At 39.6% G+C, this 72,089-nt stretch overlaps 1 long non-coding RNA gene and 1 other non-coding gene across 2 annotated transcripts; one reads left to right on the top strand and one right to left on the bottom strand.

Moving 5' to 3' along the window:
- Positions 1–24,088: 24,088 nt before the first annotated feature.
- On the top strand, positions 24,089–27,087 carry LOC111915393 (uncharacterized). The gene is made up of 3 exons (XR_008231934.1): positions 24,089–24,321; positions 25,558–25,628; positions 26,331–27,087. It is a non-coding gene; the product is annotated as an uncharacterized LOC111915393 (long non-coding RNA).
- A 15,326-nt stretch (positions 27,088–42,413) lies between these two features.
- LOC111915402 (small nucleolar RNA R71) lies at positions 42,414–42,520 on the bottom strand. The gene has a single exon (XR_002858163.1). It is a non-coding gene; the product is annotated as a small nucleolar RNA R71 (small nucleolar RNA).
- Between the last annotated feature and the right edge of the window lie 29,569 nt (positions 42,521–72,089).

Raw genomic sequence — 72,089 nt, 5'->3', positions numbered from 1 at the left:
ATGACAGTTTGAAGATTAGGCAAGATAAGTCCCTCATTTGACAAGTGTGGCAGAGGAGTACGATGTGCATACATATGCATATGCTTAGCGTACTCATTTGTGTGACTTTTAAGCGGAGCCACGTAGTACACTCGGTGTACTAGAGGGTACGTTGGGTGTACTGGGCACAAAAGGAAAACCCTAATTTGGGGGTTGTCCCTATATAAAGAATTAGATGGCCTCATTCCTGGCCACCATTTTCAGATAACAAACCCTCATTAACCCTACACCTTCATTCATAAAGCTTGAGAGTGTATTTGAGAGCCTTTGAGTGATTTTGTGTGTTCTTGTAGTGAAGAAGAAGCTTTGGAGAATAAGGAGTGAGAGTCCAGGCCCTTGGATCTGAGCATATCTTTGTTGGGAGTTTCATATATAGGTAAAAAGCTTCAAGCTTTCTCACTCTTTTGATTTGTGCATCATAGTAGAGTATTTTAGGGTTTTGTCCCAAAAGTTGGAGATTTTATGAGATATTGAGCTCAAAAGACTATGATCAATCCTTTTGAATGCAATTGGTGGTGTAGTGTCATAAAAATCAAGCCTTAGACGTTGTAATCAAGCCATGCGTGAGAACTGAGCTTTTTGAGATAAGAGAGTGTGTGTTTTGTGTGTTTATGACCATATCAGCCATGCAAAGGCTTAAAGTCACTGCCTTTATGGAGTAAGAGCTATTAGGGAGTCCAGATCTGAGAAATGAAGTAAGGTCTTAACAGGTTAAGACCAAGAGAATGGACAAAGAAAAACTAGGCATACGCCCAACGTAATTCCAGTACGCCCCGCATACTGGGTTGGTGTCCCCGATCAGATTTGTTCATGCTAGTGTACGCAGACCATACCAAGGGAGGTATGCCCCATATAACCTCACTATGGGCTTTTTGGGCTAAATCTTATAATAGGCCTTAAGGATTGGGCATGAATCTTTGGGCTTGAGCACTAGAGACTTTTAGTAGAGAAATATTATAAATATGCATTCGGCCTTTGAGTTGGGCTTGTCACTTGGACTTGAGAGTTGGGCCTCGGGAGAGCCCATTCATTATTGTGCCTTGAAGGGTCCAATGAATTATAGGTTGTTGATGGGCTAGTTATTAGACTACCTTTAGAGCTAAAAAGTGGGGATTTGGACATACATCTTAATGGGGTAATTTTGGATTTTTATCCAGTGTTAGAGGTCGGTGCAGCAGCAGCATGTTTCGGAGTGCTTCATCATCCTAGGTGGGTCATCTTACTATACATACCTACAGTGGTAATCTAAGTAATGTGACTGGAGGGTCTTTTGTGTTTATTTGAGTATCGTCATATCGTGCATTATGTATATGTGATTTATGTTGTGTATATTTCTGAGCTTACTGAGTTAGGTCCGAAGGGTCTATCTAAGTTAGGACCGGAGGGTCCACCCGAGCTGTGGGATTGGAGGGTCTTCACTGAGACACAGGACCGGAGGGTCCATACCGAGCGGTGAGACCGAAGGGTTCTCACAGAGATGTATGAGATTGGAGGGTCCATGCCAAGTTATTGTTGGATTAATGTCTAAGTCCATAACTATAATTGGTAAGACTTGACCCGACCCGGCATGGTCCATTTGGGTTGCATGGCATCATGCACTTTGATAGACTAAATGAGAGAAATAAGACACTCATAGTTATTAATATATTACAAGTTCTAGTATATTAATAATAAGAATAATGAGATTATTTAATTAGTATTGATCAAGAATTAATCTAGGATTAATTAAGTGATCAAAAGAAGACTAATTAAATATATGGGTTGATTGTGTAAATCATCCATACTTGTATAGTGGGCTAAGCTCCATGGATAATCAAGTTAGGCTAAAACCCATAGGATGGTCCGTGGATGCTCCATGGTGTATCTGAACTCATGGATCCAAGGAAATGGAAAGTCATGACAATTAGGGTTTACCCTAATTGTAACACTATATAAAGATCACATTCTTGGGAAAAATCAGCCACTAGAGAGAGTAAGAAAGGGCTAGCCGATTTCCATGAAGTGTAGAATTCTCTCAAGTCATTCCATTTGTATATGATGTTGTGTGATTCCATTTGAGGCTTCCACACTATTGGGGCTAAGCTCTTAAAGCTTGAAGACATCAAGCTACATCAAAAGGTATGTATTCTATCTTGTTACATTTATTGATTTGTATGCTAGATTAGGATAATACCTTGGAAGTTCTTATTTGCATGTATAATAGATAAAACATAGATCCAAGGTATTTAGGGTTGCATGTACACTTAGGAAGTGTTAGAATGCTCAAAACCCAACAGTGGTATCAGAGCCTAGGCTTGTTTTCTTGTTATACCTGCAATAGAAGCTGAAAAAACGAATTTGTTGCTGTCTGATCATCAGACTCGGCGAGTCCATCAGGAGACTCGGCGAGTCCATGCCTAAAATGTGATCAATTCGATCCAACTCGCCGAGTTGGTCCATGCACTCGCCGAGTTGGACCCCTAGACAGCATATTTTCGAGTTTTTTGGCTAGAAATGGACTAGGAACATTACCCTAAGTTGTTTTTGAACTTATAAACTTGTTTTTGATGTGGTAATGTTCATGCTAATGCATTTTCAAAGATAATTGTCAATAGATTCATGTTTTGTATTAGTTTAAGGTTTAGACTAATTACATGAAAAAGTTTGATTTGAATTATCTTGTTCTTATGAGTTGCTTAGATTAATAGGAAAGTTATGTGAAATTATTGTTTTCAATCCAAATTAATCTAAGAGTTGATTCTAAAATGTGTTTGTGTAACTTGTCCTCAAGTTATATGAAAAGTCACATTAAAGACTCATAAAACTCATAAAAGTTGGCAATGGTTACAAAATGAAGAGTCATGTGTCATTGAATAATTTTTTATGACTCCATAACTTGTCCCCAAGTTATGTAAGTTCAAGAGTCACTTCATTAAAGAATAAATATGTAACCATAATTAAATCCATAAGTTATAAAATAAAGAAAAGTTAGTTCTTTTATTAGTTTAAAGTCTTCCATAACTTGTCCTCAAGTTATGGAACTTGAAGAGTTTTTGGATTAAAACTACTTTAAACACATAAGTTATGGAATTAATTAGTTTTGAATAGTTTCAAAACTTGCCCTCAAGTTTTGGAATTTGAAAAGTTTTCACTTATGAATACTTTAATTCCAAGTTAGCCCTTAGAATTTTAAAAGTTAAAATTCAACCCTTATACTTTATAATATTATAAGTTAATAATAATATATATATATATATATATATATATATATATATATATATATATGTATAAGAGTAAGGTCAGTCTTACCGCTAGTACGCCTCATTCACGAAGCTGGTCTATAAGGTGGGTATAAGGTTGTTGCCTATAAAATGGCAACTTAATGGGTGTCCACTCTCACCCACCGCTTGCTTGACCGGTGGAGGGTCGTTAGCCGAACGGGTTTGACAAGACTATAATTCTCCTTCATTAAAAGTATTAATGATAATACTAAGTAACTAAACTCTAAATAATACCCAATCTTAGTTACTTAGGAAAAATGTGAATAAGGTGCTAACCCATGAAATTACACTTTACACTTTGTCTAAGTTGTTAGTGGAGCGTGTGTGGTTAACCGGCACACTAACTTGGACTTAACAAGGTATGTAAAGGGTGACTTAATATTTATCATAGTATCGATGGAGTGTGTGTGGTTAACCGGCACATCGGTTGAGGGGTAATTTATTAAGGATACCAAGTGATTTGCATGGTTACTTCACACCTTGTTTTGTGATCCTCGGCATCCCAGTCACAAAACCTGAAGGGCACACTCGAGATTGAAACATGCCTTTGAACAGTTCAATGAATCTCAAAGATCTAGGAGTTTCAAAACCAATTAAAACCTAATAATACATTTCGTTTATCTTGGTGGAAATTGGTGAATCGTCATTCACCTACCTTCAAATATTTTATAGCTTGGATTACGGCATACCTCTTCTAAGTTATAAAATAGTTTGTTGGGTCCTAGCCTTAATATTTCATATTGGGTGTCATATTAAGGACTTTAAATCAACTATCTTGAATATATCCCAAAAGATGTCTGGTTTAGACACCTATGATCTTCCCAAATCTCTTGAAACAAGGTTTCCTAATGAAGATGATGTCCCATGGATATCATACTTCTTTCTCCTCCTCCAACCATTCTCTCTAACCCACAATTTCTTGAAAAGTTTAAGGTCACTCAAGCCCTATTGGCAAGGCAAGGTCTAGGTGTGATCACATCTTGGAGATGTAGTCACATATTGACAAGCCGGGAGAGTTAGGTGTCAAAGTCTTGAGAAAGTTGGTGGTTCAATCACTTTCTAAGTCACATAGTGAGTTCCTTTGGGACACCTATGAAACAGACTATGACAAGACCCTTAATGATCTTATCTATTTGCTAAGATCAACTTCCTTAAAACTTGATGGACATTGACAATAGTGACACAGGAAATCCAGAAAAGCATTCTCTTCCCAATGGAAAGGGATAGGCCATAGTCAACTCGGTTGACCAAATGGTAAAGAGAAAGCTAAGTCTGTGATAGTCCCGTGTACCATTATCAAAGGGTCCATATGTTTATATTGCCAAAGGAAGGGGCATTGGTTGCGAAGCTGCCAAATTTACCTAAGGATGATAAAGTCAATAAGTTTGACTCTACTTCAGGTAAAGTCCACTGTCTAACTCTGTTAAGTTTCTATTCTGAGATTCTTGATACATGATGTGACTGGGTCACATGGTGATGTTTTAAAAACAAAGAAAAGTGAAGAAACTTAAAGAAAGAATATGCTAAATCTGATCACATAGATGGATTTCTATCGCATAGTTTGAAAAATCGGATTCTTGAGCTACTTCTTAGGTGTTATGAGATATTGCTTAAGGAATAGATAACAACAAGTTTTCATATGGATTGTAAGGATAAGTTTTTCCGCAAAGTTTTAAAATAAAAGAAAAATTTTTGATTTTATTTATTTTAAAATATCCTTACAATGGCTTTTGAGGAAAAATTGTTGCTTATATGATTCCATTAAGAGAAAGAGTGGAAATATGAAATTGATTCTTTCATTTGTGGTAATGTCTAGATTTACCAAATAAGGAAAGATTTTCATCACCCAAGTTTCAATTGGACCGGAACTTGGAATCATGCAAGTTGTATAGCATGATGAATGAGAACTTTCAAGTTTTGGAAAATTAAGACTAATTACTTATTCACATGGATGTGTGAGTCAAGTAATGGACTAAGGGATCGAGTACATAGTCTTGTGCACTGGTTAAGTCCACCACAAAAGATTGATAAGACTGTTCGTCATAGTTTACTAAAGTTCAGTAAATATGATTATACTTACAAGCTTAAGTGTAACTCTGAGACATTGGAAAAGGTTCCAATGTATGGCAGAGCGAATAAGAAGAATCAACTTAGGCAGAAGGATAAAAGTTTCTCAAATCTGAAAAGATGGGAGAGTACTTTAGTATCAGTTTTGTGATCATCTTAATGATTAAGAAACCATAGCACAATTAGTTCTCTAAGGAAGTCTTAGTGCATTCTTATGACTATGAAGAGGGATCTTGAATTGTTGAAATCGTTAAATCAAGAAGATGAGTCATACTTCGTTCCAATACAAGTCTTAGAGTCATACTCCAAGATTGTAACTTGAGTGACATGTCTTAAAGAAGGTTTAAAACACTTGTCAAATGTAAGAGTAAAAGTTTTCTACTCTTGTACATTTGAAATTGGTAAGTTGTGATGTTTTGGATAAAACAAAGACCAACTAAGTCCAATGTTGCGAAGTGTTTGTCTTGATTAGAATCTGCACTATCTCTTGGATGTTTGACAAGGGAGTCTTATAGGTCAAGAGGACAGTGGGAGTCTTAAAGGTCTTGAAAGTCTCAAGAACTAATCAAGAATAAAACCTGAAGTTCTTCACTAGCACACGACTTGAGGTTTACAACCTATCGTGTTGACATATTCTGTGCCCATTCCAGTAAAGTTGGCTATGCATATGAGTTCTTAGAGTTCTCAATTTGTTGCACAACAACTTGGAAGCAATGGTAGGCCCTTGAGCTGCCAGGTGGCAAGAAATTAAGATTGAGTTCAGTCCATATGAGTTTGGATGTGTCATTACCCTTGTCCTGTGACTAAGGTTTTGACAATTCACATGGATAAGAACACATACACCATTAAAAATCCAAGTGTCATAAGGTTTCTCTCCGATTCATGAAAATGATGGTGAGGAAGCACTTTCACTAAGTAGATTTTAGCTAGATAGCAATTGTGATATTTGCATTCTCAAAGTCGTTAGTGGAGCGTGTGTGGTTTACCGGCACACTAACCTGGACTTGTGAGAAGTGGCAAAAAGGTCTAACCATTATGATTACGGCATCCCTCTTCATAATTGTTTAGACACACAAGTGTGCTAACTAAGGGAAGGTGTATGCTTTTGATAAAGTTTTATCAAAACAATCTAGTATCAGAAATCTGAACTTTGGTAAGAAAGTTAGCTGATTTTTGAGTACATGTCAAAGCTAGTGGGAGCATAAGTATTATGCTAATAATCATCATGTTAGTGGGAGCATGATAATTATGATAAGTATTGCAAGTTAGCAATGTTAATTATAGAAAACAAAAGTTTCAATTCGTGAGGTTGCAGGGGTTGAAAAGAGTTGTTTTGCTATAATTAAGGGAGAGGAAATTATACTTCATCTCAAATCTATAAGCTTAATTCGTGAGGTTTTAATCATTTAGTCAAGGATATATATATCAATTTCATGTTGGAATGGCTCAACATAAGGAAATTCTGTATATGGATCCACTATTTGCGTTCTAAAATTCGATTATGATTACGGCATCCCTTTTCATAATCTGAATTATGAGAACTTGGCAAATAGAAATGGAAATGTTATAGCAAAAGACTGGTTTAGTCTTTATGTGAGACATCATGAATCGGGTCCCATATGCTTCGGATATAGGATCGATTACATGTGCTATAATCATCCGTTCTAAAATTTTCCAAATGCCTGGGGAATTAAGAAGGGAAAAGGTTTAGAACTGGATATGACTAAAAGGATTAAACAATTGTCGAGGACAATCTAAGGTTTACCAAAGATTGGTTGCTCAAGGACAGTTGGAAGTAGATAATTCTGGAAGGACCATATTAACATAATCTGTAAGGAGGCAACTCTTGTTCAGAAGTGATAGTCAAAATGGAATCTGGAAATGTTTCAAAGTTAGCATTTTCAATCTGTTTAAGATTAGGAAACTTAATGCAAGAAGGATGTTTCCAAGGAGCTGATCTCCTTTGGAATACTCTGTAATGGTTGTTGTCAAGTCTTTATGACTTTATACATAATCATTACAAGAGGATCAATGCATATAAGTTTAGAATCTAACAGATTTCAGTAAATGGCATGAATTTGGAATTCTTGCATTTGCAGTAAGGATTTGGGAGTGTGAAAAGAGAATCATTGAAGTTATGTTCAATTGATCTAGTTCACAAAGTAAAGATCATAGACAAACATAGTATGCATACTTGGTGTATGGCATGACTAGTGTTTAAGAAAACATAGTGTACATGCTTAGAGCATGGGACAACTGTTGTTTTAAATTCAAGAATAAAGTTGATAGCTGAAATAGTATACAATGAATAATGTGTAATCATATGGTGATAAATAAAAGGTGTTTTATTTATGTTCAAAGGGTTGATACCATATTGGATTCAATTATTATTGTGTTTCATTTTGCATGTTTTGACTTCCCGAATAAACTGGGTTATTCTTCCGGAATGACTAAGTTATTCAAACCATCCACAGTCGGTCATATGTTGGAAGTAGATATGAATTAAGACTGTCATGGGTTGGCTTGTAGAGGTCTAAGGTGTTGGACAAAGGGCTACAACACTCATGAGTGCTCATAAGTTCTGAGTATTGGATTCAACCCGCGCTCATTGGAATCACTTCATGGATTTTATCACGAGTGATCATGAGACGATAATATCTTATATTCTTCAAACCAAGAGATATGAGTTGTTACTATGAGTTGATAGTACATTGATTGCACGAAAACGCATTTGGTAACTCGGTGTTATAAAACGTGCCTTTTTGTATGATTCAACAAGTATTAGAACAAGCCATATGAGTCGAAGTTTATCCGTTCCTTTTACCTTCGGGATAAAAGCGATATCTGTGGGCCCCTCGATGATTTGATGATGACAAATGGAAGTGCTCGGCCGGGCCAGGACTGATTTGATCTGTTCAATTAGTCAGTCGTCATAAATCGTAAATCGGGAAACAACAAATGGACAAAGAGAATGATTATAATCCATGTCTCAGTCCATATGATATCTAGAATGGAGGAATATATGATCCCTTATCTAATGGACAAGTCATTGACAAAGGTCAGAGTTCATCGACAAGGTTAGAGTTCGACAGAAGCTTTTGAGAGCTACGATTGCCAGTTGGTTCCTGACGTCATACGCAATAATAGTTTTATACTTATCCAAGTGGGAGACTGTTGGATTAATGTCTAAGTCCATAACTATAATTGGCAAGACTTGACCCGACCCGGCATGGTCCATTTGGGTTGCATGGCATCATGCACTTGGATAGACTAAATGAGAGAAATAAGACACTCATAGTTATTAATATATTATAAGTTCTAGTATATTAATAATAAGAATAATGAGATTATTTAATTAGTATTGATCAAGAATTAATCTAGGATTAATTAAGTGATCAAAAGAAGACTAATTAAATATATGGGTTGATTGTGTAAATCATCCATACTTGTATAGTGGGCTAAGCTCCATGGATAATCAAGTTGGGCTAAAACCCATAGGATGGTCCATGGATGCTCCATGGTGTATTTGAACCCATGGATCCAAGGAAATGGAAAGTCATGACAATTAGGGTTTACCCTAATTGTAACACTATATAAAGATCACATTCTTGGGGAAAATCGGCCACTAGAGAGAGTAAGAAAGGGCTAGACGATTTCCATGAAGTGTAGAATTCTCTCAAGTCATTATTTGATGTTGTGTGATTCCATTTGAGGCTTCCACACTATTGGGGCTAAGCTCTTAAAGCTTGAAGACATCAAGCTACATCAAAAGGTATGTATTCTATCTTGTTACATTCATTGATTTGTATGCTAGATTAGGATAATACCTTGGAAGTTCTTATTTGCATGTATAATAGAGAAAACATAGATCCAAGGTATTTTGGGTTGCATGTACACTTAGGAAGTGTTAGAATGCTCAAAACCCAACAGTTATAGCCATGAGAGTCTTATTATCTGTGCATGTGGTATTTTGGGGAACTCACTAAGCTTCGTTCTTACCGTGTTATGTGTTATGTGTTTTAGGTTCTTATTAGGATCACGGGAAGGCGTCGGCTTGATTATACAGACATCATAGATTGAGTTATGTTTTGAGAGGATCCTGGAGTTATGTTATATACAATTTTTGGATATTTGTTTTGGTAATTGGTATTGCGAAACTTTTGAGATTTTTGGATTGAGATAAATTTGTTTTTAGATTGAAAAATTTGGTTTGAAAATTTACGTCGTTAAAAGTTGGTATTAGAGCCTTGGTTTGAGGGATTTGGATGTACCACCGGGTTTGTTCGGACTTAAACTGAGGATTTGAGCAAATTTTTAAAAAAGAGATAATTTTTCTAAAATGAGAAAGAGTTAAGAGAAAATGAGTTGGAGCAGTGTGTAAAATCAGCCAGAGCCCAAATGGTGATTTCCCAAAATACCTCAACTGTTTACTTTATGAGATATTCACAAGATATTTATGAGATATTTGAATTTCATGCTAGAGGATAGGCTAGGTATTCTATATTCTCGAGCTAGTGTTGCCTTATTTGTGATGCCTTAGCCTAGGAGTGTTGCTATCTGTTATGTGCTTTGAGTATGTGCTGAGTAAGAGTATCAAGTAGGAATCACCTAGAGAGAGTTTTGAGTTGAGATAATCTTGGAGGGATACATAGACGTGCATTTGAGGAGCTTACTGAGAGAGTAGTGAGATACCCAGCAGGGGTAGGGATGCCTGAGTACGGTAATGCCTCTTAGAGTCGCGCATAGAGCGAGTGAAGTTGTGTGTTGCAGTGATTTTGTGTGTTGGTGGGGGTGATTCGACGCTCGAATGCTACTTCCTTTGTGCTTTGTGGAAATCTTGATGATGGGAGACAGATACTAAGTGAATATGATGATATTCAGGAGGTAGACGACTGACATCATAAGGAGGTCTTCAGCAGCTGATGGCAGAGAAGTGTCAGAACCTAGGAAGAGCCTAGGAAGTGATTTAAGTTAGAAGAGTATGCTGGGAGAGGAGGGTGTTTTCTGGAAGGCGAACATGTGTAACGGGATTGGTGATCGAGAAGCTTGAGCAGTTACATAGGAAACCTGGGACGATCCATGTGGAAAGTATGGGCAGATGTGGCTAATAGTGTGGGCCCATACTACTGAAAGCAGAGGACCCATACTCGAAACATGGTTCGAGTACCATGATTCATAGCAAATTGAGAACAGATAGCATGCTTCGAGTACCATGATAAGTAGCATATTGAGAAGAGATAACATGGTTCGAGTACCATGATTAGTAGCATATTAAAAAGAGATAGCAAGGTTTGAGTACCATGATTCACAGTAGATTGACAAGAGATAACACGGTTTGAGCACCATGATTCGTAGTGGATAGTGCTTCCGACATTTCCGATTGTCCCGTTGTGATTTTCTAGACCGAGGACGGATATGATAGAGTCTGGGGCCAGAGGGCCATGTTGAATGAGTTTCAGTGGGACATACTTGGAGAGGGAAATCGAGTTAGTTCTGAGAGATATTCATTGGTGAGATGCCAGTTGGAGTCACAAGACTTAGGGATACGTTGAGATGAGACTTTATGGAGGATTGCGGCATGAGTTAAGAAATTGGCCGATAGTATAGATGTCACTTTCTGTAAAAGAGTTGCGATGTTCCCATTTCCTAGTAGAAGCATAAGAGATATCGAGTTTCTGGTTTAAGAGTTGGACGTAAACCTAGTGGGGTAGCATATGGTTGCAACCTTCTCACCAGAGTAATTAAGCAGCATGTCTACTGCGAAGTATTTCTTGTACCATGAGAGAGTCATTAGTAGGGACTGAGATGGAAGAGAACAATAAAGTGCCTTCCTGGGTGAGGCATAGTTTTTAGCAACAGTTCTAGGTGATTAAGAGGAGTATATCGGGGCGGCGGTCTTGTTGCCTATGGTGTAACATCCCAAAATATGACCCAAAATTTTTTGTTTTAATATTACTAAAAATCACAACATCAAACGTCATATATAATAAAACCACGGAACGGGTAACTCAAAGTCATAGTAACAGTATTCAAAACAAAGACTGTATCAATCATATCAAAATATCAGAGTAAATTCCCAGGCTAGACTGAAGCTGTGGTATGTGCCATGCCATCATCCTGAGCTCTTCTCCTTACGAGCAGAAGTACCTGAAACCAAAACTAAAACTATAAGCACAAAGCTTAGTGAGCTCCCCCAAACTACCACATACCATGCAATAACATATAAAGCACATACTGGGCCTTGCCCACTGCATCGGACCGGTGTCCGGAACTGCATCGGACCAAAGTCTGGAAACTGAACAGGGCCTTGCCCTCTGCATCGGACCGAAGTACGGAAACTACATCGGACCAAAGTCCGGAACTAACTGAGACCTTGTCCCCTGCAACGGACCGAAGTCCGGAACTAGCTGCATCGGACCGAAGTCCGGAACTGACTGCATCAAACCGAAGTCCGGAACTGACTGAACATATCATAGCATAACATATCACCTAGCATAAACACATATACTGCATACTGCATCGGACCGAAGTCCGGAACACATAACACATAGACATGCTTGAATCACAAAGACATCAAGCACCCTGAACTACTGCATCGGATCGAAGTCCGGAACTAACTGCAAACTAAACGGGCCGGCATTGTGGCCATAGACCCGTTACTACTGGAAGGAAACTCACCTCGGAAAGTTGACTGCTGAAAACCCGAGTGAAAGATCCCTAACTGCTGTCCCGGCTGCTCTCTGGCTATTATGACAAATCAAACACTTAATCAAAATGGGGATCCTTCAATGGGTAAAATGACTATTTTACCCCTACTATGGTGTGGGTCATAATCATGGCCCAAGCCCTTTAGTTTTTTCTAAGTCCTCCACTAGCCCATTAAAGGCCCACCAACGGCCCAATTATACTAAATTGGGCCTACTTCACATATGGCCCTTCATAAGCCCAAAAATGCCCTTGGCCTATAATCTGACTCCTACTGGCCCACTAAGGCCCTAGGTCCAAAATACATACCACACTGAGGCCCAATACTCAAGGTCCAAACTGACTGTGTTACGCGGGGCGTACTCCAGAGTACGCTTAGCGTAACAGATTGATGGCGAGTACGTTGGGCGTACATACACATACGCTCAGCGTAATACCCTAATAAATTCTTTCTCTATTAAGTGCTTAATACTCCGAGTCAGAAGCTACAATCTTAGATCCAGGCCTTAACCCACGTCTTAAACCATAAAGTTGCTTACTTGATGGCTTATAAGACTCCCATAAGCTCACACTTATAAAAACAACCATCTATTTCCAAAAAGGTGGCTAAATCTCATGCATGGCTTCATGAAAGCCTCAAAGATCGAAACTTTACTGCTATGGGGACACTTTGAGCTTCAAGGATAGCAATCCCAAGCTCAAAAACGAAGTTGCATGATAAAGGTCCTTCCTTTGGACCTAAAATGTCCAAACTTCCAAAAACTCCTAGATCTAAGCTTACAAGAGGAAAGTTGGAAGCTTTATATCTCTTCTGGATGCCAAATGAAGAAATGATCCCAGATCCTTGAGCTCAAGGTACTTAAGTTCTCCTTCTTCAAATCCTCTACTCTTCTTCCAAGCTTTTCTTCACAAAAATGAGCCCAAAATATCAACCACACACAAACAAAGGAGTAAGGGATGAACTAGGGTTTTCTGAGAGCGAAGGATATGTGAGGAGGCCAAATGAGAGGCTATAATGAGGTTTAAATACGTCTTAAACCTAAAATTAGGGTTTTGTCATCTGGCCGCGTACGCTGGGCGTACCTTAGGGTACGTTGTGCATACACCTCTCATAACCCACACATCCTACGGACACTACGTCCCACGTATGACGGGTTACGCCCCGCGTACGGCTTATGGGCAGCCTACAACTTGGCCCAAGAATCAAGAAGGCCCAATCCAAGATGTCCAATTCCAAACACAGCCCAACTAAAACTCCAGAAATTAAATTAATTAATACCTCTAAAGTTGATCGTTACATATGGTGTGTATCGGCTGTGAGAGTGAAGTCTCTTGTTCTATGATGGTCCATACGATGGAAACTTTGGAAGAGAAATCGTTGACGAGGTGTGTAATAGTGCATTATTTCTAGATTGAGAGTTGAGACTAATTCGGGACAGTTGGGATATCCGACGATGTGTCCGTCTGAGACTTCGAGAAGGTTAGAGGCAGTCACGTTAGGAGGATTATGATATTTTTTTATGGGTTACAAGAAACTTGGAGTTATTTGGTCACTATTCAGATGATCATCGAGGGTTGTGTGGTACATTCCATGAGGCGGAATTGGTACATCTGGCAAACCAGTTTGTGGAGTAGACTGTTGGTATGCCAAGTGGTGATGGTTAGAACCTTAAGTGGGGGAGAACTGGGTATCTTATTGAGATGATCAGAGATTTGTTCAAGTGCGGTTAGAGAATTGGTTATGGAGATCTGCGGTATAAACACATGAGACTTAGGTTATAGGTGGATGAAGTAAGGTGCAGAGCAAGATAAGGTATGTTGTATGTGTTTAGACGGAGATGAGGTTTTGGATTGTCTTCAAGGTGTTCTCAGTCATTTTCGATTCCTCCGTGCTTCATATTGCGAATCGAGGTATTTCGATATTACAAGATGTGCGAGAGGGAGATCAGTGGTCATAGCAAGACATTGTGAGATTTGTGATGGTGTACTAAGGTATCCGAGTATGATACCCTAAAAAGATTTTCGACTATTTTGAGACTCGAGTTGTAAGATGGAAAGTGGAGTAACAAGTGACTACTGTTCTAGTGGGAACCCTTCAGCTAATTGTCATCAAACAGGATTATCCAAGAATGTGAATTGCAGTAAGAGAAAGTGTTTGTCCCAACGATTGTCGTCAGGAGTAGTGATGCTTAACGTGGATGGGTGTTTGCACCTATCTATGTTGGACTGGGGAGTATTCGATATTAAATTCAGTGTGGTGACGAGTTGAGGATGAGAATATGAAGAGAGAGAGAGAGAGAGAGAGAGAGAGAGAGATTATCGTGTGATTGTGGAGAGTCATAACATACGTGAGTCAGAGAGAGTATCGTGTGACTGCGGAGAGCCGTAGCGTACGTGAGTCAGAAAGAGAGTATCGTGTGACTACGGAGATCTGTAACATACGTGAGTCAAAGAGAGAGAGAGAGAGAGAGAGAGAGAGTATCGTGTAACTGAGGAGATCTGATCATACGTGAGTCAGAGAGAGTATCGTGTGACTGCGGAGATCCGTAGCATACGTGAGTCAGAGAGAGAGTATTGTGTGACCGTGGAGAGCCATAACACACATGAGTCCGAGAGAGTCTCGTAAGATTACGAGGAGCCGTAGCATTAGTGGGTCAACAAGATAGAGAGAGAGAGAGAGAGTATTTTCAGACTGCAGGGAGCCGTAACACTTGTTAGTCAGTGAGAGAGAGTGTCGTGTAACTACGAGGAGCCACAGCCTTACTAGTTAGGGTGTGACGTAGAGCGGTTCATAAGCCTGGGTAGTCTTACAAGAGGAGTCTGTGAGAACCTGGTGGCCGAACCAAGGATGGGACTGGGGTCTCGGCAGTGGTCGGGATCCGTTGTGTTTTGAGTTAAAGAGGGGTTATCGCGAATCGGACGGATCGACGTGTAATGCATGCATATAATCGTGGAACATGGGTCATGTATGAAGTGCTAGATCTGGACGGGTGTTCCCAATTCAGTATCGGACCAGACTTTTGTGTGTGAGTTTGGCTTTATCTGTGCAGAGGACGAGCTATTTTGGATTTAAGGTAGATCTCATTCTGAGAGAGACGCGTTTCCTTCTGATGTTTTAGACTTGAGTGAGCTAGTTCGTTGGTTTGGGAAGGACTACGAGACACACGGAAGTAGTAAGTAGTAGACAACAGAGGTCGGAAGTGAGGTGACTTCAGGAGGAGATTGTAGTGTTCTTTTCAGGTAAGGCGAACTTTGTGACTTCGCATGTCACATGAAGGGTTGAGATAGCTAGTGTAAAAGGGAGTTATAAAGATTCATTGGTTGGGTGGACAATGAGTAGCCCTTGGAGGTCGAACTGTCGGCTCGAGAGTTGACCAGGTGTTCAGTGTCGGGAGGAACATTTGAGAGGAATGGGGCATATGATTATGGGTGTTTGAGGATCATTCCTTCAGAAGAGTTTTGATAGCTATCCAGGCGGTGGGTCCTTAGTGGGATATGACATTTTCGCTCCTTTTGAGTTACGACCGGGATCAATTAGAGACCCATAATTGGTAGAGTGTTCTTAGAGTTTGTTATTCGATGAGCGATTAACAAGATGATATCTTGCGAGGGTGGTCTGGCAGGGAGACAGACCACTAGAGTTTCAAGTTTGGGAGAGACAGAACGAGTACCGCAACGGAAGAAGGGTATGTCGTTTTCGGGATAGGGAGTTCCTGTTAGGTATATGTGTCTTTGGAGGAGATTGTTGTATGATATGAGGTCCTTTTAATAGCGTTTCTTGGGTTATTGGGTTCGATCTATGTGTTGATAAGGAGCGATTTAGAGGGCGAAATCAAATTCAAGTGGGGGAGAATTATAGCAACATGTTTTGGATCGTCCGTGATTAAGGGATTCGTGGGCTGCAACTTGAGCATGAGGAAGCCTCGGGGCTACAACGCGTTGCCTGAAGAGTAGGGTTTCCTGTCAACTTTTTGTGAATATGAGGTTCATAGGAAACTGGCTTATAACAAGGGAGCTATGACAGTTTCAAGATTGGGCAAGATAAGTCCCTTATTTGAGAAATGTGGCAGTGGAGTACGTTGGTCATATGTATGCATATAGTTACCGTACTCATGTGCGTGACTTTTAAGCGGACCCACCTAGTATGCTGGGCGTACTAGGCACAAAAGGAAAACCCTAATTGAGGGGTTGTCCCTATATATAGATGAGATGGCCTCATTCCTGGCCACCATGCTCAGATAACGAACACTCTATAACCCTAAACGTTCGTTCATAGAGCTTGTGAGTGCATTTGAGAGCCCTTGAGTGATTTTGTGTGTTCTTGGAGTGAAGAAGAAGGAGTGGAGAAGAAGGAGTGAGAGTCCAGGCTCTTGGATCTGAGCATATCTGTGTTGGGAGATTCATATAGAGGTATCAATCTTTCTTATTCTTTTCATTTATGCATCATAGTAGAGTATTTTAGGGTTTATCCCAAAATTCGGATACTTTATGAGATATTGAGCTCCAGAGACTATGATCAACCCTTTTGAGTGAAATTAGTGGTGTAGTGTCATTAAAATCAAGCCTTGGACGTTGGAATCAATCATGCATGAGAAATGAGCTTTTTGAGATAAGAGAGTGAGTGTTTTGTGTGTTTGTGACCATGTCAGCCACGAAAAGGCTTAAAGTCATCGACTTTATGGAGTAAGAGCTATTAAGGAGTCTAGATCTGAGAAATGAGCTAAGTTCTTAACGGGTTAAGACCAAGAGAATGGACTAAGCAAAACTGGGCGTACGCCCAACGTAATTCCCATACACCCCGTGTATTGGGTTGGTGCCCCGATCAGATTTGTGCATGCTAGTGTACGCTAAGCGTACCAAGGGAGGTACGCCCCGTGTAACCTCACCATGGGCTTTTTGGGCTAGATCTTATAATAGGCCTTAACCATTGGGCCTAGATCTTTGGGCGTGAGCACTAGAGACTTTGAGTAGAGAAATATTATAAATATGCCTTTGGCCTTTGAGTTAGGCTTGTCACTTAGACTTGAGAGTTGGGCCTCGGGAGAGCCCATTCATTATTAGGCCTTGATCGGCCCAATGAGTTTTAGGTTGTTGATGGGATAGTTAGTGGACTACCTTTAAACCTAAAGAGTGAGGATTTGGACATAGATCTTAATGGGATAATTGTGGATTTTGGTCCAGTGTTAGAGGCCGGTGCAGCAGCAACATCTTTAGGAGTTGTTCATCATCCGAGGTGAGTATTCTCACTATACATACCTAGAGTGATAATCTAAGTAGTGTGACCGGAGTGTCTTATGTTTTTATTTGAGTACTGTGATATCCTGCATTGTGTCTATGTGATTTATGTTGTGTATATTTCTGAGCTTACTAAGTTAGGACCGGAGGGTCCACCATGGTTGTGGGACCAAAGGGTCTTCACTGAGACACATGACCGAGGGTTTATACCGAGTCGTGAGACCGGATGGTTCTTACTGAGACGCATGAGACTAGAGGGTCCATGACGAGTTATAGCCATGACAGGCTTATTATATGTGCATGTGGTATTTTGGGGAACTCACGAAGCTTCGTGCTTACTGTGTTATGTGTTATGTGTTTCAGTTTATTATCAGGATCGTGGGAAGACGTCAGCTTGATTCTACACACATCAGAGATTGAGTTATGTTTTGAGAGGTCTTGGAGTTGTGTTATATACAGTTTTTGGATATGTGTTTTGATGATTGATATTGTGACACTTTGGAGATTTTTGGATTGAGATAAATGTGTTTTTAAATTGAAAATTTTGGTTTGAAAATTTACGTCGTCACAGTTTCTTTGAGAGTATTACAGATCTCCTATGTTGGTTTGCATTCACAAATTTAATTGTAGATCACTGGTGGTAAGCCTCGTTGCAATTCACAAACACACCTTTTGTCATTTTCTTCTTTCTTTATTCGATTCACCGCCATATCTCCGCTCTGTGTTATTATTCCCATTGCTTGAACAAGATAATCTCGATATCGGTGTTATCAATCGAATGCCATAAATCTTCGCCGATTTATGTGAGATAATCCTCCATTCCATCCTCCCACTAATCATAATACTCTAGAAGTAACATTGGGTTTTTCGTGAAAGAACCAAGAAGATTTGTGTAATTCGTCATTGTATTTCACGTTCATGTTTTTCTTCGATTTGTTTAGAAAATAAGAAAAGCTAGAATAAGAATGAAATCAGATTCAATCGATTGATTCTTAATTTCAAAATCGATAAACCTCAGAGATCGCTCTAAGAACAACGTTTTCAAATGCGGAAAAAGTTGAATCATAAAGAATAAATCAACACATGGAAACAAGAAAGAAGTTCGTGAAACGATTTGATGATTCGTGCCCTGATACTACTTGATATGTCAAAAAATAATCAATTATGAATTTAGAATGTAAATGTACATGATGAAGTAAACAATATCTGATTTCAGCTTATATTATCAGGATGGTTGCAAAAGTACACATGTTTGAAATAAGGGTGCGAAAGTTTCTAAAGACCTAATCAACAACATTATTTATAGTGCGATCAACAGATACAAAAAGTATAGTAGGACTTCAACTATCAGACCGTTACAAATAACAATCCCTACTAAAATACATACCTACTAAAATACATAGATATATCGAAGGTATGGAACATTCGATATACAAAACTATATAATACTTCTACTATTACAAAATGAATACTTCGACACATTGATATAATCACAATATCTTTTGACTCTACCAACTATGAGAAGCCTTTTTCTCATGTTGCTAAAATTGTAATGGTTAGACAATAATTGATCTTTTGGTTAGTTCGGATTGGAACCTTTTTCAGTTCGAGATTAATGGTGGTTTCTTCTATATAAGCAACTCCATGAAAATATTTATGTGTGTTTGCCTTAAGGATATCATATAAAAGAAGACAATAGGGTTTGTAAACTATAAAAAATATATTTATGGGCTTAAGCTAACACCTCGACACTGGAATGAGAAGCTTGGCTTGTTATTATTGTAGTTTTGATATATTAAAGAGTAATTGTTTTTCATTATTTATTAGGAGTGAGGATAATATATATATATATATATATATATATATATATATATATATATATATATATATATATATATATATATATATATATATATATATATATATATATATATATATAATATGCCGATGATATAATTTTAACTGTTAATAACTTGGATGAGATTTATAAATTACGTTAAGATGTTTTTAGAAATAAAAATTCATAATTAAAGATTTAGGGCAATTAAATATTTTCTTTAGAATAAAAGTAATTGCTGTTGACAATGGTATTTGCTTCGCTTAAAGAAACTATTGTTTTGAACTATTAAAAGAATTTGGAATGTTAGGCTGAAAATTTGTTAAAACACTTTTGGATCCTAATGTTGCTATTAAAAGTGATGGTGTTGATAAATATGACAGTTTGTTGAAAAATATTACTGAATTTCAAAAACGTTAATAAGAAAATTGAAATACTTGACTATAACCCGATCGAATATTTCTTATATAGTTCACATTTTGAGTAAATATATGCATAGTCCTCATAAATCTCATATTTTGATCTTAATATGACTCTTTGTTTACTCTGTTTTATTAAATGTATTTCAGGAAAAGGAGTTCATATCATAAAATCATAGTGCTTTTCTTTACAAATTTTTTTAGTTGTTAAGTGGCGAAGTGTTTACCCTCTCGAAGATCAGAGGTTATTTTATTTTTTTGGGAAATTCTAAGATATTCTAGAAAAGCAAGAAATAAGATATTGTTTCTGGCTCTTGTACTGAATCATTCATTTATTGACTTGGGTCTATTGCATGTGAGGTTATTTGGGTTTTAAAGGTATTATTTTATTTGTGAATTAAAGACTTGATTTCGGTTCTAATTTTTTGTGAAAACGAATATACTATTAAGTTGGTTTTGAATCAGAGTGAGTGAGACTTTTAGTGAGAATTTATAATATAAATTTATGACCTATTAAGAGTGAGTGGGACTTCTAGTGAAAATTTATGATGTAAATTTCATGGGAGCTTATTCGTACACAACAATTTTGTCATACTATTTATATTTATATTAGAACGGTGTACAATTACAAATTGTACTATCCTTCAAACCATAAATTGTTCAAACCATAAATTGTTGTTATGGGTCATTTCCCATAGTTCATGGTTTAATGACCATGACTCCAACTGTTACTTATATTTTCACATTCCCATGTTTCTATCTTTGTTTAGGCAACTCGAATCATAAAAATATTTCCATTTTTGAGTTATCTATTTTGATCGCGGTTATTACATTTTGGTTTTTTTGGATATATGTATTCCTTAATGTCGAAAAGGTGGACCTATAAGATTTGAGATTTTATGTTTACGTTCAAACTACGGATAATTAATTGAACTATTAATTATGTGCATTACACACTTATCAAACATTAATTGAACTATTAATTATGTAGAATATTTTATGTGAAATTTATTAATTATTTTATATATTCTTCATAATTAATTCATTTTAAATTTAATTATGATAATATTTCGCATAATTAATAGTTCTTATATTGTAGACACATATCAGAAAATTCTTTCTTATTCTTAATATAAATTACAACTAATATATACCAAATAAAATAGATCATAGTTGCACAAAATAAACATACTTAAGTACGATCTCTAGAATCTTGATTTAAAAAAATATATTTAAATGAATTTTATATATTGTAAAAAGTCTTAATTTGTCCAAGGTTGAATATTCTTCGGGAAAACACCAAGACTTTTTCTTGTAAGAAGTATGTGAGTCAAAAAGTCGTCGGTACTACGCGCAGTGTTCCCTCTCGAGTAATATATAATGCATGGAAGCAAAGAATCGGAAAATTCACAAAAACATGTTCCAACTCAAAGCGTAGCAACGACGCTGAGAAGAGAGAAATAAGAAAAACCTTGAAGAAGTACCATTGCTTGTACGTACATCAGTATTCATGTCATTCTTTTATCGTGTCTTTCATACCGCTCCTTTGAATCCAGACTATGGTGGTGGTGAAACGGCACCCCCAAGAATGGAAGAGGGTATGGGTAACGGCGGTGCCGGTGAAAATGTAGGTTCTGAGCGAAGAGCAAAATGGTGGAGGAAGTGGTTGGCCTGTTGTAAATAACTAGGAAATCAGTATCCTATACGCCCGTTCTAGAAAGTAAAATATTAATCTTAAACATACGACATGCAAAGGCATGTTGATTTTTTATTACCTAAATGTGTTTTGTTTAGACGTTATGTGCTTATGCTATCCATGTGGTTGATATTGGATTATAATTAGACAATGTAATTGTAATATATATTTATTGAATAATCATTATTCACTTTTCAAACAACATTATATTTATAGAATATGTTTTAATTCAATAAGGATAAATTGTTTGCAATTTAATTAGTTGATTTATAAGGCCACACGGATTCGTTTCAAAATTTACAAATGGGTTAGGACGGTACCCCCGGTACCGCCGGCAAACAAGTTCCTTTTAATTGGGTTTAGCGGCTTGGAAGAGCTGTTTGTTTCTATAGGGTTAACCAACCCGTGATTTAATGTGGTAGTGTGGTTTTTTAATTAATTTTATTTTTAATATTATTTTTGTTTTTTTTGTTTTAAATTAGCAAATATTTATTTTTAAATAAAAAATGCTATATTTTATTTTATTTTATCTTTTTTAATTTAATTAAATGATGTGGAAAGTGGGTTGAGTGGGTTGGGAAAGATATGATTTTCATGTGTTGTGGGTTGGGAAAGATTGAAATGAGAGAATAAAAAAAGCTGATGTGGCAGTGGGTTGAATGGATTGAGAGGGAAGGACTCCCTCCTCCCTAAGGATGATATGGCTTCTTAAACTACAATATTTTGTTTAAAATTTAATTGTCTCTAACTCAAACTGAATTCTTTAGCAACGATAAAAGGTTATCCGCAAATATAAATATTAAAATTTCTAACATATATATTTCCTATACTAACTTGTACCAGAAAAAATAAGTTTAAATATTCTGCAGTGATTTATCCACAGAAGGGTTTTATTCATCCACAGAAAAAACTGTGTTTTTACAATAATACCCTCGACTTTAATTCCTGGATATTAAGGGGAGAAAATCCTAGTCTTTTGTTTGGAAAGTGCAAACGACGAATGACCAAACAACTTTACTAGATGTTGATTTATCAAAAACTTAAATTTCCTATTCTTAAGAAACTTATAAATGTTAATGACGATTGAAACCACCAACATAACAACTCCCACTGATGCATATAGATCAAAAGTTCAAAACTCATGTCATAAACACGGTTACACCACTACAAGAAAAATTCTAAATAGCTACGGAAAGTTACTATGGAATCAAAATCCGTTGCTATTTTACTACGGAAAATGCTACGGAACAACTTGTCGTAGCTATTTTGCTTCACAAATGGTTACGGAATTGCATTATGTAGCTAAATCTTAAATAGCTACGTAAAGTTGTTACGGAATCTAAATTCATAGTTATTTTACTACGGAATGTGCTACAAAATGGTTGGTTGTAACTAATTTGCTACGGAAATGGCTACAAAATTGCATTCCGTAGCTAAATTTTGAATAGTTGCTACGGAATTAAAATCCGTAGCTAGTTTACTACAAATATTGCTACAAGCTTTTTGGTTGTAGCTAGTTTTCTATGAAACTTGTTACAAAATCCATGTATGTAGCTAGTTGACTACATAATTGACTACAAAATAAAAATCCGTAGCTAGTTAGCTATAGAATTGAGATCCGTAGCTATTTGTTAGGAAAATTTGTTACAAAATAAAATTTTGTGGCTAGTCTATTATGGAACTTGTTACAAAAAGGTGAATTTTCCAAAATAGCCACGAAATCAAAATCCGTAGGTGTTTGGCTACGGAAAATTCCGTAGTCAAGTAGCTACGAAATATGTTTCCGTAGCAAAATATAGAAGATTATTGAAAAAAATATATTAAAAATACATAATTATCTTTGAAAACTCAACAACAAAAATAAAACATTATTTTTAATTTTTTTTTGAAAATTTAATTTTAACACAATTTCTACATTATAAATATTTTAGCTTCAATTTTTAGATTTTGATGACATACATTTGCTAATTTTCTTATAATAATATTATCCCGGCCTTGAAAATTATTACCTCTAAATCAAAATTTATTTACCCTCTACTCTATTGTACTAGCTGTTTCTAAAAACAGAATTAAAATATTTTATTTTGATTTTTTAGTTAAAAAAAATGGTTGAAGGAATTGCGGCATAATGTTTGTTTCAATAATGTTTCAGTTTGTAAACATAAGCTGCAGCCAAAAATGAGGGGGTGAATTTGATCATTTCTTATTCCACAAGGCAAAGTTCCATCAAGTAAAACCACATTTCCTTCAGAAATCTTTTCAAGAACACATATGGTGTTGGAACTGACACATTAGACTAATGTGCTCAACGTTAACTTTTCCTATAAAAAAAACACATAAAAACGTTTATATATAGTCGGTATCATTCCCATATAAAATCTTTAACTTTTAAGCACAATTTCAAGAATTTCAAACTTGGGTATCACCGAGATGCTTATACGATCAAAATCATTGAAACATCTTCAAGTTGTAAGCAACATTCATAACACTTGAATTATTAATAGAAAGAAATAAACAATCGCTACTAACTTAATTAGACTAATAGACTCAAATCATTTAATTACCGATTTGTTAATGGAATAAGATACTTACGGATGAAGTCAATTAATTGTTGTAGGTGACGAGAATTAAAAAGAATGGAAACTAATTGAAAGGAAAACTTATAATTGGATTGTTTATTTGGTAATTACTTAATGGACTAAATAAATAAAAATAATTAAAAAAAACAAAAAGTAAATAAATCAGATCAAATTTAACAAAAATAATTAAAAAATAACGTATATTTACTAACTTTAACAAAAAGTAAACAAAGTAAGGTAAGAACCCTGGTGACCTTGATTACCTTGATTGAAACAATCTAGGGCGACATTTCCCCAAATAAGTCTTCTTCTCCAAATCAAATCAAATTTGTCAATCACATGACCTGTAGCCGATCGCATTCCTCATTCTTCAGATCACTTACGCCATTATCGATCGGAGCTCCTCTCACTCTCATTAGCTTTGTCGTTCGATTCCTGCTCCATCAACTGGTAGATTTTTCTTGATTGTCTTCATCCCTACCAGGTAACATTCTTCTATCTTCTTTTTGCTCCATTTTCTCTTTATCATCCAATGATTTGAAGGATATTGATCTCTCCATTGAATCTGATGCGAGTTAATGTTATGTTAACTCTATTAATCCGTACACGCAGTTATAATACTATATAATATGCATGTGGGGGAATTAGCCAATTGGGAGAGCAATAGTTTCTGAGAAGTTCATGTGTGGTTGTGCTTCTATATGATTACTATTGATTAGATTAATGCATCTTTCGTTCTACTGCGTCCATATACTTTTTGGAGCTTTTTAGAACTTGAGCATTCATATTAACACCAGAGTTGCTAGGATTAAGATGCCCATGCTCTGTTTTGTCAGTTAGGCATCTGTTTTGAGCAGTTTTCAATAAATAATACGTACACAGAAAGTCAGATAGGTGGTCTTCATCATTTAGCAGAAGATTAGGGTACATAGTATTCTTTTGTGGAGGATTCTCAATGACTGAAGCTGTCTTTGTGCTCGATTTTGCATCCTGTTCTGATGGAGTTTCATTTATCTTAGCACTTGTTTCAAGTAGATTTCTTTTATGACAAAGTCCATGATGGTTAGTTATAGTGTAAGTAAAACATAGAGCCTCCTAGCCTCAACCCTCAAAATTCATTTCCAATATCCTGATTTGCAGTGTTCTAGAGCACGTTTGTGAAAGCAATTACTACTACTAGGGCTTGTTGTTTTCCATGCCGATTCATCTACAATGTAGCAACTGTTGGTAAATGGGACAATGTGATCCGGATTGACACTTTTTGGTGAAGATTTCCAAGATTTCAAGCTAAAGCTGCTATCTTTATCCCAATGATTTTTAGCTACATAGGGCTTCTTCTTGCTGTTTAGCGTCTTATGTTCAAGAAACTACCTGATAACTTATAACACCAAAAATATGATGAAGTGGCAATAATGATGTATGTGTCTCTGAAAGATGAGATAGTAACAAATCCCTTAAGTTATCCAAAGTGGGGAAGAAAGAAGAAACTGATCAAGAGAGAGATGACCTTGTTATGTTTTAAAATCTTAGAAATTAAGCTAAAACAACAAAAGTAATCGTATCATCAGCTGAACTTCTGTGGTTAAGTCATCCCAAGTGCTGTAATGTATGTTATGTCGGCTAAGAAAATTCCAGTTAAAGATCTGTTATTACTTATTAGTAACAGTAGTAAGTAAACAGTGAGAAACAAAAGAAGAAATTGATAAGTGATTTGGTGCAGGTGCCCTGAATCTGATCTACTATTATAAATCCTAACAAATTAAGTTCTTTATCGGCCAAATTGATATAGAGGTAATATCTTAAACCATGTTATTTCATCTTTTAGTATTCTTTTATTGTGTAACAACATAAGCAAAAGTTTCTTCTTCTCTCTATTGAATGTATGGTATAATGAGTTTTTGCAAAAATAGGGTCATTACCGGTTGGCTTTGTAAAAATAGGGTCTTTTACGATCCATTTGCAAATATAGGGGTGTGCCCCACTCAATCACCGATATTTACTTTTATCATTTCAAAAATTTACATTGAGGCCCTTAAACTATCATAACGTATTTATATTCTTTGTTAGTATCTTTTATTCATATTTTATATTTATTATTTATTATTATTATGATTTACTAATTTATTTATAAACTTATTTCTTTAAAATGTATACTTCATTATTTATTTTATTATAAAATTTTATTAGTATCTTCAATTCAATATTGATTCTTACGTATTATTATAAAAGTATAAATTATAAACAAGTGGATATTATATAGTATGCGTTGTTTAACAATTTTTTTTCCAAGATTATATCCAAAGTTTATCTTTATTATGAATTTAGTGTTTACGTTTTAATTTCTTTTTTCATAACTTTGTGTTTTATTTTTTTACGAACTCCTTTTGTTTTATAAAATAAAGTTGTTTGTTTTAAATATTTTTACAATATCTAAGCCTAACTGTAAAAATAGCAATCTACTTTAATATTGATTTTTTTTTTGTATATATGTAGAAGAAGCTTTGGGGACATGATTTGGCACACCATGAACTATTCTTGTATACACACTAAGAATCAGGATGGAATGACTTTTTTTAGTTGACAAAGCTAAAAAAATTCATGTAAGCTTTATTTTGAATAATTTCATGTAAGTTTTATTTTGATTTTTTTGTATAAGTTTTATCTCAACACAATTATAAAATTATAGGATGATTTTATGGAACGATGTGATCGGTAGGAAACGATAAGAGAGGAAATTGATGAGGACAAACTATTTTATGATGTCGTTGGGGGACATGATCGAAAAATAATAGATTATATGGATTTGACTCATATGAAAAGCGCATTCGTTCTAGTAAAAGATCTTTTGAAACACATTGCGAACAATATGAAGATAATAATGTCAAGACAAAAGTCGAGATTGAGAATTTGAAGAAGTTAGTTGAGACGCAACGCGAACAATATGAGGATTCAACAAAAATATGAGGATGTTCAGCAAAAATATGAGGATGCTCAGAAAAAGAATGTGGAGTTTCAGCAGAAAAATATGGATGTTCAAGCAAAGTTTGAACAACAACTCGCTCAAGCAATGAATATCATTAACACATTGAGTGAACAGGTCAAAACTTTTATTAATCAATGATAGAATATTATGTATCGAATAATATTTTACGTTAAATTTGTAGCGACTTTTGATTTTCAATATGTATCTTTTGATGTATTGGATATTTCTTTTAGTTTCTATAGAAATACTTTGTTATTTTTGGTTTTATATTAATTGTATTTTTGTAAATTGATATAATAAGTCAAATTAAATAACCAAATTTTATAGAAAAAATGGTATGGAACGATTGTTATGGAATTGACTACAAAAAAGTTGTTACGAAATTTGCTACGGAACGAATGGCTACGGAATTTGCTACGGAACAATTAGCTACGGAATTTGCTATGGACCAAATGGCTACGAAATTTGTTACGGAACGAATAGCTACGGAATTTGCTACAGAATAATTAGCTACGGAATTTGCTATGGACCAAATGGCTACGGAATTTGTTACGGAACGAATGGCTACGGAATTTGTTACGGAACAATTAGCTACGAAATTTGTTATGGACCAAATGGCTACGGAATTTGCTACAGAACAAAATAGATACGGAATTTGCTACAAAATTCATTGTTACGGAATTGTGATGGAAGTGTGTTGTAGTTGAAATGCTACGGATAGACATCATAGCAACAGCCATAGCAAAATTGCTACGGAACTATAATTTCGTAGTTAAACATTTTGCTACAAGAAATCTTACTATGGAATCTCATTGGCAAATTCCGTAACAACTTCCGTAGTTATTTAGGTTTAGCTACGAAATTACATCATTTTGCTACAGAATTTTTCCGTAGTTAAATCGAAATTTTCTTGTAGTGCACATACAATTTTCAAGATCTAAGCTTTTACAGCAACATAGACAAATAAGTTGCTGATAATCATCCTTAGTACATTATGCATATACAAACAATAAGTTCATCTTTATTATCACCTACAACCTTGTCCACTATTTCTCCATTCATAGAAACAAGGATGTTGGCATAGTCCCCACTAAGTACTAGTGAGCAATGCTGTGTAGCACCAACAAACACATTGCTCATTTATAAATACCCAAAATAACCCTGAAATCGGACACTACCTCAATCGAATTTAAGAAAATATACGGAATCAAATGCATAAAGTGTAAATCCATATCAGATAAAACAAACCAACAAACAATTTCTAAGAAGAAGAATATAAGGAAGCAAGGATTAACATTTTTTAGAACCAATGTTCAACCTTGCTTTAACTTGAAGAAATCGGACATTTATGTTCAACCTTGCTTTACTAGTGAGCAATGCTGTGTAGCACCAACAAACACATTGCTCATTTATAAATACCCAAAATAACCCTGAAATCGGACACTACCTCAATCGAATTTAAGAAAAGATACGGAATCAAATGCATAAAGTGTAAATCCATATCAGATAAAACAAACCAACAAACAATTTCTAAGAAGAAGAATATAAGGAAGCAAGGATTAACATTTTTTTAGAACCAATGTTCAACCTTGCTTTAACTTGAAGAAATCGGAGAAGGATTAACAAAGATTGGTGCCAGGTTTATCACCATAGATTATTAAGGTTTCATGATCGGGGAGGTGAAGGCGAACGGCCTTCTCGCGACACATAATATCAGCATGATGGGGGCTTAACCAGTCCGTGCCAATTATTGCATCAAAACTCCTAATATTTACTGGCATCAAATCTATTTGAAATGAATGGTTGTTTAGTGTTAATGAGCACCTTATGTAAACATCTTTGGTTGTTTCGGTCTTCCCATTAGCCATCTCCACCGTGAAGGCTTCGTTGAGCTTCTGGGGTTATTGATTTAGTAAGTGTTTGAATTTGTTATTAACGAAGCTTCGTTCGGCTCCGCTATCGAATAAAATGCATGCGTAAGTGTTGTTAAGTATGAACGTACCAGTAACAACCATTGGGTCCTGAATTGCTTCACCTTGACCCAATGTCAATACCCTTCCTGATACTCCTGCTCCTTGGTTGTTGGCTTTGGGGCAATCGTGTTTGAAATGACAAGTTCCTCCACACCCGTAACAAGTGTAACTGACCGCAGCATTGATGTTTTTGTTATTGTTGTTGCGATTGTTGTTGTTGTTATTTTTTGGTAGGTTTTGTTGGGGCTGAGTTCTACAATATCTTACGGTATGACCCTTTCGATTGCAACTCGTGCAATGCATCTCCCTGCATTCTACATGGTGGTGAAATATGCATTTGCTACACTTAGGTAGGGTTCCTGAGTATTATCTAGGAGCAGTTGGTGTAGATGAGGCTGAAGCATGTGGTGTTGTGGTGACTTGGGTAGCAACAGCGTGGACAACTATTGTTTGTTGCTTCTTTGATGACTTTGAGTTTTGTCGCCCTTTACACTTGTTGTTCTTGCCTTTCTTGTTATCAATTTCCTTTTTAACTTCAGCTTCTCCTACTTTGGCACCCTTCTTGTTTCCATGGTGGTATAACTTATTGGCTAGCCTTTTAGCACTATCATACATTCCAGGGTTTTCCGCGATTACATTTCCTTGAATTGGAGAGGTCAATCCCCAGATGAATCCTTCGATCTTCTTCCCTTCGGATGTGATCATCCCTAGACACAAAAGAGATAGCTCGCTAAACCTTGATATGTAAGCATCGATGTCAGAGTTTTGGATTGTGAGGTTCCATAGTGCTTGTTCCATCTTCTGGATTTCTCCCTTTAGACAGTACTCGCCCATCAGAATTTCCTTAAGCTCCTTCCATGGCATCGCATTCGCCACATGGAGTCTTATGGCCTCCACGTGACCATTCCACCAAGAGAGAGCTTGATCGACGAATGTGCAAGCCGCAAACTTCACATTGCAATCCTCAGGACATTCGCAGATCTCGAATACTGATTCTACCTTCTATGTCCATCTTTTCAGAGTTATCACGCCTCCCGTCCCGTTAAAGGTTCAAGGATTGGCGATTTTGAATTCCTTGTAGGTATAGGTTCTAGTAGGTCCTTGGTTCATCCCATGGTTTGAGCTTCAGTCCCCTTGCCCATTACCTCCACCGCTGTTTCCGTTGTGGATATGAGCCAGTGCTACTGTAACTACAGCTGAAACTGTTGCTTGAAATGCAGCTGAGTCCATTTCTGGTGGAGGCGATGGTGGTGTTAAATTGGGGTTCCCGCGGGTCTATCTTCGAGGCATCTTTCTGTCACGGAATGGAAAGATGTTGAGTATCCAGTGTATTCTAGTTTCACGATTTCATGATTATAGAACATTTTCGGTGATTCAGTTTTGTGTAAGTAAGTGAATGCTTACAATCAACATGTAGTAAAAGTAATAGGACACATAGCAGATAACAACATCATGAGAAAATATATAGCCGTTTTCATTAATGATATTTGCCTACATAAGGCATACAATACATGAAATGAAATAAAATCCGACTGAGTAACGACTCCATGAGTAGTGTAGTCACTTAATCATGTAATCGATAGTACATAGAGTAGTGTATAAAGGAAAATAATAACAGTAGCAGGTAGCGGATGATTAAGTACTAGATGCGTCGAGAGGGGTCTGGTGGTGCTGACAACGAGGTAGATGCACCTTGGAGTCTGCTCAGGTGGTGCTTGGTGGCTTGAAGTTGGGCTTCCAATGTGGCCTGTCGCACCTGCTAGTCCCTGACTACCTCATGATTCATCCTTTCTCCGCGCTCCACCGCGGCTCTCATGGCAACCATTTGGCCAGCGGTTGGCTGCGCCAGCTCGTCAATGTTGCGTGTCCTCCTTATTATTACAAGTAGGTCTTGGTTGGCAGGTCAACCATGACTCAAGTCGTAGTAGTCCCGGTTCATATCAAATAGAGGTCGTACCCCTTGCTGGCGGCTCCAGCTCCAGATCTCGTGTGCCCATAAGGGCGTAGGACCATTGGGGCCCATCCTGTATGGGGGCACCCTAGCCATGTAGGTCAGATCGATGACTTCTGACTCCGCGGCCGAGTCATTTGCGTCACTGCCATTAGCCTCCTCCTCATCTGAGTCAGCTACTGGTTCTGCCGTTCCTCCTATAGGCTCTTCCTCGGGCTCTTCCTCTGGTTCTTCCTCTGGTCCCAACCATCCACCATTCCCCTGGTTGGGGAAATAGGGATCTCCTGAATGGTGGAATCCGACAATAGTGTCTGCACGAGGGGTGAGAAACGTGTAACGAGAGTATGTGTAAATAGGTTTCCAAAGTACTCCTAAAGTACTTTAATTGTTTAAGTTTGAGATCCTTAGAGTTCTTGGATACGAGGTAATCTTCTAGATTCATTTCCCACCATGCTTACTCCCAAACACATGTTGGTCGTATTTTGAATAAATATAGTTGATCATGCTATATTTATCCCCCAATATGACTACATAACTGTCTGGGTTTAACCACACTGTTCAATTTCCTCCAGAGACTTTTAATGTTATAGTTTTAATGCATGCTTAGGTATTACCTTATTCGGAGTGTTTTAATCCCATTATATTTATAGTTGCATACCCTATAAGATTAGATATGCCAGTTCAATATAAACAATGCCCTGATTCCAATATGTCACACCCCTGAACCAGACGGCGGAAACGTCCGAGGGCTTGGTGTGACTTCATCTTTGTAGTATCATCACATAGTATATAATTGAAACATAACATCATCATCGTCACATGTAATATAACAACATACATTGTTTACATCGAATATTGTGTTTGAATATAACATGCCAAAATAGTTAAAGTATGATGAAACAAAATATAACAAAATATCCATTAGTTTGTTCCACTCAGCCTGCTTCAACGGTTTCCTGAGAATACAAGTTAATTTAAAAAGGTCAACATAAAAATGTTGGTGAGTTCATAAGCATTTTAGAGAAAATGATTTGGATAATTTTGTAATCACCAGAAAATCCTATATTTTCTAGAAACAATTTAGTATGTTAGTGAAAGTGATTTGTATGACTTTGTATCGCCAGAAAAATTCCAATATTTTCTAAAAACAGTTTAGTATGTTTGTGTCCGATCTTGTATTAATGCATGTGTGTTATCGTTTACTAGTATGCAAAAGAGAATGAAGAAATGTAAAGAGAATGTACCGAGAATGTCCCCACACAACCCTATGTTGTCTGTGAAAGAGAATGCTAGTATACCAACCCCCGAGGTTGAGTAGCGGCGCGAGTATGTTCCCGAGTTATCCATTTAGAAAAGAGAATGGTCTCCCGTAAATTTATAACGTTAATTCCTCTAAGTGAGTCGTTATAACCATACTAGAAAATGACAAATTTGCAAGTCTTGGCGTTATTGAACGCCGACAGAAAATAGAATAAGGTTTTTGTCACCCTAGACTGGCCTAGTCTAACTATAGCGAATAACTTAGGTGTGGAGTGTCATCCCTGTATAGATCTATACACAAACTGTTGGGTAGCGTAGCGTTTTTGTGTATTGCGTCCATTGGGCTTGTTTATTAGTCCATGTTTTGTTACTCCGGTTTGGGCCTGTCCAACCGTGAGCTGATAGGGTTTAGTATAAATACATATGCTTGCATGCATATTTAGTTAACGATTGATAGCGATTACGATAGATCAGAGATTATTTCTTCATCGTTCTTGTAAACCCTAAATCCTCTACAGTGGAAGTTCTTTATCGAGCTCTGTTGAGGATTGTTGATTAATCATTCGACACACGTTCATCCATTCTTGTGTTCTTACTGTTTTCGTGTTTATTATTTTACCTGTTTTAAAGATCTAATCGATCTTCAAGTTAATTCTTAACTTAACAATTGGTATCAGAGTAGGAGGCTGTGTAATTGATACACTTCTTTTCTGTGAAAAAGGTTTCAATTAGGGTTATTCCGCATTTACTGATATTTATTGAGCCGTTATCCCATAATTGACGTAACTCGGTATTTATTATTTTGCCCTAATTTAATATATTACAAGTCTGATCTTTTAACAGGTTATTCGATCAAATATGGACGAGTCGCAATCCAATCCCATTAATATTTCGAACAGCATTGGATCAACAACGAAGATTCCCATCCTTTACACCCAGGATTATGAAGTCTGGGCGCATCACTTTGAAGACTATGTTATAGGATCTGAGGACAATAGATACCTCATCTGGGAAGCAATAGTATCTGGACCCTTCGCTCATTCAGCAACTTCAAGGATTATTAAAACTCAGAAGCAATATAATGATCTTTTGAAAGCTGTTAAAGATATTGCCCAAGACGAAAAAGATAAATTTCAGTGCAATATTAAAGCATTGAGATTAATCAGATTCGCTCTTCAATCTGACACTTTCAGGCTGGTGAGTTCATGCACAACTGCAAAAGAAATATGGGACAGGCTACGAGAATTGTACTCTACGGACGAAGATCTTGAACACTCTATTCAAACCTTACTCCTGTCCGAGTTTGGTGAATTCAAGCAAGGAGCCGAAGAAACCGTGACTCAAACGTTCGATCGCTTCAATCATCTTCTCAGCAAGATGATTAAACATGACATTGAAAGGAAGCTTATTGAGCAGAAGGTTACGTTTTTGAACGGCCTCAGATCAGAGTGGAGGGCTGTAGTGTCCACAGTTAAAGCGCATGAGCAATTTAAATCCTACTCTTTGGCGAAACTGGTGGGCATACTGAAATCTCAAGAGAAGATCGTGTTACAGGAGAAAAATGTGGTTTCAAGCATGAGTTCATTGGCCCTCCTGTCCAAAAGTAAAGCGGTGATGGAAGAAGAAGACCTCAACTTGGAGGACTATGACCTCACTTCTGAAGACTATGCTATGATGGTGTCAAACCCCAAGAGGTTCATCAAGAAAATATTTCCCACCAATAAGAACCGAAATTGGCAGGGGAGTTATAGTTCTGAAAAGGTCAAAGATGAACTGAAGGCAGAAGAATCAAAGAAGGAACCGAAAGCTGAAGGGGATTCGGGAGTGAGCTGCTATTACTATGGAGGAAAGAACCACTATGCAAAAGATTGTATCCTCAAGAAAATGGCAGAAAAGGATGATGATAAGGATGAAGAAGCTTTGTTACTAAAAAAGCTAAATGAGATCAGGAAGAAGAAATCTACTGCTAACCCCTCTATGAATGCTTTAATTGTGCAGGGTTCGGTAGTGGATGATGAGTTCGGTGGCGTGGAGGTCTGGTCAACCGACTCTGAAGATGATGAAGTAAGGGAGCCTTCTCATGGAAAGGCTTATGTGGCGAAAGAAGAGAGCAGTGGTGGAAAATGCTTGATGGTGTCTGACGTATCTCAGATGAGGGGATACAACACAGATGGTGGGAATGAAGACACGAAGGAGCAACAAAATTTGTGCTTTACAGCTAAACCGCTCAGTGTGCAGTTCAACGAGCTTGATGAACTGATCAAGAAGGTACAATCCGTTTTTGTTTCATTCAAAGTCCCACAATGCTCATACGAAAAAGAATTAAAAAGTGTTAATTCAAGAATCTCTCATCTAGATAGTAGTTTAACTCAAACTTGAGTCACCAATTCTAACCTAACTAACCAATTAAGCAGGGTGTCTTCGAAGAGTGAGGAACGGCGAATGTGGATCGAACAGAAGGAGTTGGAGTTAATCAAAATAAAAGTTGAAAACATTTATTTGCAAAGAGACAATTTAAAGCTTTTAAAACAGATAAATGTTTTTTGTTTGATTGCTAAACGTCTTTACACTAATATCACTCAGCTTCATTTGGATTGTGAAATAGGTCAAAAGATTCATTGCATGATTTTACCCTTCCTTGAGTTTAAGGAGGATGAAATTGATGCTGAAGCGTATAATTGTGAAAGTGTTATTTCATCTGAGGATGTTAATCCGACGTATATGTATGGACTAGACAAAATTGAATCTTTCATAAAGTCCAAGGACCATAAGGACATGCTTAAAAACCTTTTGGATGAAAATGATAAACTGAAACTGAGGACCGAAACCATACAAAAATTTGACTCATTGAATACCAACTTGAGCTCAGAAAATAAAATTGATGTTGAAAATGCATCTAAGCTTAATGAGGACGACAATATAAGTGAAATTTCTGTAGAGGACACAGTTGACTGTTCAGAATTTGTCAAGAGTAAACCCGAAAACCACAAGAATCTCATTTCAGAAAATTCAGTGGAGTTTGCTCGTATGTCCCAACAAAAGTCCCCGATTCTTGTAGAAAAGGCAGTAGTATACCAAAAGGTTAGAACCACTCCGAATCAGGTGTATAAGGTCACAGGCGTTACCGAACATCAAACCGCTGAACTCATAGCAATTGTAAACGAAGACAATGCTGATGGCTGCGACGAGTTCTTCTGGTCAGCTCCCATCGACAATGCTGATGAAACGGTAGGTTTGTCTGAAAGGACTTCATGGAAAAGCAAAGGCAGATATGTGCCAGGACCTTTGAATAAACCTGATAGTTTCGATGTGCCAAGTACTAGTGGTACAAAAGATGTTCCTCAAGAAAAAGGAATTCCTGCAAAAGAAGTCACTCCTTCAAGTGAAACATCATCAGTTCAGAGTGAACCAGCTAAAGGAATACAGATACCAAAAGCCAATGTCCATCATCAACCGAAGCAGATGAGAAATCAAAAACGGCAAAGGAATCAGAGATACAAGAAGAATCTCTCTGAAAGAAAACAGTTTTGGCAATCTCAAAATGCCTATTTCTCATATCGTGACAGGAACTTAAAGTCAGAGAAAAGTCCTGGTAAATCACAAGAGAGCAATAACAACCAAAAGCAGAGGTTCAGTTCAGAGAACAACATCAACCAAAAGCAGAGGTTCGGTTCGGAGAACAACATCAACCGAAAGCAAAGGTTCGGTTCTGAGAACAAAAGAAATCAAAATTCTAGGGTCGGTCCCACTAATGATCAAAAGCAAAAGGGTCACCTAGAATCTCCAGCCAAGAAGTCATCTCAGTCTAAGCTCTCTCATTCCAACTCTTCTAATTCTTTAAACTCTTCTAATTCCTCTCAACCCCATTCTAAATTCCATTCTGTTCCCTCTCAAAAATCTCAATCCTCAACTGAACAAAAAGGAAAACAGAAGGTTTCATCAGTTAAACCAGAGTCCAAACCAAAAGCAATGAATCCCAATAAAATTAAGGTTTTCACCATCAAAAAGAAAGATGAAACAACACTAATAAAAAGAACATATCTTGTTGACATCTCTCTTACTATTCCTGTTCCTGTGAAAGGCTCACGAGGACCCAAGAAACTTTGGGTTCCTAAATCTGCTTAATTTTTGTAGGTTATCAGTGACGAGCAGTTTGACGAAGAATGGTACATTGACAGTGGCTGCTCGCGTCACATGACAGGAAGGAAGGAAGAGCTAAGGGAATACAGGTCTCTTCAAAACGGTGGAAATGTCAAGTTCGGGAACAACTCCTTCGGCACCATAAAAGGCTATGGAATGATTACAAATGGTGATTTCACGATAAGGAAGGTTGCATACGTGGAAGGACTACAACACAACCTCATCAGTGTATCTTAGCTTGTTGGAGGTACCGGTCTCAAGGTTTCATTCGACGATGAGGGTTCTGAAATAATTGAGAAGAAGACGAAAAGAGTTATTCTCAAATCGGAGCGTAAAGGTGAAATGTTTCCCCTAAACCTGAAACCTATCAAAGGGAACCCAGCTATTTGCCTGTTATCTAAAGCACAATCTGACGAAAGCTGGTTGTGGCACCGAAGGCTCTCTCATCTTAACTTTAAGGATATCAACAAACTTGTCACTGGAGGTCATGTTCGAGGTCTTCCATTGCTCAAGTATGATAGAGAACATTTGTGTGTTGCATGCGAAATGGGGAAGCAGAGTCGTCAAAGTCATCCATCTATAATAAACACTAAAGTTGTTGAACCACTAGAATTACTTCATATTGATTTATGTGGTCCATCATCTATCGAAAGCATCGGCGGTAGCAAGTACATTCTTGTTATTGTTGATGACTTTTCGCGTTTTACATGGGTGTTCTTCCTGAAGCTTAAATCTGAAGCGACTCACAAGCTAAAGATGTTCATCAAGCAGGTCGAAGTACAGCTGAAGAAAGTCATCCGCAACATCAGAAGCGACAATGGACTGGAGTTCAAAAATAAAGAATTCGAAGAATTCTTGACAGAAAGAGGAACCAGTCACAACTTCTCAGCTCCCTACACGCCTCAACAAAACGGAATTGTCGAAAGACGAAACCGATCTTTTTGTCAAGCGGCCCGAACCATGCTAAGTTTCGCTTCCTTACCCTTATATTTTTGGGATGATGGTATTTCTGCTACTTGTTTTACACAGAACAGGTCATATCTCAACAAGCGATTCACGCTCACTCCTTATGAGATCATCAACAACAGGAAGCCGAATGTTAAATTCTTCCATGTGTTCGGTTCACGGTGTTTCATCTTCAATTCTAAAGAACACGCAACAAGTTTGATGTCAAAGCCGGCGAAGGGATTTTTCTGGGCTATTCTCTCACTTCTAAAGTGTACAGGGTATTAAACAAGCGTTCGAGGAAAATAGAAGAAACCTATTACGTGACTTTTGGTGATAGCTATGTCAAAAAGCTAAAGGCCAACGAAGACACAGCTGGAGAAATCTTTCCTCAGACTGGCCAAGTCACAGCTTCAATCGCGAACCTGTTTGAAAAGTTCGTTGAGTTATTTGATGAACCAGAGAAGGCTACTCTCTCAGAAGCCAGCGCAGCAGACAACAAGGTAGATCATCTGAAGCAACTGGTCGAAGATGCTACAAAGAGAATGAATGAAGGAGGATCAAGTTCTGACGACCCTCCACAACACAATGCTTCAGTCGAGGGGGAGGATCCACCATCATCATCATAGCCGAGCGCACATGTTGAGGGGGAGAACAGTTCTCAAGCTGCACCCGAACGCACTTCACCAACCGAAAGTACAACACCAACTGAAAGTGCCTCACCATCCGAAGGTGCATCAACACCCGAAACCTCAGCACCACCAGAAACCTCTATAGCGCAAGACACTTAAGACATTCCTGAAAGCTTATCTATCGAGGGGGAGTATGCCGATATGTCTTACGACTATGAAAGTCAATCCGAACCAGAAGAAATGATAAATGCTGAATTGGATCCAACCTTTGATCCAAACTACCCTCCTCTCGTTAAATGGACCAGAGATATTCCTGTCTCCCAGGTTGTTGGTAACGTCTCTGAAAAGGTTCTGACCCGATCACAACTCAACGCAAAACAGACTTCCTTGTTCTCAAAAGTAGAATTATGTATGTTTAACTCCTTCGTCTCAAAAGTTGAACCAAAGACAGTTAACACTGCTCTTGATCACTCCGATTAGGTTCAAGCTATGCAAGATGAACTGAATGAATTCGAAAGGAACAAAGTTTGACGCCTCATTCCAACTCCTCCAGATGCCTCGGTTGTTGGTCTCAAATGGGTCTTCAGGAACAAAATGGACAAGGAAGGGAACGTGATACGAAACAAAGCACATCTGGTAGTGAAAGAATACTGTCAGGAGGAAGGAATTGACTATGAAGAGACTTTCACTCCTTTAGCTAGGCTGGAGTCAGTTGGAATATTTCTCGCCTATGCTGCACACAAAAACTTCGAAGTCTACCAAATGGATGTCAAGTGTGCATTTCTCAATGGAGAACTTGAAGAAACAGTGTACGTGGAGCAACCTCCTGGTTTCGTAAATGAAAGGTATCCTAATCATTGTTATATCTTGGACAAAGCCGTGTATGGACTGAAACAAGCTCCGAGAGCCTGGTATGAAACGCTGACAAAGTTTTTAAAGATGTCCAAATTCAAACAAGGTTCGGTTGACCCAACCTTCTTTCGTAAGAAGGAAGGTAACCACCTTATGATTGTTCAAATTTACGTCGATGATATCATCTTTGGCTCTACGAATCCCAGCTTAACGGCTAAATTCAGAAAGCTGATGGAGACTAAATTTGAAATGAGCTCAATGGGTCCAATTAACTTTTTCCTTGGTTTAAATATTAAACAGGGACCCGAAGGCATCTTTATCAATCAGGAAGCTTACACGAAGACTCTTCTTGAAAAATTTGGCATGATGGGAGATTCAAAGGTCAAAGTTCCAATGGCGTTCGGCACCAAGCTCACTCCATCCTTGGATAAACCGGCAGTTGATATAACGCTTTATCGCCAGATGATCGGTTCTCTGATGTATCTTACTGCTAGCAGGCCTGACATAATGTTCTCTGTTTGTTACTGTGCTAGATTTCAGGCGAACCCACGCGAACCTCACATGCTTGCAGTGAAGAACATTCTACGATATCTCAAGCGAACTACCTCTTTAGGTCTATGGTATCCTTCCAATTCAGGCTTCTTCGTTCAAGCCTACTCAGATGCAGACCTTGGAGGTTGTGGACTAGACAGAAAAAGCACCACTGGAGGCTGCCAATTCCTTGACGGGAAGTTGGTTAGCTGGCAATCAAAGAAACAAACGTGTGTGTCTTTGTCTACAGCTGAAGCAGAATACATTGCAGCTGCATCTTGTACGTAGAAGACTCCTTGTCCAACATGGATTATTACTATACTTACGTCGTGAGACATATCGGCTCGCGACGTGAACGCGGAAAATTCAGAAACTATATATTCACTTGTGTGTCTTTGTCTACAGCTGAAGCAGAATACATTGCAGCAAAATTATAAAATCAAAAATTCAAAAAATGTGTCTTCTTTTGTAAGTGTTCTTGGGAAGTGATATGAAGTTTAGTGTTAAAAGGCAATTTGAAAATATATGCAATGCATTGAAGCTGAATTGTTCAGACTCTGTGTTCAATGTGCTGGTAGGCATGAAGGATTCAAAATGAAAGGAATAGACATTGTTGATAATGGAAGGACTTAATAATGTTAATTCATCGGGACTTAGATGGTTACATTTGGACTGATCGTACAACACTTGGATAGATTCTTATCAACTAGAACTATAGCTCAACCTTTCTTCGACATACGAACTTATGTCCTTAATTATGGTGCTGATAGGGTGGCTGGGGGGGGGGGGAAGTGTTTGATAAAGCAGGTCGGTGTAAAATTGTTTTTCTTTCTTATCCTCTATGTCAGTCATATGTTGCCCCATATGCGTTATTGAAAGAGATCCGTCCAGGGACACAACATATGCATCTCTATTTCTATGCATCTCTATACATGCATCTCTCTATCTATCTATGTCATTCATATGTTGTCCCCTCTGCGTGATCGGAAGAGATCCGACCTGGGAAACAACATATGCATCTTTCTATTTCTCTATCCCTCTATCCATGTTAGTGATATTGCCATATTTATACATGTTTTTAGGCAATATGTACTTACATTTTTATACATATTTTGGTTATTCGCATTGAATAATGATACTTATAAGTTTAAATTATACTTTGCAGCTAAACAAAAGCATTCTTGAAGAAAAGGGACTAAAAACGATAAAGCTTGGAACTTTGGAAGCTTGGAGAATACAAGAAGAAGAAACCCACATAAAAAGCTCAATTCACGACGTGAGGATTGACGACTAACGACTTGAGTTAGAGTATTCCAAAAGATAAGATGCGCGTAGAAGACTCCTTGTCCAACATGGATTATTACTATACTTACGTCGTGAGACATATCGGCTCGCGACGTGAACGCGGAAAATTCAGAAACTATATATTCACTTGTTCCCTACGACTTGAAAAACTTTTGGCTGACTTGGAGAGTTTCTGGAGTCGAAAATCATAAGAGAAAAGGAAAAGTTCATACTTAGCTTTATAGTTTGGTACATTTAAACATGATTAGGACTTTGGTTTGTATATGTTTGTTTGTTAGCATGTCCAGCTAAATCTAGCTTCTTTTATTAGCTAGATGAAGCTGGAACTCATGGTTTTATTAAATTAAACTAGACTTTGCTTGTTGGTTATGTCTTATGTTTGATTGGTTTACCTAGCATGCTTGATTTGTTAATTTAATTCCTTAAACTTCTTATTCTTTGTAATTAATAATCATTATTCTACATGAAATTGAACACCTAGTAATTTAGTGAGCATTAGATTATTAGAGCTTAGATTGAACTAATCTTAGTTAAGGAATTGAATTAATAAATTAGGTTGGGCTAGAGAACTCGTGTTATGACCATAATTTGTGTTTGTTAATCCAATCTTACATGACTCTAATATTATTCAACAATTGATTTCGTGTTAAATTATGCGTGACCATACATAGACCTACATGAATTAATTTTTAATTAGTAAATCTAGAACTAAATGGCTAATAATGTTTTAACTGGTAATCAACAGTAATTCTCATAACTAATTTATAAACCATTGAGGGAAAGTAGATTCGAACTAACAGAAGTGTTTCGCTTTTTTATTGAATTGTGTTAAGAAATTAAGTTAATCTAAACTTGCAAAATTAGATAAAACCACTACTTTACTAGGAAATTAGGTTAATTTAATAGTAGGTAAATTAATTAATTAAAACCGTTCCTTGTGATCGACACCCGACTTATCCAAACAATTCTAAAATTCGACTAGGTACACAGCCTAGGTGCATTTTAGTTAGTTAAGTAGTTAGGTTATAAATTTAAAATTAGTAGGTACTTTTGTTCACATCAAAGTTTTTGGCACCGTTGCCGGGGAAAGGCTTATTTAATTTTTGATTTATTTTCTTTAAATTAATCGATCCTTATTGTGGGGTAAAACCTACAAAAAGTTATTTTTCAGTTTAGTTTATTTTCTTCCAGTACTGAACTCACAATGTGAGATTTATTGGCTCTCGACGTAGATCTAGTAATTTCCACTTTTCTTTGTTTTTCTGTTTTAGTTCAGTTTTATGTTTTTATTTTTTTTTTTATTTTGTAGATGTTCATGACCAGAGGTTCCAACACACCTTTGGTGCCACCACTTGAAGATCCAGAGTCAGCCCTTCAAAAGAAGTGGGATAAGAATGCGGGAGTGAACCAATCACCAAAAAATTCTTCCTTCAAAGATGTTAAATCAGTCTTTGGAAACAAGTCAAGAAAGAAAGTGGGAGAATCGAGTACATCCTCAAAGGACAAGAACAAGGTTGAAGACTTTGTTAAAAAAAATCTAATCTACAAGAATCCGAGTACGAATCTGAGCCTGAATTTACATTACATAGAAGTGAATCCGAAGACGAGCCTGATAATGAGATGGCGGATATTGCGGATATGTCAATGAGAGATTACTAAAAGAGAATTAGAGATGATGTCGGTCCTAGCCTAATACAACCTGCAATTCCTACAACTGCCTCATTCGAACTGAAAGGACACATCCTTACTGCACTTAGGGATGTACCCTTTTCTGGAAAGGATCATGAGGATGCTTACAAGCATTTAGATGAAGTAAATGACATAGCAGATTATTTCAATGTCCCAAATGTTCCTAGAGAGACAGCTTTGTTGAGGATGCTACCAGTCACTTTTAAGGGAGCTGCTAAAGGCTAGCTAAAGGCACTACCACCTGGTGCAATCACTACTTAGGCCCAAATGTGCGAACAATTTTTAGAACATTTTTGCCCACCTTCCAAGATAGCTAAACTCAAGAAGGAAATAGCAAATTTTAAGAAAAATCTGGGTGAGTCGCTTTATGAGGCATGGGAGTGCTACAAGGGATAGCTGAGAAATTGTCCTCAAAATAACCTCAATATTCAACAAGAAGTGTCAATATTTTATGATGGTGTTAATGTCATGACAAGGCAACTCCTTGATTCTCAAGGACCACTATGTAACGCCCCATTTCTAGTATGTTATTCATATGTATTTTTTTAAGTTTTCAAGAGGAACTCGATGAGTCAGTAGCCCGACTCGTCGAGTAGAAGCGAGATGAGCACGCGTTTGGAGCCAGCTACTCGACGAGTCCATATGATGGGACTCGGCGAGTCCGCCAGTCTGGATGAAACCCTAAATCTAAGGATTTGCACCCTATTTAAACAACTTTATGCACCTCTTTCAGCCTCCCTCACCCACAGAGAGTTCTATACTAAAACCCTAGTCGTTCCTTGTTATTTTTGTTGTGATTTCTCATCTTGTGAACTTGTTGGTGCATTTGAAGTGGGAAGAAGAGAAGAAATCAGGAGGGATCAAGGGAGAGCAAAGTAGATCCGGCCTTTCAGTTACATTTCCGTCTTCCTTGAGGTATCAAGCCTGAACCTTGTTCTTCTTCCATTAGATATCTTAATTAGCTTGTTTTTTCCATTCTTAGCTTAGTAGAGGTATAGAGGACATTTGGAGAGGGTTAGCCATCGAATCAACCAGTGTCTGAGCTCTAGGAGCTCAAATCTACTGCCTTTATGGTACTATCTTTGCATGGAAGCCCTAGATCTACACTTTTAGTGCATTTAGAGCCTTTGAACCCTTACGGATCCATGTATACACGTAAAGTTGGAAACTTTACGTGTCAAACCAACCTAAGGAATCCAGATCAACAAGTTGAATGCACTGGAATCGATCAAAATCGACTAAATGGTTGTTGCAAGCGAGCGACTCGGCGAGTTGTTCTTCCGACTCGACGAGTCGAGTTGCGAGTCCCTAATTTTCCCCTTTTGAGTTATTCAGAGTGGAACTAGTGAGTTAGGGTGGACTTAGTGAGTCGGAGGTCAGATTCAACAATGGAGAGCCTCGGCGAGACAATGCGCTGACTCGGCGAGTTCATGGCAATCTTCTTGCCTCAAGAACAGACTCGACAAGTTGTTCATACAACTCGATGAGTCACAAGTCAGAGTGTTCTTATGATGAAGGAGGACTCGGCGAGTTTTTCATACAACTCGGCGAGTCAGATGAAGATAGACTGGTTATTGGTATCAAAGAGGAACTCGTCGAGTCAATGCCAAACTCGACGAGTAGTAGCGAGCAGGAATGGGAAATAAGAGTAGGGACTCGATGAGTTGGCGGCCCAACTCGATGAGTCGGGTCAACTGTAAGTTGACTTTGACAGAGAGGTTGACTTTGACCAGGGGTAAAATAGTCATTTTACCCTGAGGGCATTTACAAGTAACTGATCTAGTGTTTTTTGGATTTGTAGCCGGTCAATTCCGGAGCAGCAGTCAGCCAGTTTTAGAGTTAGCATCTCAGCAACCAGCACTACGAGGTGAGTTTCCTTCCAGTAGAGATGGGTCTACGGCCACAATGCCGGCCTGTTTAGTTAAGAGTAGTTCCGGACCTCAGTCCGATGCAGTAGTTAGATTGCTTGATGTCTTTGTGTTTGAAGCATGTTTTGTGTTATGTGTCCCGGACCCTAATCTGATGCAGTATGCAGTATATATGTTCATGCTAGTTGATATGTTTATGCTATGTTATGTTCAGTCAGTTCCGGACTTCGGTCCGATGCAGGGGACAAGGTCCCAGTCAGTTTCGGACTTCGATCTGATGCAGTTAGTTCCAGACTTCAGTCCGATGCAGGGGACAAGGTCCCAGTCAGTTCCGGATTTTGGTTTGATGTAGTTCCCAGACTTCGGTACGATGCAGAGGGCAAGGCCCTGGTCAGTTTCCGGACTTCGGTCCGATGCAGTTTCCGGACATCTGTCCGATGCAATGGGCAAGGCCCAGTATGTTCTTTATATGTTATTGTATGGTATGTGGTAGTTTGGGGGAAGCTCACTAAGCTTTCTGCATAGAGTTCTCGTTTTGATTTTAGGTAAATCCGCTAGTAAGGGAAAGAGCTCGGGATGATGGCATGGCACACACCACAGCTTCAGTTTAGCCTGGGAATTTAATCTGATATTTTGATATGATTGTTATAGTTTTTGTTTTGGATACTGTTACTATGACTTTTGAATTACTCGCTCCATGGTTTTATGATATATGACGTTTGATGTTTTGATTTTTAATAATATTAAAATAAAATTTTTGGGTCGTATTTTGGGTCGTTATAAGTTGGTATCTGTCACAACTAGAAATTTTGTGTCTTGTAATCATTACACTCAAGTAAAATGTAGAATCAAAAACTTAAGAGCATGTATGATGCTTACTCTATGACATCAAAATTTTCAATCAAATACACCATACAAGTATTACAAATAGTCAACAAGCAATTGGAAACCCTAGAAGTTCTTGTTTAGGTCCATTTTGGACTAGGACTTCCTTATTGGACTCAAAGGACCAATAAGCTTCCAATTTGACTATCATGGGCTTAGAACCTTTAAATGGGCTCTAATTGGACCCACTTTCATTTATTCCAACATTTTGGGCCACATTGGGCCTAGAATGAAATGAATGAAATATTATGAACCATTATGAACCATAATTAACTTAAACTAGCCCAACAAAGTATAAAAATCACACTTATATTTTATAGGGCCAACAATCATCAAACCTAACTCTAATATGGGCTTAGGGGCATTAAAGCCCAATACTCTCCTTTTTCTTTCAAAATCTCGGCCCAAAGCCCAAATCCAAGGGTGAAGAGTTGACTTATGGAGTGCCACCTCACTTATACCTCACATGCCTCCATGCATGGACCAACGTGCATCTAGGAGTGTCACTTCAACTCCCTCTCTCTTATCCTCTTTGTTCTCGGCCGAGAGTACCACACACATAGACACATAATCATTCACCTAAACACTCTTAAGAACAAACCACAAATCCCTTCACTTTCCCTTCAAAATTTTGAGATTCAAGGGCCTTGCAAGGAGGATTCTTCACAAAAATCATCATCTAGAACCCCTTAAACTCGAGATCGTCCAAGGAAAGGTTGCTTAGGTCGAAAATCATCTCATTTTCTTCCATCTCTTCTCCACAACCGAAACCACACCCAAAGGTGAGCTTCATACCCCCTATTTTTCGGTTTTTATAAGTTTTGTGGGGGGGGGGGGAATACAAGCAAATGTGTAGATCTATGAGTATATGTATGATTTGTATGATTTCTATGTTTATTTACATGTTCTTATGTGATTATGGTGTTGAATCTAGTCAAAAAGTCCTTGAAACCGAGAATTGCATTAGGATGTAAGAAACAAGTATAAAACATATTAGTACACACAAATCATTTCTAGAAAAATAACCAAGTTGGTTAATATGAACTCCTTGGGCTAAAAATCTCATTTTTGGACTCAAAATGTTAAAAATATAAGGTTAAAGGGCCCGAAACGACAAAATACAAATTCTGATGGATGAAAGGAGTCAAAACAGTTTCAACAAGGTATTTTTCTAGAAATATTCTCTTTGAAGGATTAAATGTGAAATTTTTAAGCATAATGGGCCAAAAATGAACTTTTCGGCCCAATAAAGCCCAAATTACGAGATTTTCAAATTAGAGGGGCTAAAACTGTATTTTTCTGTAAAATAGGGGACTACTAGTGCTCCAAGTTCATTTCAAGGGTAAAAAAATGCTTTTCATATTTAAAAGGGACCAAAGATGCAAAAATTTTCTATTTTGGACCAAAAGTGTAAAAATTGCATAAATAAGGGTTTCAGCCGAGAAAAATTTCATTTGAGGGGCCAAAACTGTTTTTCAAATAACTTTGAGCTGAAAAATACCTTTTCTACAAGTTTTGATACTAAAGTGTCAAGAAAAATGGTTTAAGGACTAAAATAGAAATTCTTTTATACAAATGGTCAAAAGTGTAAATTTATCCATAAGAAAGGGGCTGAAAAATGAAAAATTCTATTGTTTTAAACAATAAATCCGACATGATGAATTATTAGTACCTCGACTATCGGCTAAATATAATACACCTTCAACACCAAAAATCGTTATCAAACGAATTGATTCGGTCTCGAATCAATAACGAATCCAAAATTACTAACACGACGATACTTCAATACACAAGTGGAAATCTCGGGAATTCAATACACACGCGGAAATTTCGTCAAGTCAATACACACGTGGGAATACACCAGACGTCGATACACCATCTTTGGGCCCGAAAGTTTCAAATCGTGGTTGTTCGGCCTAGCTAGCCCAATGACATGATCTTTAGGCCCGAAGGAAACTCGCTTACATGTAGTTGGGCCTTATATGACCTAATTCCGTGTAAAAGGACTTTCAATGGCTTATGTGTTGTTGGGCCCGAAGGGTCCTCTAGTACTGCTAGTAAAGTCGAGAATTCACCAAATGCGAGTTGGCCTAAGGGCCCTTCGCATTCATGATAGCCTTGAACGACTTATGGAAATACCGGGGGCTTGACACCCTCTTTTTCTCCTCAGTCGTGGGGCTATAAGAAGTTAGGGTGGTTGGAATAAGTGAATAGTACGAACGACGCCTAGGGGATCGTTTGTATAGTTGTAAACTAGTCGTTTTCATTAATGCGTGTTTATAACAATTCACAAACCATAATTAATCCAATGTCAGCTGGACTCATCCAATACACACGTCGTAACGGTATAACAAAATATAAAACACTTGATTCATAGTATTAGGAAAACATCGGGTTTTCCTAGGATTTTCAATTAATACACCTACGAGTTACATACCGAGTTTTACAAATTGTACTTTTACATATATAGAAACAAACAAGCATACTTCCAGTTCTTCACACTTTTTATACTATGCTCTTTTCAGAAAATATCGGATTTTCTGGTGATTTTCAAAACAATACAAACCATTATATTTCAAACATTACTTATGAACTCACCAACATTTCATATGTTGACGTTTTTCAAAATACTTGTATTCTCAGGTAACAGGTAAATCGAAAAGGAAAAATGTACTCAATAACGTCTTGCTGTTGTTTTAATTAGTATCGAACAATTTACTTTTGGGGCATGTAATATTATGGATCAATGTACTAACTGTAAACGCTACCAGTTGTAACACTTCAATGCTTGGTAATGTATGATGTTATGTTTCATGTATATTCATTGTGATGGTATTCAATTGAGTCACAACAGCCCCCGGACGTTTCCGCCGTCTGGTTTGGGGGTGTGACAGTATCAGAGCCTTGGTTTGTGGGATTCAGTCATACTTACGGGTGTGACTGAACCCAAACTAAGGAAATAGTAAAAGATTTTCAAAAGAGAAATGTTTTCAAGAGAATTTTTGTGAAAGAAACTTAAAAGGAAAATACTTTTGAAAACGTAAAAAGGGTGTGGTGCATGCAATCAGCCGAGCTCAAGTAAGTACTCCCAAATTATCCATACAAGTTTATACTATGATTATCTATTTCAGTTTCAGTAGGACAGCATGCTAGAATAGGACTAAAGATCTAGGAAGATTCCTTATGTGCCTGCTATATGTGCTTCAGTTTTATGAGAATTGCATGCTAGTATTGAGTAGACAGCAGTAGGATAGCCTGTTTAGGTTATGCCCAATAGTATGAGCTTAGCATTGTATGCTATACAGTTCCTCGTTATAAGAATAGAATTGCTTTAGTAGTTTCCTATGTTCGAATCCTGCTTGCTTTGTGCTTTGTGGGACTCCGAGTAATGGGAGCTAGCCATTAGGTGAATACATCACATCACATGTGATCAGGGTTGAATAATCTCAGAGTGCAGGATTTGGCCTTACTGCGCAACTCTTGTTTGAGTCTAACCATTGTAGGGACGAGTCTTTTACTTGAAAGATTATATGAGCCTCATCACATGTGATGGTATTCAGGTGATGACTAATTCGTATTACAAGGATGATTTTAGCGGCTGAGGACTGTTTTTGGTTGAGTCGGAGAATTCCATAGGGCAAGCCTAGGATGAGAGTAGTAGAGATCAGTAGCGGTAGTAGTGACTTGGTCGAGTCAAGGCAGTTCTTGTGGAAGCTACGGATAGATGTGGAAGGTAGTAGGGGCCCATACTACGGGAAGCAAAGGATCTGTACTTGAATCAAGGAAGGCTGATACGAGACCGGGAAACCTGAAGTAGTAACGATCCCTCGAGATATATCAGTGTTTCTGACATTTGTTATGATGTGTTTCAGAATGGTGGTTTTGCGACCTATTCCGGCAGTCGACAGTTCTGGAGCCGGTGAGGGATCAGGATCAGGCTCGTGGGCCGAGCACGTGGATGAGCAGACTAGAGAGTTCTTCACCTCAGAGGTGACCCATATCATTCTTGAGCAGACTCCCATGATCTTTGGTTCGATCAAGGAAGGTATACTAGAGTTGATGGAAGAGAAGCTGAGCATATTTCGTGCTGAGGTGGCGGCCATGATGGGGTGGCGCACACTTACTTTCAGGGAGTATCGGGCATGTGGAACTCCAGATTATCATGGGGCGCGGGAGCCCATAGCGAGTACTAGATGGTTGGTGGATGTGGCCAACACATTCCGCACTAGCAGGTATCCCGAGGGAGACAAGGTCAGATTGGCCTCCTGTCTCCTGAAGGACAGGGCACGCGATTTGTGGGAGGAGGCTGGGCATGTCATTGGAGATGACGCAGATTTGGATGCTGTGACCTGGGCTGAATTTAATTCCAGGTTCAGAGCTGAGTTCGCACTGGTTATCGAGGTGCATCAGTTTTCCAGGGAGTTTCAGGACCTCACCCAGACTACAGAGACGGTGGCGGAGATTACCGCCAAGTTTTGGGAGAGGGCACTTCTCGTTCCTCAGTACGCGACTGATGAGGAAATGAAGAAGGCATGTTATCATGAGATGTTGCGGAGTGATATCCGTCAGTTTATGAGTCGGTCCAACTGTAAAACGCTGGATGACATGATCGCTAGGGCTCGGGAGAGAGAGAGAGAGAGAGAGAGAGAGAGAGAGAGAGAGATTGACCTTCAGATGGAAAGGAAGAGGAATCCGGATATGGCTTTGGGTACACGGAGTTTGGGAAAAAAGCCCAAGGTGTCAGATCACAGATCCAAGAGTCAGCAGAGCCACGGTTGGTGTGGCAGGTGTGGGAGATTGAACGACGGGGCATGCAAGGCAGGGAGTGTTGGCTGCTACAAGTGCAGTCGGACTAGGTATATGAGCAGGGATTGTACAAGTACTACTACCGCCACCGCGACATTAGAGCTGATTTGCTTCCATTGCAATCAGAGGGGACATAAATAGTCCCTGTGTTCGAGCTTAGCTGCAACAGGTAAGGTGTCAGCACCTGCCCCTGCTACCGTAAGGATTACAGACGGCCGTCAAGGCCGAGTTGAGACACCGGTAGCGAAGAGTATGGATTTTCAGTTGACAGCAGAAGAGGCGCGAGCGACTCCTAATGTGGTGACGAGTATGTCTTTTTCCTTTATCTCTGCATATATTATTGATTATTTTTTTTCTTATGGATTTTTGTTTTGTATAGGGTCGTTCTTAGTGAACGGCATATTAGCCACAATATTGTTTGATTCGGGGGCTACCCGATCATTCGTTTCACTTGCAGCTAGCAAGAGGTTTAGCAGAGCTCCAGGGGATCTGGATTTTCCACTTGAGGTCGAGATCGCAGATGACAGAACCGTTAGAGTTGCGAGAGTACACAGAGGATGTTCTCTTCAGTTATTCGATGAGCAGTTTTCGGTAGACTTTGTCCCTATTCCCCTGTGAGGGAATAAGGTCATAGTAGGCATGGATTGGCTAAGCCCCAATGGGGCAATGATTGATTGTGAGCTACAGTTAGTGAGGGTTCGCACTCCCGGTGGGGGAGAGTTAGTTATTCAGGGTGAGGGGCCACAGCGCGGACCAGTTCTTTGTTCAGCAGCGAGAGCGAGGCGCTACTTCCAGCAGGGATGTGCCAGTTATATTGCTTTTGTTTTAGATGCCCGGGAGAAGGGCAAGACGACAACTGACTATGTTCCGGTAGTGCAAGACTACCCGGATGTATTTCCAAAGGATATGCCTGGAATACCTCCTGAGAGACAGGTCGAGTTTAGGATTGACTTGATTCCTGGTGCGGCTCCGATAGCCAAGGCACCATATTGGTTGGCTCCCCCAGAGATGCAGGAGTTGTCTACGCAGCCGCAAGAGCTGCTGGACAAGGGTTTTATCAGGCCGAGCAATTCACCCTAGGGAGCACCCATTTTCTTCGTGAAGAAGAAGGACAGGTTACAATGTATGTGTATAGATTACCGGGAGTTTAATAAGGTAACGGTGTGAAGAACCGTTACCCACTCCTGATGATAGATGACTTATTTGATTAGCTTCAGGGAGCATCTTGGTTTTCCAAGATTGATTTGCGCTCCAGGCATCATCAGATGCGGGTCAGAGAGGAGGATGTGCAGAAGACCGCTTTCAGGACCTGCTATGGTCATTATGAGTTCGTGGTGATGCCATTTGGGCTCACCACTGCTCCAGCTGTGTTCATGGATCTCATGAACCGCGTATGTAGGCCGATGCTGGATCGGTCTGTGATAGTATTCATTGATGACATCTTGGTTTATTCCAAGACTTAGGAACAGCATGAGGAGCACCTGAGGGAGGTGCTAGAGATTTTGAGAAGAGACAGACTTTTCGTGAAGTTATCCAAGTGCGAGTTTTGGTTGTGCCAGGTGCAGTTCCTTGGGAACCTCATCAACCAGAAGCGTATACTGGTAGATCCGGCCAAGATAGAGGCTGTGATGTGGTGGGAGGTCCCGAAGTCTCCATCCGAGATTCGGAGCTTCCTAGGTTTGGTCGGGTACTATAGGAGATTCATTCAGGATTTCTCCAAGATAGCAATACCACTTACCCGACTGACCAAGAAGTTGGTGGTGTATCGTTCGGGCCTAAGCAGCAAGCGGCGTTTGAGACCCTCAGGTAGCGATTTTGCGAGGCACCGATTCTTACCCTGCCAAAGGGAGTGGATGATTTTGTAGTCTACTGTGATGCCTCGATCATAGGGATGTGAGCAGTTTTGATGCAGCGGGGGCATGTGATAGCTTACGCCTCTAGACAGTTGAAGCCTCACGAGGCTAACTATCCGACGCAAGATTTAGAGTTGGCGACAGTGGTGTTCACCCTCAAGATTTGGAGACACTGCCTCTATGGGGTCCGTTGTACCATTTACATGGATCACAAGAGTCTTAGGTACCTCATGGACCAGCCGAATCTTAACATGAGGCAACTTCGGTGGTTCGATGTGTTGAAGGACTACGATTGTGCGATCCTTTATCACCTGGGGAAGGCCAACATAGTGGCCGACGCCCTGAGCCACAAGACGATAGTGACCCCGATAAGGGATATATGCTTAAGGATGACAGTGATTAATCGATTGTTGGAGTAGATAAGGGAGGCTCAGGTCAAGGGCCTCAATGAGGAGAGGCAGAAGTGTAAGAGGATCGTGGGATGAGTAGCTTCTGTTTATTATGACAGTCGGGGATTGTTGACCCTTCATGGGAGAGTTTGGGTACCATACTGGGGCGGTGTGCGGCAAGTGTTGATGGACGAGGCCCATAAGTCTCGATTTTCCATCCACCTAGGGGCGACAAAGATGTATAGTGATCTTCGACCTGATTATTGGTGGCGCTGCATGAAGCGGGACGTCGCCTGGTATGTGGAGAGGTGCCTGACCTGCAGGAAGGTCAAGGCATAGCACCAGAGGCCCCACGACAAGATGCAACCGTTAGACATTCTAGTGTGGAAATGGGAGGACATTACCATGAATTTCATCACTAAGCTTCCCAGGACTGCACGTGGAGTGGATTAGATTTGGGTTATTGTGGATCGGTTAACAAAGAGTGATCATTTTATGCCGATCTAGGAGAGCATATCGGCTGAGAAGCTAGCCGATATTTATGTGCGAGAGGTTGTGGCACGACATGGAGTGCCTGTCTCGGTAGTGTCACACTGAGACATCCGTTTTACTTCCAGATTCTGGAAGCGGTTCCACGACGAGATGGGTACTCGTCTCCATTTCATCACCACTTTCCACCCTCAAACGGACGGGCAGAGTGAGAACACGATCCAGACTCTTGAGAACATGCTTCGGGCATGTGTCCTAGATTTCGGTGGCATTTGGATACGTATCTTCCGTTAGTGGAATTTTCGTATAACAATAGCTACCACGCCAGCATTGACCGTCCTCCCTTCGACATGCTCTATGGGAGGAAGTGCATGACCCCGATCTGTTGGGGCGAGGTCGGTCAGCGAGTCATTGGGAGCACCGAAGTGGTGCTCAAGACGAAGGAGTTGATTCAGCAGGTTCGTAGTAGACTACAGACTGCGCAGACTAGGCAGAAGAGTTACGCCGACAGGAGGCGTTCGAACCTAGAGTTTCAGGTGCGCGATATGGTCCTCCGGAAGGTATCACCCTGGAAGGGCGTTATCAGGTTTCGGAAGAGGGGCAAGCTGGGCCCTAGGTTCATTGGTACTTTTAGGGTTTTGGTCCGGGTGGGTAGGGTGGCTTATCGGTTGGATCTTACATCAGAGCTTAGCCAGATCCACAACACTTTCCATGTTTCTCATTTGAGGAAGTGCTTGGTGGACGAGGCATCAGTTGTACCCTTGGAGGACATTCAGGTTGATAGCAGCCTGAATTATATTGAGATACCGGTTGCGATTTTAGACCGGAAGACGAAGAACTTGAGGAACAAGGCGGTTCAGTTGGTAAAGGTGCAGTAGCAGCACCGAGGGGGTTCAGAATGGACATGGGAGTACGGGGGGGAGATGATGGAGCATTACGTAGACTTGTTTCCAGATTCAGCAGCAGCAGACTTCGAGGAAGAAGTCCGAGACAAGTGGGGGAGAGTTGTAATGCCCCATTTCTGGTATGTTATTAATATGTATTTTTTTTAAGTTTTCAAGAGGAACTCGACGAGTCAGTAGCCCGAATCATCGAGTAGAAACGAGATGAGCACACGTTTGGAGCCGGCTACTCGACGAGTCTATATGTTGGGACTCGGCGAGTCCGCCAGTCTGGATGAAACCCTAAATCTAAGGGTTTGCGCCCTATTTAAACAACTTTATGCACCTCTTTCAGCCTCCCTCACCCACAGAGAGTTCTATACTAAAACCCTAGCCGTTCCTTGTTATTTTTGGTGTGATTTCTCATCTTGTGAATTTGTTGGTGCATTTTAAGTAGGAAGAAGAGAAGAAAAGAGGAGGGATCAAGGGAGAGCAAAGTAGACCCGACCTTCCAGTTGCATTTCCGTCTTCCTTGAGGTATCAAGCCGAAACCTTTGTTCTTCTTCCATTAGATCTCTTAATTAGCTTGTTGTTGCTATTCTTGGCTCGGTGGAGGTATAGAGGACATTTGGAGATGGTTAGTCATCGAATCCGCCCATGTCTGAGCTCTAGGAGCTCAGATCTACTGCCTTTATGGTACTATCTTTGCATGAATGCCCTAGATCTACACTTTTAGTGCATTTAGAGCCTTTGAACCTTTATTGACGCATGCATACACGTAAAGTTGGAAACTTTACATCTGAAACCAACCTAAGGAATCCAGATCTACAAGTTGAATGCACTGGAATTGATCAAAATCAACTGAATAGTGGTTGCATGCGAGCGACTTGGCGAGTTGTTCTTCAGACTCGGCGAGTCGAGTCGCGAGTCCCTGATTTTTCCCATTTTAAGTTATTCCGAGTGGAACCAGTGAGTTAGGGGTGGACTCAGTGAGTCGGAGGTCAGACTCAACAATGGAGAGACTTGGCGAGTCAATGCCATTACTCGGCGAGTTCATGGCAATCTTTTTGCCTCAAGAACAAACTCGACGAGTTGTTCATACAACTCGATGAGTCACATGCCAGAGTGTTCTTATGATGAAGGAGGACTCGGCGAGTTGTTCATACAACTCGGCGAGTCAGATGAAGATAGACTGGTTATTAGTATCAAACAGGAACTCGCCGAGTCAGTGCCAAACTCGACGAGTAGTAGCGAGCAGGTTGTGGAAATTAAGAGTAGGGACTCGACGAGTTGGCGGCCCAACTCGACGAGTCGGGTCAACTGAAAGTTGAATTTGAGCAAGAGGTTGACTTTGACCAGGGGTAAAATAGTCATTTTACCCTGAGGCCATTTACAAGTAACTAATCTAGTGTTTTTGGGATTTGTAGCCGGTCAGTTCCGGAGCAGTAGTCAGCCATTTTTAGAGTTAGCATCTCAGCTGCCAGCACTACGAGGTGAGTTTCCTTCCAGCAGGGACTGGTCTACGTCTTGAATGTTGGCCCGTTTAGTTAGCAGTAGTTTCGGACCATAGTCCGATGCAGTAGTTAGATTGCTTGATGTCTTTATGATTCAAGCATGTTTTGTGTTATGTGTTCTGGACCCTGATCCGATGCAGTATGCAGTATATGTGTTCATGCTAGTTGATATGTTTATGCTATGTTATGTTTAGTCGGTTCCGGACTTCGGTCTGATGCAGGGGACAATATCCTAGTTAGTTCCAGAATTTGGTCCGATGCAGTTAGTTCCGGACTTTGGTCCGATGCAGGGGACAAGGTCCCAGTCAGTTCTAGATTTCGGTCCGATGCAGTTCCTGGACTTCGGTCCGATGTAGAGGGCAAGGCCCGGGTCAGTTTCTGTGACAATAGTCAAAATCGGGTCAAGTCTAAGCCGGTCAAGGTCAACGAGTCAAACCGGTCAACTCAATTAAAACCTTGTATGATAGGGTGGATATTATGTAAATACTGTATAACTCACTATTTAATGAGAAAACACCACTTGGAAAGTTCATGTGTTTAAATTTCCTTAGCATTAGTGCTAAACAATGAACAAAAACAATAATACAATGTTGCATACTCATAGGGAGTGCGTAAGATCCTAAATCATGGCACAACGGGGTCTAAAGACCTTGCATTTCGAAGCCGAACACTCTCATTCTTCACACACGAAAACACTCTCAATCGTTTTCACTCTATCTCCCAGTATGTGAAATCTCTCCCACATATCTCTTTGTATGTGAAATCTCTCCAAGTATGTCAAATCTCTCCCAAATCTCTCCAAGTATGTCAAATCTCTCCCAAATCTCTCTAAGTATGTGAAATCTCTCCCACATATCTCTTTGTATGCGAAATCTCTCCAAGTATGTCAAATCTCTCCCAAATCTATCTAAGTATGTGAAATCTCTCTCACGTATCTCTTTGTATGCGAAATCTCTCCAAGTATGTCAAATCTCTCCCAAATCTCTCCAAGTATGTCAAATCTCTCCCAAATCTCTCTAAGTATGTGAAATCTCTCCCACATATCTCTTTGTATGTGAAATCTCTCCAAGGATGTCAAATCTCTCCCAAATCTCTCCAAGTATGTCAAATCTCTCCCAAATCTCTCTAAGTATGTGAAATCTCTCCCACATATCTCTTTGTATGCGAAATCTCTCCAAGTATGTCAAATCTCTCCCAAATCTCTCTAAGTATGTGAAATCTCTCTCACGTATCTCTTTGTATGCGAAATCTCTCCAAGTATGTCAAATCTCTCCCAAATCTCTCCAAGTATGTCAAATCTCTCCCAAATCTCTCTAAGTATGTGAAATCTCTCTCACGTATCTCTTTGTATGCGAAATCTCTCCAAGTATGTCAAATCTCTCCCAAATCTCTCCAAGTATGTCAAATCTCTCCCAAATCTCTCTAAGTATGTGAAATCTCTCCCACATATCTCTTTGTATGTGAAATCTCTCCAAGTATGTCAAATCTCTCCAAGTATGTCAAATCTCTCCCAAATCTCTCTAAGTATGTGAAATCTCGCTCACGTATCTCTTCGTATGCGAAATCTCTCCAAGTACGTCAAATCTCTCCCAAATCTCTCTGAGAACGAGGAATCTCTCTCAAATCTCTCTCGAAATCTCTCCCAACTTTCTATAATCACGCGGGGCATCCCGACCCTCGAATTTGGCGAAAATAGCCCAAGAACGGAAGTCTACGCGAAAAACGGACTTAAGGAAACAAACCCTCCGAACCGAAAGCACTATTCATGAGGGTCCGAACCGAAAGTACTGTTCATGAGCTGAACCGAAAGTACTGTTCATGAGCTGGACCGAAGTTACTGTTCATCCGAACCGAACCCAGCACTGAAGGAAGGTCCGAACCGAACCAGCATAGAAGGGAAAATCCGAACCGAAAGTACTGTTCATTACTGTTCACAACAGTACCTTCGGTTCTAGCCTGACCTCGGACCGAACCTTGCCTTCGCGTCGGACTGCCTCCTTTCGGACCGAGCCTCGGACCAGACCCTCGCCTCGCCCCTTCTTCTGGCTCGCGCCTTCGCTTCCGAGACCAGCCACCCGCGTTCGAACCAAGCTCCGCCTGACCGGACTTCGGCCTAGGGACCGAGCTTCGGCCTAGGTCCGAAGAAACTCGCTGGAAATTACATTTTTCGCCCGTTTTTGCGTATTTTTGCGTTTTAAACCCATTTTTAATTATTTTAACATGGGATTTTCACCCAAAACTTTATTTTTAATTATAAGACCCCTAAATTAATGATTTAATCACATTTTAAGAATAAAATCTTATTTAAAAAGAGGTTGGTAAAGTACAAGAAGAAGAGTGTTGACCTTACCTTAGTTATGACGCAAGCAACCCCCACACTCACTCCATGACAACCTACACTCCTCCCCACCATACCTTGTACTTTTTACCTCCCTCAGAAGCCACCTCCATGCTTTGAGAGCTGGATATTCACCCTCTCTCCTCATTTTCTCTCATTTGTTCTCATTTCACAAGAAGATCAAACTCCTTTCTCTCTCACTCTCTCTCTCTAGAAATCCGAGATTTAAGGGCTAATCTTGAGAGTTTCCTCCACCTTTGGTAAGCATAATCAATTTCCTTTATGATTATCTCAATTATTTCCACTCAAATCATGGATATCTTACACAAATTCCATTATATTTGTGTTAGAGCTTCGAATCTTCAAGCGATTCTTCTAGTGTTCTTGGGTTGAACACTTCTCTTCTTCAACACTTATCTACTGAAATCACACAAGGTGAGTTCATACCCCTGTATTGTTTCTAGGGGGGGGGGGGGGGGGGGGGGGGAATACAAGCCAAAACACCAAGAACATATCTAAATTCTTCTAACAGCTCTCATCAGAAAAGTTGGACTCCATTCACGGACTGTTTTGGACACCTTAAACATTTTAGTTTTCAAAACTGTTTTAGGTGCATGTAGTTCCACTTCTTAGCTTTAAAATGACTACTTGCACATCTCCATACGATTTTTCTACAATTTATGGTGATTTTTACAAAACTGCCTATCATTTCAAACACCAATCCGGACCAGTCTGTGATTATGGACTTTTTCACCTAAGTTGCAGGTCATTAAAAATCATGGTAAAAATTATGAGTAAACTAGACACATTTTGGGAACTCCCAGAATTTACGGATTTAGTTTTCGACTTCGTATGATTTTTCTATGAATTTTCAAATACAGTGTAGAAAGGCTGAAAATTTGTTAACAGCTTGTAATTTTTACTACACTTTGTATTGTGTTGAGCAAAGTGTATAATGTCAAGTTCTAAGTATTGAATGTGATATGTTGTAAATTTTATCATCTTAAACTGAAAATAAGTCATTCATGATAAGATTATTCATTCATTTAGAACACGTATATATACATATAAACTATAATACGCATAGTTTAATGGATTTTATAATCCTAACACCTTTTCATAAAAGAGTTCTTATATATTACAAACGTTTTGGATAAAACTATAATAGGTATAGTTTCCAATACATCACATAACACACACGTACGAGAAGGGTATATTCATACAGAAAGGTTTTACACTCCCGCATACAACTTGTAAACTTGTTAACCTAAATTGTGAGACATTCTCTTTCCGTACGTCCGAGTGCGGAATATAAAACCCTGTACGTTATAATCAGAGTCTCCTGGAGGGAGAACGTGATAGTTGTATATAGATCTATATTGGGCTTGACACCCTACACCTTGCTGCTAGCTACAGTTGGACCTGCAGGTTTACGGGTGATAATTGTCATTTCAGTTCTTCGACGCCTGAGAAACGTCGTGGCAGGTTCATTTAGTCTTAAGTATGATTATAGCGGCTCACATAAGGATATAACAATACATAAAGTTTACGGGATTTTTATAAAACTTTAATGGGTTTTTATGTCGGTTTTTTTTTTTAAAATCACTTTTATCTCAATAAGTACCGATATTACTGTCTACATTCGGTTTTTGGTATTTATGACTACACATCATTTGAAACCACATTTATAGCTTTAAGTATAGACGATACTTGTTATTTTATCGGTCCTAAGACTTAGGACTACATATACATCAAGTATTAACAAACAAAAGAAGTTTCGGGAACAACATTTAATTCAAGTGCGTTTATGTCAATTTAAGCACATTTCATTTTCCTTTAATAAGAAAGGTTACTTATACATTTTGGTCATCGGTTATGTGACTACATTACATAAACTTTACAAAGAAAATATCGGATTTTCTGAATACATATCATATCATTTTTACAAGGAAAACGGTCTAATTCTCCAATAAAATCTCTTATGAACTCACCAACCATTGTGTTGACACTTTTTCAAACTGCTTGTATTCTCAGGAAATCGCTAAACAGGTAACCAAATACTTTTGAGGATGGGACGTTGAGGCGTCAAACTTATCTTATTTTGTCAACATATTGTAATTGAATTTGAAACATGTAATACATACAATGATGTAACTTTTTCAATTATATATATGTTGGTTGTGTTTACTTTCATCACTATTACCATTGTTGTTATGATACTACACATAAAGTCCTCCATCCCTGGACGTTTCCGCCATCCTTGGTTCAGGGGTGTGACAGATTGGTATCAGAGCACGGTTTATAGTGAATTAAGTATATCAAACAACATAGGATATACAAACTATAAACACATTTGGGACTAAGAGTCTCTGATTTTAAAACATTCTAACCGGTTATACTTTTTGAAAACGAATTAGTTCTGTTTAAAAGTATACCTACATGCATTGCATACGCGCGTAGTGTCATAACTAGGAGAACATAAACTAAAAGAAGAGGAGTTGAACGCTGCGAGTATGCCTTGGTATGAGTAATCAGTTTTGGGAAGGATATAGCCTGATCAACTATATTAGTCCGGAAAGTGACTTACTCATACCGGGGGATAGCCGTAAGAGGGCAACAAGTCTAATAACCTAACTTCACCCTACAAAGAGTGCTATAAGAACCAAATCTAAACGTTTAAAATACTATAGGAGTATTTGTATGTTGCTATATCGCAATATTATTAATATCTACCGCTATCCGCTTCTTACCCCTCTATTCTCGCGCAGACGTCATGGCAGGATTTCACCTACCAGGAGACCCATACTTTCCCAACCAGGGAAATGCTGGCTGGATTGAGGAAGAGCCCGAAGAGCTGATTGAAGAGGATCCCGAAGAAGAGCCCGAGGAAGAAGAAGAGGAGGTAGATGAAGAAGAAGAAGAAGAAGAGGAAGACGACGAGGTGGACATGGATGAGGAGGAAAGTGAAGAAGAGCCAGAGGAGGAAGTCTTCAACCCTCCTTACATTGCTAGGGTGCCTGCAAACCGCTGGGGGCACAATGGGCTTGAGCCCCGTTGGGCAACCATGATCGAGAGGTGGAGTCGGCAACAGCGCCAGAGGTCACCCTATGGCGACCAACGAGGTTATTATGACCTCAGTCACGGGGGACCGGCTGACAGAGCTCTCCCCGTTATGACCCAGCACATCACGAACTTGGGAAACCAAAGTAGGGAAATGGCAGACCAGATTCGAAATCTCAGCGCTATTACGGCAGCCACCGATGCTCGCAACCGGGATTTGGAGAGGGAATTCTATCCATTGGACCGACTCATCGAGGACCTTACCGCCGCTCGAGCGGAGGTAAGGGAGTACCAGGTGAGGCACGCAGCTCTCGAGGAGAGAGTGATCGCGGCTGAGCGCCGGATTGTAGAGCTTCAGGGAGCCTCGACCTCATCCCAGGGCCATCATGGATCAGATGCTTCACGCCACGAGTAGTGTTCGCGCTACTTATATTTTGTTATAAATCTAGGATTTCGAGTAGGCGTTGGTGCTACTCTTTGTTGCGAATAGGTTGACCTTGCGACTAAGTGATTCCACTAGTCAAAGGGACTTTTGTTCTACCAAAACTTGATCTTTATATTAATGTAATATAGACCTTTATGAGGTCAAATTCCTAAGAACATTATGTATTAGCAAATTATCAATGAATGTGGTTTGTATTTTATTTCTTTTGATGCTGACACAAACCAAGCACTTGACTCTGCTGGAGTCAACACTATATAATTCGTAAGTTTAATTGCATAAACTTGACAATTAATTGCCTTCTAAATTAATAAACTCAGACAGAATACGATTGAGATGAAACAAGTAACGCTCAACTCGTTTCACCGTTGAAGTTTTACCGACAAGTCTTTCTTTTTATATTCTTATGTCAGAACTATGCCGCCAAGGAAAAGACCAAGGCCTTCAGGAAACTCAACACCGCCCACTCCGCCGCCACCTCCGGAGTTTGATCCGGTAATGTTTCAGGCTGCAGTAACAGCAGCCGTGGCGGCAGCAATGGCGCAAATGGGTACAAACGGTTCCGGCGGTTCCGGATCCGGGAATACTAACTCGAATCAGGGAGACAGTACGGGGCGCACCAAGGAGTGTTCATACAAAGACTTCACTAATGGCAAACCCGATCCTTTCGACGGGAGCGGGGGCGTCATAGCGCTGATGCAATGGTTCGAAAGGACCGAAGCAATCTTCGAAATCTGTGCTTGCCCCGAGGCAAGCAAAGTCAAGTATGCGGCATTCACTTTCACAAGAAAAGCTCTTACTTGGTGGAATGGCCGAGTTAAGTCACTTACGCCTGCAGTGGCTAACTCCATCGGTTGGGAGAACTTAAAAGCGTTGATGCTAAAAGAGTATTGCCCGAGGGGAGAAATACAAAAGCTCGAGGAGGAACTATGGAATCTCAAGATGTCGGGGATGGATCTCGAAGCTTATACAGCCCGATTCAACGACCTAGCACTCCTTTGCCCTGCAATGGTCACTCCGGAGGAGAAGAAGGTAGAGCGATACCTTTGGGGGCTGTCATCCCAGATTCATGACATTGTTCTGGCCTCGAAACCTACTACCTTTGAAAGTGCCAAGGAATTGGCACAACAACTTATCGATCATAGGGCCAGCCGTGGCACCATGGTCGCCGCCACCAACCAAACGAAAGGAGGAAACAACAAGAGGAAGTTCTGGAACATTAAAAAGAAACAACCGGTAAGGGACCCCGCAAAGAAGCAACGGACAGTTGCTGTCCGTGCAGCCACTATTGCTCCTGCTCTAGCGCCGCCGAAGCCATATGCTGGAAATCTCCCCAAGTGCAACAAGTGCAACTACCATCACAAGGGCGCTTGTCGGGAATTGCACTGCAAAAACTGCGACAAGAAAGGGCATACCGCTCGTTTCTGTAGAGCGCCAGCACGACCAAACAACCAAGTTGCCAATGCGGGGGCAAGCCAAACCTGCTATGAATGTGGTGAAGCAGGACACTTCAGGAGAAACTGCCCCAAGGCACAAACCCCTAATGGTGATGGTGTAGGAGAGTCCTGACAATGGGACACGGAGAAGCGGTCAAGGATCCCTCGGTGGTTTCTGGTACGTTTCTCCTCAATAACACATATGCATGCGTACTATTTGATAGTGGAGCAGAGAGGAGTTTTGTGAGCCATGAATTCAAACAATTACTAAAACAAACCCCTCAATCATTAAAAGATACATACGTAGTAGAAATGGCTAATGGGAAAGAAGAGCACACTAATGTTATATACTCAGGGTGTACCCTCACTCTAGACAACCATTCGTTTAAAGTAGACCTGATGCCGATCACAATAAAATGCTTTGACATAATCATCGGTATGGATTGGTTAAGTTCACATCGTGCCGACATTCTATGTTACGAAAGGGCCGTTCGCCTTAATCTACCGAATGGCAAAACCCTCTTCATCTATGGCGACAAACCCAGTTCAAATTTGCAAGTCATCTCTTGCGTCAGAGCCCAAAAGTACCTCCGAAAGGAGTACCACTCATTTCTAGCCCACATAGTAGATACGAAACGAGAGGTGAAGGATATCAACGACATTCCCGAGGTGTGCAACTATCCCGATGTATTCCCCGAAGATCTTCCAGGTGTACCCTCCGCACGACAAGTCGAATTCCGGATCGACTTAATCCCAGGAGCTACCCCCGTCGCTAAGGCTCCATACCGTTTAGCACCGGCAGAAATGCAAGAACTTTCCAGCCAGTTAAATGAACTGTTAAGCAAGGGATTTATCAGGCCAAGCTTCTCACCCTGGGGAGCGCCGGTCCTGTTCGTAAAGAAGAAGGACGGATCTTTTCGCATGTGCATAGACTACCGGGAGCTGAACAAACTTACTATCAAGAACCGATATCCCTTACCCCGAATCGATGATCTCTTTGACCAACTCCAAGGAGCAAGCTACTTTTCAAAAATCGACCTGCGGTCAGGTTATCATCAACTGCGAGTACAAGAAGAAGATATTCCCAAGACTGCGTTCAGAACTCGTTACGGGCACTATGAGTTTGTGGTGATGCCCTTCGGATTAACGAACGCACCGGCAGTATTTATGGACCTGATGAATCGAGTGTGTCGACCCTACTTAGACAAATTCGTGATTGTATTCATCGACGATATTTTAATCTACTCCCGAAGCGAGGAAGAGCACCGTCAACACCTCCGGCTGATCTTGGAAACACTGAGGGCCGAGAAGCTTTACGCCAAATTCTCTAAATGCGAATTCTGGATTAGAGAAGTGAATTTTCTTGGCCATGTGGTTAGCGAGAAGGGGATACATGTGGATCCCGCAAAAATCCAAGCTATTAAAAACTGGTCAGCACCTACAACGCCGACGGAAATTCGACAATTTTTAGGGCTCGCCGGCTATTACCAAAGATTCATACAAAACTTCTCGAAGATCGCCAAACCACTCACCATCCTGACTAAAAAAGGTGTGGTATTTAAGTGGGGAGATAAACAAGAAACCGCCTTCCAGACGTTAAAACAAGCCCTGTGCAGCGCACCAGTTTTGTCTCTTCCAGAAGGAACTGATGACTTTGTGGTATACTGCGATGCTTCGAATCAAGGCCTCGGATGCGTGCTCATGCAGAGAGGAAAAGTCATCGCCTACGCGTCGAGACAGCTTAAAACACACGAAGTTAATTACACCACCCATGACCTTGAATTGGGAGCGGTAGTGTTCGCTCTAAAGATTTGGAGGCACTACCTCTACGGCACAAAATGTACCATCTTCACCGACCACAAAAGTCTTCAATATATCCTCAATCAGAAAGAGCTCAACATGCGACAACGAAGATGGGTTGAACTGCTAAATGACTACGAGTGCGAAATTCGCTACCACCCGGGCAAGGCCAATGTAGTGGCTGATGCCCTAAGCAGGAAGGAATATTCGGGCGACCGAGTAAAATCCTTAACCATGACCATCCATTCCCACCTGGCCACACAAATTCAGGAAGCTCAATTAGAAGCCTTGAAACCAGAGAATGTGGCAGGTGAGGCATTAAGGGGAATGGATAAGAACTTAGAACTCAAGGACGACGGAACCCGTTATCTCAGTAACCGGATCTGGACACCGAAGTTCGGTGGGATCCGAGACGTGGTCATGAACGAAGCACACAAGACTCGATACTCCATTCATCCAGGGTCAGATAAGATGTATCTAGACCTCAAGAAGTTATACTGGTGGCCGAATATGAAAGCCGAGATTGCTACATATGTGGGCAAGTGCCTGACTTGCGCCAAGGTCAAGGTGGAATACCAGAAACCCTCAGGACTACTACAACAGCCTGATATACCGGAATGGAAGTGGGAACAGATAACCATGGACTTCATAACCAAGCTGCCTAAGACTTCGAGCGGGTTTGACACTATATGGGTAATCGTAGACAGATTGACCAAGTCTGCGCACTTCCTACCAATAAAGGAAACCGACAAGATGGAGAAATTAACCAGAATATACCTCAAGGAGATTGTGCGACTGCATGGTGTACCAATATCTATCATCTCAGACCGAGATAGTAGGTTCACTTCGAGATTTTGGCAGTCCCTGCAGAAATCCTTGGGTACTAGGCTAGACATGAGTACGGCCTACCACCCACAAACCGACGGGCAGAGCGAGCGCACTATACAGACCTTAGAAGACATGTTGAGAGCATGTGTGATAGACTTTGGTAAAGCGTGGGATACCCATTTGCCGCTGATTGAATTCTCCTACAATAACAGCTATCACACCAGCATTAAAGTTGCTCCATTCGAAGCTCTTTACGGTCGCAAGTGCAGATCACCCCTATGTTGGGCTGAAGTGGGGGATACTCAGTTAGCTAGGGAGCAAATTCCGAATAGCACCCTCACTGGTCCTGAAATCATAAGGGAGACCACAGAAAAGATTGTTCAAATTCGAGAGAGGCTGAAGGCCTCCCGAGATCGACAAAAGAGCTACGCGGATAAGCGACGCAAACCTTTAGAATTCCAGGTTGGCGATCGTGTGTTACTAAAAGTTTCCCCTTGGAAAGGAATGATACGCTTCGGCAAACGTGGGAAACTAAACCCGAGGTACATTGGACCGTTCGAAATCCTCGCCAGGATTGGTCCTGTGGCGTACAAACTTCGATTACCTCAAGAACTCGATAAGGTACATCCCACCTTTCACGTATCGAACCTGAAGAAATGTCTGTCCGACGAGACACTTGTAATACCTCTCGATGAGATCGAAGTTGATGAAAGTCTCCACTTCGTGGAGGAGCCAGTAGAGATTATGGATCGGGAGATCAAAAGAATGAAACAAAGCCGTATTCCCATTGTGAAGGTTCGATGGAACGCTAAACGAGGACCTGAGTTCACCTGGGAGCGCGAAGACCAAATGAAACAAAAGTACTCGCACCTTTTCCTAAACCCTTAAAGCCCTGGCCAAAGCGTAAATTTCGAGACGAAATTCCCTCTAACGGGGGGATGATGTGACAATAGTCAAAATCGGGTCAAGTCTAAGCCGGTCAAGGTTAACGAGTCAAACCGGTCAACTTAATTAAAACCTTGTATGATAGGGTGGATATTATGTAAATATTGTATAACTCACTATTTAATGAGAAAACACCACTTGGAAAGTTCATGTGTTTAAATTTCCTTAGCATTAGTGCTAAACAATGAACAAAAACAATAATACAATGTTGCATACTCATAGGGAGTGCGTAAGATCCTAAATCATGGCACAACGGGGTCTAAAGACCTTGCATTTCGAAGCCGAACACTCTCATTCTTCACACACGAAAACACTCTCAATCGTTTTCACTCTATCTCCCAGTATGTGAAATCTCTCCCACATATCTCTTTGTATGTGAAATCTCTCCAAGTATGTCAAATCTCTCCCAAATCTCTCCAAGTATGTCAAATCTCTCCCAAATCTCTCTAAGTATGTGAAATCTCTCCCACATATCTCTTTGTATGCGAAATCTCTCCAAGTATGTCAAATCTCTCCCAAATCTATCTAAGTATGTGAAATCTCTCTCACGTATCTCTTTGTATGCGAAATCTCTCCAAGTATGTCAAATCTCTCCCAAATCTCTCCAAGTATGTCAAATCTCTCCCAAATCTCTCTAAGTATGTGAAATCTCTCCCACATATCTCTTTGTATGTGAAATCTCTCCAAGTATGTCAAATCTCTCCCAAATCTCTCCAAGTATGTCAAATCTCTCCCAAATCTCTCTAAGTATGTGAAATCTCTCCCACATATCTCTTTGTATGCGAGATCTCTCCAAGTATGTCAAATCTCTCCCAAATCTCTCTAAGTATGTGAAATCTCTCTCACGTATCTCTTTGTATGCGAAATCTCTCCAAGTATGTCAAATCTCTCCCAAATCTCTCCAAGTATGTCAAATCTCTCCCAAATCTCTCTAAGTATGTGAAATCTCTCCCACATATCTCTTTGTATGTGAAATCTCTCCAAGTATGTCAAATCTCTCCCAAATCTCTCCAAGTATGTCAAATCTCTCCCAAATCTCTCTAAGTATGTGAAATCTCTCCCACATATCTCTTTGTATGCAAAATCTCTCCAAGTATGTCAAATCTCTCCCAAATCTCTCTAAGTATGTGAAATCTCTCTCACGTATCTCTTTGTATGCGAAATCTCTCCAAGTATGTCAAATCTCTCCCAAATCTCTCCAAGTATGTCAAATCTCTCCCAAATCTCTCTAAGTATGTGAAATCTCTCTCACGTATCTCTTTGTATGCGAAATCTCTCCAAGTATGTCAAATCTCTCCCAAATCTCTCCAAGTATGTCAAATCTCTCCCAAATCTCTCTAAGTATGTGAAATCTCTCCCACATATCTCTTTGTATGTGAAATCTCTCCAAGTATGTCAAATCTCTCCCAAATCTCTCCAAGTATGTCAAATCTCTCCCAAATCTCTCTAAGTATGTGAAATCTCTCACGTATCTCTTCGTATGCGAAATCTCTCCAAGTACGTCAAATCTCTCCCAAATCTCTCTGAGAACGAGGAATCTCTCTCAAATCTCTCTCGAAATCTCTCCCAACTTTCTATAATCATGCGGGGCATCCCGACCCTCGAATTTGGCGAAAATAGCCCAAGAACGGAAGTCTACGCGAAAAACGGACTTAAGGAAACAAACCCTCCGAACCGAAAGCACTATTCATGAGGGTCCGAACCGAAAGTACTGTTTATGAGCTGAACCGAAAGTACTGTTCATGAGCTGGACCGAAGTTACTGTTCATCCGAACCGAACCCAGCACTGAAGGAAGGTCCGAACCGAACCAGCATAGAAGGGAAAATCCGAACCGAAAGTACTGTTCATTACTGTTCACAACAGTACCTTCGGTTCTAGCCTGACCTCGGACCGAACCTTGCCTTCGCGTCGGACTGCCTCCTTTCGGACCGAGCCTCGGACCAGACCCTCGCCTCGCCCCTTCTTCTGGCTCGCGCCTTCGCTTCCGAGACCAGCCACCCGCGTCCGAACCAAGCTCCGCCTGACCGGACTTCGGCCTAGGGACCGAGCTTCGGCCTAGGTCCAAAGAAACTCGCTGGAAATTACATTTTTCGCCCGTTTTTGCGTATTTTTGCGTTTTAAACCCATTTTTAATTATTTTAACATGGGATTTTCACCCAAAACTTTATTTTTAATAATAAGACCCCTAAATTAATGATTTAATCACATTTTAAGAATAAAATCTTATTTAAAAAGAGGTTGGTAAAGTACAAGAAGAAGAGTGTTGACCTTACCTTAGTTATGACGCAAGCAACCCCCACACTCACTCCATGACAACCTACACTCCTCCCCACCATACCTTGTACTTTTTACCTCCCTCAGAAGCCACCTCCATGCTTTGAGAGCTGGATATTCACCCTCTCTCCTCATTTTCTCTCATTTGTTCTCATTTCACAAGAAGATCAAACTCCTTTCTCTCTCACTCTCTCTCTCTAGAAATCCGAGATTTAAGGGCTAATCTTGAGAGTTTCCTCCACCTTTGGTAAGCATAATCCATTTCCTTTATGATTATCTCAATTATTTCCACTCAAATCATGAATATCTTACACAAATTCCATTATATTTGTGTTAAAGCTTCGAATCTTCAAGCGATTCTTCTAGTGTTCTTGGGTTGAACACTTCTCTTCTTCAACACTTATCTACTGAAATCACACAAGGTGAGTTCATACCCCTGTATTTTCATGTTTTCTCAAGTTTTTAGGGGGGGGGGGGGGGGGGGGGGGGGGGAATACAAGCCAAAACACCAAGAACATATCTAAATCCTTCTAACAGCTCTCATCAGAAAAGTTGGACTCCATTCACGGACTGTTTTGGACACCTTAAACATTTTAGTTTTCAAAACTGTTTTAGGTGCATGTAGTTCCACTTCTTAGCTTTAAAATGACTACTCGCACATCTCCATACGATTTTTCTACAATTTATGGTGATTTTTACAAAACTGCCTATCATTTCAAACACCAATCCGGACCAGTCTGTGATTATGGACTTTTTCACCTAAGTTGCAGGTCATTAAAAATCATGGTAAAAATTATGAGTAAACTAGACACATTTTGGGAACTCCCAAAATTTACGGATTTAGTTTTCGACTTCGTATGATTTTTCTATGAATTTTCAAAAACAGTGTAGAAAGGCTGAAAATTTGTTAACAGCTTGTAATTTTTACTACACTTTGTATTGTGTTGAGCAAAGTGTATAATGTCAAGTTCTAAGTATTGAATGTGATATGTTGTAAATTTTATCATCTTAAACTGAAAATAAGTCATTCATGATAAGATTATTCATTCATTTAGAACACGTATATATACATATAAACTATAATATGCATAGTTTAATGGATTTTATAATCCTAACACCTTTTCATAAAAGAGTTCTTATATATTACAAACGTTTTGGATAAAACTATAATAGGTATAGTTTCCAATACATCACATAACACACACGTACGAGAAGGGTATATTCATACAGAAAGGTTTTACACTCCCGCATACAACTTGTAAACTTGTTAACCTAAATTGTGAGACATTCTCTTTCCGTACGTCCGAGTGCGGAATATAAAACCCTGTACGTTATAATCAGAGTCTCCTGGAGGGAGAACGTGATAGTTGTATATAGATCTATATTGGGCTTGACACCCCACACCTTGCTGCTAGCTACAGTTGGACCTGCAGGTCTACGGGTGATAATTGTCATTTCAGTTCTTCGACGCCTGAGAAACGTCGTGGCAGGTTCATTTAGTCTTAAGTATGATTATAGCGGCTCACATAAGGATATAACAATACATAAAGTTTACGGGATTTTTATAAAACTTTAATGGGTTTTTATGTCGGTTTTTTTTTTAAAAATCACTTTTATCTCAATAAGTACCGATATTACTGTCTACATTCGGTTTTTGGTATTTATGACTACACATCATTTGAAACCACATTTATAGCTTTAAGTATAGACGATACTTGTTATTTTCTCGGTCCTTAGACTTAGGACTACATATACATCAAGTATTAACAAACAAAAGAAGTTTCGGGAACAACATTTAATTCAAGTGCGTTTATGTCAATTTAAGCACATTTCATTTTCCTTTAATAAGAAAGGTTACTTATACATTTTGGTCATCGGTTATGTGACTACATTACATAAACTTTACAAAGAAAATATCGGATTTTCTGAATACATATCATATCATTTTTACAAGGAAAACGGTCTAATTCTCCAATAAAATCTCTTATGAACTCACCAACCATTGTGTTGACACTTTTTCAAACTGCTTGTATTCTCAGGAAATCGCTAAACAGGTAACCAAATACTTTTGAGGATGGGACGTTGAGGCGTCAAACTTATCTTATTTTGTCAACATATTGTAATTGAATTTGAAACATGTAATACATACAATGATGTAACTTTTTCAATTATATATATGTTGGTTGTGTTTACTTTCATCACTATTACCATTGTTGTTATGATACTACACATGAAGTCCTCCATCCCTGGACGTTTCCGCCATCCTTGGTTCAGGGGTGTGACAGATTGGTATCAGAGCACGGTTTATAGTGAATTAAGTATATCAAACAACATAGGATATACAAACTATAAACACATTTGGGACTAAGAGTCTCTGATTTTAAAACATTCTAACCGGTTATACTTTTTGAAAACGAATTATTTCTGTTTAAAAGTATACCTACATGCATTGCATACGCGCGTAGTGTCATAACTAGGAGAACATAAACTAAAAGAAGAGGAGTTGAACGCTGCGAGTATGCCTTGGTATGAGTAATCAGTTTTGGGAAGGATATAGCCTGATCAACTATATTAGTCCGGAAAGTGACTTACTCATACCGGGGGATAGCCGTAGGAGGGCAACAAGTCTAATAACCTAACTTCACCCTACAAAGAGTGCTATAAGAACCAAATCTAAACGTTTAAAATACTATAGGAGTATTTGTATGTTGCTATATCGCAATATTATTAATATCTACCGCTATCCGCTTCTTACCCCTCTATTCTCGCGCAGACGTCATGGCAGGATTTCACCTACCAGGAGACCCATACTTTCCCAACCAGGGAAATGCCGGCTGGATTGAGGAAGAGCCCGAAGAGCTGATTGAAGAGGATCCCGAAGAGGACCCCGAAGAAGAGCCCGAGGAAGAAGAAGAGGAGGTAGATGAAGAAGAAGAAGAAGAAGAGGAAGACGACGAGGTGGACATGGATGAGGAGGAAAGTGAAGAAGAGCCAGAGGAGGAAGTCTTCAACCCTCCTTACATTACTAGGGTGCCTGCAAACCGCTGGGGGCACAATGGGCCTGAGCCTCGTTGGGCAACCATGATCGAGAGGTGGAGTCGGCAACAGCGCCAGAGGTCACCCTATGGCGACCAACGAGGTTATTATGACCTCAGTCACGGGGGACCGGCTGACAGAGCTCTCCCCGTTATGACCCAGCACATCACGAACTTGGGAAACCAGAGTAGGGAAATGGCAGACCAGATTCGAGACTGAAGACGAGGCCATTTCTGAGTTCTTAGAAGCATTAGAGGAGGAACCAAAACCAACCGAACCAAAACCGAAGAAGTCAAAAATCAAAAATAATATTATTGTTGAAGCACAGAACTCATGATGTGAGCCCTCTATGCTCACGAAATGGGACCATCCTGAACAGAAAACTTCAGAAATTCTTCCGGCTTATTGTCCACCTTTACCGTATCTAACTCGAGCTAATCTTAGTCCACTGTAAAGGGAAAATTTGGAGTTTATAAAGAACGTAAAGGGTATTCCTATTAATACTCCTTTTATTGAGTCATTATCGAAGATTCCCGAGTAGGCGAAGTTCCTACAAGATTTGATGGACACTCGTCAACAATTGAAGAGAAATTCCAAGGTTATTCTTAGTGAGCAAAGTTTAAAAGTAGTATTGGAAGAATTACGTAATAAGATGGGAGATCTTGGACGCCTCACTATTCCGTGTGAGTTTGGGAATCATCTGAAGACTTATGCTTTAGCTGATTTTGGGGCTAGCATAAATTTGATGCCTTATGCATTTTATCAGAAGCTAAATATTAAGAAGTTGAAGGCTACAAAAATGACTATTCACATGGCAAACCGTTCAGTGACGCAACCCTGGGGCATTGTGGAAGATATTCTATTGAAAATTGGGAAATTTGTTTTTCCAATTGACTTTGTGGTTTTATATATGAAAGAAGATCCCGACGTTCCAATTATTCTTGGTCGCCCATTACTTAATACTGCTGGTGCCTTGGTTGATATTCACGAGTCCATCCTCACTTTGAGAGTTGGAGATGATAAGGAAACTTTTAGAGTAGAAGATGGTTTCCATGGTATTGATGTTCAAAGTGAGGTTTTCAATATTGATGAAGAAGATGAACTTGGGGAGTTAGAGAAGTTAGTGGAAGAAGAATTGAAGACAAT

This window comes from Lactuca sativa, chromosome 4 (assembly GCF_002870075.4).
Source record: "Lactuca sativa cultivar Salinas chromosome 4, Lsat_Salinas_v11, whole genome shotgun sequence".
NCBI classification, from domain to species: Eukaryota; Viridiplantae; Streptophyta; class Magnoliopsida; order Asterales; family Asteraceae; genus Lactuca; species Lactuca sativa.
Note: the sequence above shows the minus strand (reverse complement) of the source record. Positions and strands in the feature narration are given on the sequence as shown.